Source organism: Phoenix dactylifera, chromosome 4 (assembly GCF_009389715.1).
Source record: "Phoenix dactylifera cultivar Barhee BC4 chromosome 4, palm_55x_up_171113_PBpolish2nd_filt_p, whole genome shotgun sequence".
NCBI lineage: Eukaryota > Viridiplantae > Streptophyta > Magnoliopsida > Arecales > Arecaceae > Phoenix > Phoenix dactylifera.
Genome location: NC_052395.1, coordinates 32,942,277 through 32,993,244, shown reverse-complemented (window position 1 = coordinate 32,993,244; position 50,968 = coordinate 32,942,277). Strand labels below are relative to the sequence as shown.

Genomic DNA, 50,968 nt, shown 5'->3' with positions numbered 1-50,968 from the left:
CTTCGAATTGCTACTAAGGTGAGTTTCTTTTCATTTATGATATTATTATATAGTTTCAAGAATTCTGAAAATGCTTCATTCTTATGTGCCAAAAATGAAACCTATGTATATCTTGAAAAATCATCAACAATAACTAGTCCATACTTCTTCCCTCCTAGACTTGTAGTTCTAGTAGGTCCAAATAAATCCATGTGTATGAGTTCAAATGGTCTAGTTGTTGATACTATATTCTTCGATTTGAAAGATGATTTAGTTTGTTTTCCCAATGAACATGGTCCACATATTTTGTCCTTTTCAAAGATCAATTTTGGCACATCTTTTATTAATTCCTTCTTGACTAGTTTTGATATTAATTCCATACTAGCATGTCCTAGTCTTCGATGCCAAAGCCAACTAGTTTCATTTTTCTTTTCTTCATTAGTAATTAAGCATAATCCATTTTTCTTGCCTAACTCATGAAGATCTACTAAGTAAATATTTCTTTGCCTTTGTCCTACAAGTACAATGCTATTATCTTTAAGATTTGTGATTATGCATACAGATGCTTCAAATGTGACTTTAAACCCTTTATCACAAAATTGACTTATGCTAAGCAAATTATGTTTTAAACTCTTAACTAATAAGATATTTTCTATAAAAATAGATGGAGTAATACAAATTTTACCCTTTCCAATGATATGCCCTTTACCATTGTCTCCATAAGTTACTACTCCACCCTTCTTCGATTCCAAGGTGACAAATTGATCTACGTCACCAGTCATGTGTCTTGAACAGCCACTATCTAGATACCATCGTTTTTCCACTTTATCAGCTGTAAGACATACCTGCAATCAAGATCAAGAAGAAACTTTAGGTACCCAAACTAAGTTGGGTCCTTTAGGGTTAGTACTCCATGTTCCTTTTGGAACCCAAACTTTCTTGAATTTAATCTTTTGATTATTACTTACTTTGTTTTGACTGGACTTTCTATAGTTACATTCATATGCTCTATGTCCTAACTTATTGCAGCAATAACAAGTGATATTTTCACTTTTAGCTTTTACAAAAATGTTCTTTAAGAATTTTTGTTTCATATTTGTTCTATATCCTAAGCCAGCCTTATCATATACAGCTTTTTGACTATCAAGAATCATATTTAATTTGGTAGAACTAAGTGTAAATTTATCTACCAAGGATTTATATTTTTCAGCATCTTCTTTAGCTTGATATTTTCAGCAATTAGATTCTTGGTTTCATTTGCAAGTTTCCTACTTAATGTTTCATAGTTATGAGACAGTTTTAACTTATCTTTGACAAGAGATTGATTTTCTTCTTTTAGAACTTTATTTTTATTAATTAGTTTCTTATGTTCTTCCATGAGTTCTAAGAATGCATCATGTAATTCATCAACAGTAAAATCACAGTCAAGTTCAGAATCTACCTCATCGTCATTGGCCATATGACACATTTGGGCCGTCTCTTGATGATCTTCCTCTTCCGAACTTGATTCCTCACTTTCACTCCATTCAGCCATGAAGTTCTTCTTTTTCAGTTTTCTTGCCATCCATTTCAAATCTGGGCAATCTATCTTATAATGCCCGGGTTTGTTACACTCATAGCAAATGGGAGTTTCTTTTTCCTTTTCTTTGTCCTTACCCTTTTCTTTGCTTGAGTTACCTTTGATGAAGGGTTTCTTTCTATAGAATCTATTCTTACCTCTCATAAATTTTCTGAATTTTCTCCCAAGCATAGCCATCCCTTCTTCATCAATTTCTTCATCATCATCTGAATCTTCCGATTCAGTTTGTTGTTTAGGGGTGGTAGTCTTTAGGGCAATGGGCTTTCTTCTCTTGACCTCATCTTCTGAATTTTGCCTCATTGTCAACTCATGGGTCATGAGTGATCCTAGAAGCTCCTCTAATTGCAGTGTGTTGAGGTCCTTAGCTTCTTGAATTGCGGTTACCTTGGCCTCCCAAATTCTTGGTAGAGACCTGAGAATTTTTCGCACCAAATCAGAGTTAGAGTAAGACTTTCCTAAACTCTTAAGCCCATTTATAATGTCAGTAAAATGAGTAAACATATCAGTTATGGACTCAGTAGATTCCATTTTAAACAATTCATACTTGTGTACTAATATGTTTATCTTTGACTCTTTAACTTGATTGGTCCCTTCATGGGTGACCTCAAGTTTGTTCCAAATTTCTTTGGCAGTAGTGCAAGTAGATATTCTATTAAATTCACTTACATCTAATGAGCAGTAAAGTACATTTATAGCTTTTGCATTTAACTGTGCTAATCTTCTATCACTTTCATTCCAATCCATTTCTGGTTTGGGTATGATAGTGCCCTCTATATTAAGTGTGGGTGTGTGAGGTCCTCTAGTGATGATGTACCATAGTTCATAGTCGGAAGCTTGAATGAATATCCTCATCCTAGCTTTCCAATATGTGTAGTTTGTGCCATTAAATAGAGGTGGTCTATTTGTGGATTGCCCCTCACTCATAGAACATCCCACTTGGGTTGTCATGATCTTTAACTCTTGATTGTGAGATCAATGAGTACTATTAGAGCACCTTGCTCTGATACCACTTGTTGCCCAAGGTGACAAGCCAAGAGGGAGGGGGTGAATTGGTTTCTTTTAAATTTAACTAACTTACTTAAGTTAAATGAATGATTAGTAAGCTAAAACAAATTACAATACAAACAACACAAAGTATAGTGGTTCGGTGCTCTCCTTAGCACCTACGTCCACTCCCCAAGCGACCCCTTGGGAATTCACTATAATCCCGCGGATTACAGTTGGATTGTTTTCCGGGCTCACAATCCAAAAACCTTTACACTTTGGTTTTCCGGGTTCACCAAAAACCTATGTTGGTTTTACGGGCTCACCAACGAACCTTTGTTGGTTTTACGGGCTCACCAACGAACCTTTACAATTGGTTTTCCGGGTTCACCAATCAACCTATTCCGTTGGTTTTGCGGGCTAACCAACCAACCTTTACAAGTAGTTTAATAAACAAAGAAAGAAGATTTAAACTCCTAAATGAGCAAATGAAACAATATAAACTACAAAGAAGAGTTTAGAAAGTATTTATCACTTGTAGTGACTTCTCTCTTCTTTGTCAAAGATGCTTCACTCTTCAAAGGAGGATGGAGCTCTAGATGACTCTTTGAATCTGCTCAACCCCTTTCTTTGATTCTTGAATGAAGCACTTGGATGAAGAAGATTAGGGCACTTTCTCTTTCTTGTGTACTCTTTGATATTCTTTGGAAAAGTTGTTCTATCTGATGAATAGTGCCACTTTAAATAGCTTCCTACATTCATTGGACAAGCCCCAATGGAAAGAATTCAAAAACTAGCCGTTACTCCCTTTTGGAAGGACAAAAAGTACATCTGCAGAACTAGCCGCTTCAGCCCGTGTTTGGGTCGGCTCAACCTGTCCTTGGGTCGACCCAACTTTCACTTGGGTCGACTCAAACATTCCTTGGGTCGACCCTCTCAGAAACACAGAAACTTTATAATTCAGCCTTCCTTCACTTGGGTCGACCCAACCTTTCTTTGGGTCGACTCAAAGTCCACTTGGGTCGACTCAACTTCTTCTTGGGTCGACCCTAACAGGGTTTCCAGAGAACCTTTTCTGTCTTCTTTTTTGTCTTGCCTTTGGGTCGACCCTCTCAGGGTTTGGGTCGACTCAAGCTTGGGTCGACTCAACTACTTCTTGGGTCGACCCTCTCAGTAAATCCAGAGAACCATTTTTCTGTCTTGTTTTGAGGATCTTGATTCTTGGGTCGACTCATGCTTTCCTTGGGTCGACCCAACTCACTGTTCATCTTTGCCATTCTTGCAGAAGTGTGCCAAATGTTTTCTTGATGTGCCGGGGTCGACCCAATCATCCTTTGGGTCGACTCAATCCACATTTTGCGGCATCTCAAGGTTAGATTCATTCAAATGAACAATGAAATGTATCTATATCAATTAATACAAAATATACTGAGAATAATAAACTTATGAATGAAGTATCGATTTAACTTATAACATACTCTAGATAATTGCTTGTTAATCATCAAAATAACACTATCATCCTCACCACTTGTTGCCCAAGGTGACAACCCAAGAGGGGGGGTGAATTGGGTCTTTTAAAAACTTTTCAACTACTTCTAATCTTTTAGAGTTAATTAAGCTAAGTTGTATGAATGCATAGTGGAATTTAAACTTAGCAAGAGTATGATTCTAATCTAATCAACTATTAAGCAGCGGACTCAATAAAAGATTAGTCTAAGTTTGCCCAAGTATGCAATTCAATACAATGAGTCTTAATGCTGTTATATTGAATGAGACTTGATTAAGTAAATTGAATATGCTTGCAACAAAAGGATGCATGGAGAAGAGTTAAGCAAGCATAGTATCTAAGTAAGTAAGTGAGTGAGGAAGTTAGATAACAAAGAGCATCACAAACACAACAAAAGTATAGTGGTTCGGTGCATCCCAGCACTTACATCCACTTCCCAAGACCTCTTGGGAATTTCACTATAATTCCTCAGATTACAGCCGGTTGTTTTACAAGCTCACAACCCAACTTGTTGTTTTGCGAGATCATAACGAACTCGGTCGGTTTTCACAGGCTCACCGACTAGAACCAACCGATTGTTTTCACGGGCTCACAATCCAACCCAGTTGGTTTTCCCAAAGGCTCACCAACCACAACCTTACAACGATTGTTTTCCGGATTCACAATCAACCCAGTTGGTTTTTCCAAAGGCTCACCAACCACAACCTTACAACGTTGGTTTTCCCTTTGGCTCACCAACAAACCTTAACACCGTTGGTTTTTCCTTTGGCTCACCAACAAACCTTAACCTCTTGATTCAATCCCTTGATTGAATCAAGTTACAAGATATTAGACTAAGAATTTAAGGCAAATACAAGCTTCTTAACTAAGCAAATATAGCAAATATAAACAAATAGAGTAAAGAGAAGCTCTCAAACGAGTTTTGAAGATGAAGGAGCTCGGCTTCTTCTTTACTTGACCCTCTTCTGATTTGGCACGAAGTAGAGGATCACCGAGGCAGCACACGGATGGAGAGGAAGCTTTGGGATTCACTTGGATGCTCTTCTTCTCCCTATTTTACTTTGAATGGCCCTTTTGTGCTTATAGGAGATTTTCCTTGTAATCTCTTTGAAATCTTTTTCCTAAATGTTCTTTCCCACTTCCATACCTTCTCCCCTAGCTCTCCTCTTGATTTTATAGCTTTAGATGGCGTGAAAACAAGAATCTAGCCGTTAGAGACGAAAATAGAGCCGTTGGACACAGTCTGTACCTCCTGACAATATTTCCGTTGGGATCGGAGTCGACTCGCGCGATCTGGAGTCGACTCGCCTGTTGCAGGAGTCGACTCGTGCTTGACTGGAGACGACTCGGCCACTGTTCCAAATTTGAATTAATGTGCATGCCTTGTCCTAGAGTCGACTCGGACCAAACTGGAGTTGACTCGCCAATAGCTGGAGACGACTCGGGCACTTGGGGGTCGGCTCATTCTCAGGAATCCAGAGGACATATTTTCTGATTTTCTTCCTCGAGTCGACTCGGATTCTTTTGGAGTCGACTCGGCTCTCAGAGCCCGAAAACTGATCCTCTGTCTTTGGAGTTGAACTGCCTCGGAGTCGACTCGGACTTTGCGGGAGTCGACTCGGCTCTTAGTGTCCGAAATTGTCTCTCTGACTTTTTGCCTTGCTTTTCTCTGGGAGTCGACTCTTGCACAAATAGGAGTCGACTCGCCTGACTTCGGAGTCGACTCGTGGTCCTCTGGAGTCGGCTCGGTTGCAGGGTCTAAAATTCTTTGTTCTGTCTTTCCTCTATTACTCTTTTGAGTCGACTCGGAAACGTTGGGAGTCGACTCGGCATGTATCGGAGTCGACTCGAATTTTCGAGGAGTCGACTCGAGAACTATTCTTTTGAATTTTTCTTTAGAATTTGCTCCTCCAACTTGAATACTTTAAACTTGAAACTTGGGCCAATAAATTGTAGCTTTCTTCCAACTTTTCTTGAGAGCTTTGGAGGCCTTCTTGTATTCTTCCAACTTGCTATGTTCCTTGCAAAATAAATATCTTTCTCCTTGCAACACAAACATTAGTATTTATACTTCAAGGTTTTGTGATCATCAAAATCAATCTTTAAAGCAATGGCTTGTTCTCATTGTCTACAAGACTCGACTAGTGTTGTTTTCTTTATAGTTTTCTAACACAATATATGGGAAAAAAATGTGTAACTCTCATGGGTATATATGAAGGTTTATAAGAAGACATTAAATAATCTCTATAAGCTAGTTTACAATGACTACATCCATTAACGAACCCATAATTACCTTACCAATAGTGAACTCATAATTAGTTGGACATGATGATGAAAACAAATAGTGTATTTTGTATAATTACTTAATTTTTAAAAAAACAAATCAAACCAGTCCAGCTCCAATCATGAATCATCAGTACCCGTCCTTAATTATATCCATTCACTAGTGATCACTTAATTATCAATCAAATGCTGATATTAAAAGAAACAACCTGAAAAAAAAAAAAAAACCTCGAACCGCCACCTTTCCGGTCTACAGAACCGTTGTACCTGTTATCACGGCTTTATTATTACCTTTACTTTAAGAAGTAAAAAAGAGAACCGAACCGGCCCAGAACTGAACCGCACACGGCGCATCACTTTAAAACGTCCGTCACAAACTCCGTCTTCGCCGCAAAAAGCCGCGGCCCCGCGGAACCTCTCCCGCCTGCATATCAGACGGTGTTGAGTCGCGGTCAAGGTGGTAATCCACCAAATGGACGGTTATGATTGCCCTGTCTCTCGGGCTATCGCAAAACTAATTCCCATGTTCGGGGTCCGAGCCTGCCCGGTTCGGATCCGAACCAGGGTTCTCCTCTACCCCGGACATAGTTGAAATTTTCGATCACTTTATCTTTGGTCCGAAGCCCCCCTTCTCGCCGAGAGAGGGAGAGCTCAAAAGGCTTCCATTGCCTCCTTCCTCTACTCCCAACCCTAACCCTAGCTTGGATTCGAGAGATTTAAACCATAACCCTTGTTTCATGGGGAATCTGGATCTCCACTCGTGGAACTCGTAGGAAATCCGAGTAAGCTAGCTGAAACCCCACCATCTCCCGCGCCGGATCGGCAGTTCCCGTATCGGGGCAATTCTTATCTAAGGTTCAGGTTCTTTGTTTTCTGGATTGGTGTTGGGTGTCGATTTGCTTCGCTCCGTGGGACTACTTGTGTGTGGTGATTGGGAATTCCATGGTTTTGCTGTTGTTTTTGTGTGAATTGCGCGAAGGAAGCGCGGGCAGTGTGTTCATTCCGGCATTTTGGAGCTGGTTTAATGGCAAGGTTTGGTTTCTGGACGGGGATGTGTGTTACGTGGGGAGGTGCAGTTTTAGGGTTTGGGTGCTTCTTTTTTGCGTGCGTGCTGTGTGGAACTTGTTAGTTGATAGAGAAATGATCACCTTTCGTTTCTTTGATGCTCGGGTGCTTTCTTAAGCTTTCCAGTTTATGAGAATCGAGTTTCTTTTTATTTCATGCATTTTCAACTGAATTGGAAGCTGTTTCTTTTTTTAGAGCTAGATTTTCTAATGTATGGATGCATTGCTGCCACAAAATTTCAAATTTATTTACCATATATTGCATCTCCTTTCGGTCCTCCTGGATGAACGATGGTTCATAGTTTTTTAACATGAGATCGTAATTTGTTTCGGTGGAGCATGATTCTTTTTGAGGTGAAGTATTGTTATTGTTTGTGAAATCAGTTGGTATAGTTGAAGAACGTACCTCTTAACAGTTAAAGATGTGGTACAGGGTTTCTTTTCTGGAGCGTTATCTATTGGACATGATCTACTATTTTCATGATTTCAAGCTTTTCATCTTTCTCTGTCTATCCACAGAGTTCTCTTACTCTTCAGCTATAAATTTATGATGAATGCCTCAACTTTCCTGCATGCCGCAATGTTTCATTGCAGGCCCACTTCCTGATGGATTAGAGACCAAATAATTTGATGCTCTCTAACAAAATTTCAGAGGTGGTTCACCTGACAACTGAGCTGTCTTAGTGAGATATTATAGCCTTCTTGTTTGATGGTCGTTCCCTTTGCTTTATATCATAAAAATTTCTGATCTATGGTTGCCATCACCTGCTTTTACATGTTGCTTGCATTTGGCTTTGATAATGCAAACGAAGTAAAAAAATGCACTGGTTCATGTCACTTATTTTTTTGTTTAAAAAAAGTCCTTCTAAATATTCTGTGGACTGCCCATCGGCGTGTAATATGACATATTTTAAAGAGTTTATGTTACAAAGAAAGTGTTCCATCGACCTTTCCCTGATATGCCACTGCTCCATTTCCATATCACCACCTGTTAATCAACATTGTCATCCCTTTTGATTAAATTATCGTTGAAAATGTTTGCCATATGTTACACAACTGTTTTCTGCAGTTCATTTTTCTTATAAGGCTAGCCATCAAACTTCCTTTCTGAATTTCATATGTCAGATTCATATTCCAAGTCTAATTCTGTCATCAAGTAGAGTTTAATTGGGAATTCGAAAGGGTGATGGTTGAAACCAGGCCACATTGTGTTGTATGGTTTATGTATGTCTTCCTAAGCCAATCGATCCCCGCCGCCCCCACCCCCCATCTCTCTCTCTCTCTCTCTCTCTCTCTCTCTCTCTCTCTCTCTCTCATTCGCTTGACTTGCTTGACTTGCATGCCTTTCGTGATAAGATCTTCAATCATTTTTCTTCTTCTAGGCCATAATTGTCTATGGCTTGAACCAAAAGGAATGGAAGTTCTTAGTGTAAGAATATAAATATTTACAAGTGCAGAACATTTTCTTTCTATTTAACAATCTTTTTTGTTTACATTACTTTTGGCATAATGTTATCTGAGTGGATGTTTTTGCATGCAGGCCTAGCATGAGTTCTTGACGGAAAATGTCTGCAAGAATGGAACCAGGTACTTCTCCAAGGTAAATTTCATAACTATTTTTTCTTTCCATATTTTACGTCATGTAATCAGTTTTTGATAGCCTCATTATTTTGAAATGTCGTGCTCTTTTTTTTTTTTTTTGACCTGCTTGCATGGTTTTCTTAATTTTGTTCTATTTTATTGCTTTCTTCCCCAAAATATAGCATATTTTTTTGATGCCGATATTTTGAGTTTATTAGGTGACCTAGATAGCTTGTTTTTTGGAAGGTATGGTTGAGGGAAAATCGGCTTTCAAACAAGAAGCTACAGATTAATGGATTATAAGATCATCATAGACTGTTCAATGTTGTAGAGACTTGTTAAAAGATGTATGGCTACTTTTATTGGACCGTGCACTCTTTTCTGGTTTTTTTTTTACATTGTATCAGAAAAGTTGTTATTCTGCAGTCCTGATAGGTGAGAAAAGTGTAATGCTGGCACAACTTAAGCTGCCATGAATAGTCACATCACATGTTTTGAGGGAGTTTGAATTATTTAGTTGCACTTTTTTATTGACCATCTTTTTTCTGCTCTCCAGGACTAAGCGGCTATTGAAATCTGCTTATTTCTTTCCATCTGGGTAGATTGCCCTTACTGTTTCTCGGCAATACTAAAGCACTAGCCCTGGTTACTGCAAGTCACCTCGTCTATGCCTGGGAATGAAGTTGCTGAGAGGATCCATAGCTTTGTGAGCAGGACAGCTTCTCCCAAATTCTTCCATCTCAAGTGCAAGATGAAAGTTGGTCAGTTTTAAACAACAATTTGCAGGTTGTTACTTAAAGGCAGAATGGTCTTCATAATCCTTATTCAAAGAACTACATGCCTTTTTTTTCAGCTATGAACTTATGTTTATCCAGTGAATTTCCCCTTCTGTAACCTGCATTAGGCACCCTATTATCCCCAAAAGCTTGCTAAATGTGCAGTCAAGTCGCAACATGTGATTATCTGTTAATTTGTTCATCTGTTTTTTATATATCTTCCTCTGCAATTTTGGTGGACTGACTTGCAAAGTGAAAAAGGGAAATCAAATTATTTTGATATCTTCTCATTGATTTGATTGAACAAACAGGATGCTTCTTTTTGCGATTTCATGTATAAATTTTTGTCATTTGTTTGTTTTTGACAGATTCTGAGCAAGGAAATGTTAGGCAGTCTTCAGAAGTGCCTCTTGGCACAAATTTGACACAGTCAACCCTAAACCCAGAATTTGCTAATAACCGGTCTAGAAACCAGCAATTGAACTTGAATGGATTTATTCATGGTTCTCATGGTCTTCCCACAAGTTCCAATCAAGTGAGTTTTCTAAGGGATGGAACAATTTCTGATAGTCATAGGTTAATGCTGACAGGCGTACTGACTTTCCAATTGAAACAGGGAAAGGCTCCTGAATATGGTTCCAGCCTTAAATGAAGTTCCGAGAGGTCAGATGCATTCGAAACTCCTGCGAATTTTGTCTTTCTTGGTGGTCAACAACAGCTCATGATGAGCCAACACCCAGGACTATCACATTGTTTCTCTAGGCAGCAGCAAGGGTTTAATGATATGCAGTTATGGCAACAAAACTTGATATACAAACAGATACAAGAGATTCAAAGGCAGCAGCAACTCCAGCAATTGGACGAGGGGGGAAGGCCACAGAACTTACATACTCAGCTATCTGAAGTTGCAAGACAGGCAGCTGTCAATCAGTTTCCAGGTGTGCTGAATGGCATGCCTATTAGCGAGGCATCTAATTACATGTTGTCAAATGGGCACGAGGAAGGTGAATTGAAGACTCTGAGTAGCTCTCATATGCTCCTTGCTGGGAGTATGAACATGGCACCATGTAGTGGGTCTCCAATGCATGGGCTTATGTTTTCACATGACCAAAGCCAATTAATGCGACCTTTGGGGTTCGCTCCACAACTTGATCAATCTTTGAATGGGACTCCTGTTTCCCACTGTAGAGACTCTTTGATTTATTCCTCCCAGTTCCAAGGAATGTCTCATGATTGCACTGATGCAATGACCCCGGCCGGTGGGAACCAGGCAGAGAAGCCATCAATGCCATCATCTGCATTAAGTTGTTTTCAAAGTGATCATTTTATGGTTCCCGAGCAGGGCTGCTTACAGGACAGTTTTTTGGTGGATAAGCAGGGCTTTCAAGGAAAGGTTTCATTTGCAGTTGCTCCAGTGGAAGGCCTGAATAGTGGCGCCACATCAGGTAACTATCAGCAAGCAGACAACTTCTCATGTAGTTTGCAGGCTCAAGATTTTCATAGTAGGCAAGAAGATAATGATTGGTCAGGGACCTTACAGGAAAAGGCAGTGATGAAGGTAGAGCCTTCTCATATTGGAGCTAGTATAGATCAGACGGAAGAGAAACTCCTGTTCGGTGCAGAAGATGATGGCAATTGGGCCGCTTCTTTTGGAAGTAGTATCACAAACTCAACAGGTTTTCTGCATGGTAATCCTTTGGAAAGTAATGACCATTTTCATGCATTTCCTTCTATTCAAAATGGAAGCTGGTGTGCTCTTATGCAGGAGGCTCTGGAAGCTTCCAGCAGTGACACTGGACTGCATGAAGAGTGGAGTGGACTGAGTTTCCAGAAAACAGAACTATCGAGTGGGAACAAGTCCGCTGTATTAAGTGATAATGGGAAACAGCAAATGATGTGGGATGATAACAATCTGCAGAGTGCATCATCTATGACTTCAAGACTTTTTCCTTTCTTTAATGATGCTGATGCCAGCTCAAATTGTCATACAACCCCTGGTTTTGAGCACCCTATTAAATTTGCATACGAACTGAATGAGAGTGTATCAGCTGATGCTTCCCATGAGTCCATTCAACAACCATCAAAGGAAGCTAGGAACGAGCATCTAGATCAGAGTCACCAGAAAAAGCAATTTGCAGGGGCTAATTTTCAAATGCAAACGCACTTGGATAATGTTTCTAATGGTGTTTGGGAAGGACAGATGTATGAACAGTCAGTAAACTCTGCACAACCTGCAGGCATGGAGTTGAACTTGCAGAACACGCAGGTTTTGGCTCACCAACAGAAGATGCCCTTGCATAATGTAAATGGCCAGCATGGTAACAATCCAGATGGATGGAATGTCAATGGGTCCCTGACTCCTGATATATTAATAGTCCATGATAATGATGCAACCAATCAACATGCTCAAAGATATGAGACCAATAGAATCTTGCATATGGATAAGAATTGCGACAACAGCACTGTATCCTTCCCTAACTTTTCTGACGGGCTGCAGCCAGTTAGATCTGACATGAGCAGTCCTAGAATGAACAGTGATGATGCTTGTATGGGTGACTATGCTGCTATTACAACTTCAAGCACCTTGAAATTTAATCAGGAAATAAATCAACAGGTTGTTAACAGGCATCGGGTTTATTATGGAAAACATGTTGCTGTTGATTCTTCTGCGAAATATGTAGGAGATGAAAATTTTGCAAAATACCAAAATGAGTTAAGCAGTGCTCAACATGCTTGGGACTCATCCTTAAATACCACTGACCAAGGATCAGCTGAAATGTATAACCATAAACAAAAAAATAGCTTCCCAAGAGAGGTTAACGAAGGATATGTTTTTAGTCAATCACATCCGACCCAACATACTGATCCAGGAGGTGGTGCAAGAGCGGATTTGTTGTTAGCTGGAAATGAACACCATCCTTTAGTGGCCAGTGCCCAATATTCATCTGGTCAATCTGGTCAGAAAACCTTGGGGCCTTGCAGGTTTCAGTATCACCCAATGGGAAATTTGGAGATGAATATGGAAACCGATTCCCAGATTTGGAGATCATGTTCACAGGGCTCTTCCCACTTGGTAGTTCAAGGTTCGAAGAATCAGGAGCAAGCTGGACATGCCATCGGATCTAATGCTGTTCATATAGGAAAGGTAAATGGTGAACTTAAGTTTCGCTTTTTTTTCCTTCTGTCCTTTTCATTGGCTGGAAGTCTGGAACTATTTATATTTTTGTCCTTTTATAGGGGCGCTTAATTGATATGCAAAGGAGTGCAAAAGGAGTGGAGGAAATACAATACAAAGGCTCCATTCCTGGCCATGGCTCTGCTATGTTTCCCTTTGATGTATCAGCTGCTCGCTTTTCTCAGAATAGAAGTGATGGTCAGGCAAGGTTAGTAATTAATTCTTAATGTCCTCCATGATGATTTTCTGCTGTAACATTACGGCCTTGTAGTATAGAACCTTACATTAGTTATTTCATGAGCTTGCAACTCATGAGAAATCAACCAGCGCATCAAAACTATTCTCAGGTTCTTGTTTTGAAATTGTGCAATAGCTTTTTGGATTAAAATTCATATTTCTTCTTTTAATCCCTCTTTTTTCTTTTTTACCATCTTGCTACTTTCAGATATAATGTTTGTCAGGGTGTTACTTTCCTATGTATGCCTTATTCTAAGTTCTAACACAAATAAATATGTTCCATTGTAGTCAAAATATGCTCAACCTTCTTCATAAGGTGGACCAATCAAGGGAAAGAAACACTGTCGTACACTTCAGTGACTCCAAACACACTGCACCACCTGAGATCCCTGAGTCAGCTGCTTCTGATGGTTCTTCTCATCTTCAGCATAGCCAGTCTTATGCCTTTGGTTTAAAATTGGCTCCACCATCTCAAAGACAACCACTTTCAAGCCATTCTTTGCCCTCACAGACTTCCTTACCAGCATTAAATGATTGTGATTCAAAGAGTCTGAACTCAGGGGCAGGAGACAAAGATCAAATGTTCTTGACATCTCCCACTAAAATTCTGTCTATCCCTTCTCTTGAAACATCTCAGAGAGAAAATTTAGATAATAAATTAAGTATATCTGGACAGGCAAACAAGTCAAGTGTTTATGAAAAATCCTTGGCTCCATCCTCACTTCCTTATGCAAGGAACAGAGACATCTCTAGTGCAAATGAACTAGCAAAAATGGGCCAGTCAACAAGTTCTTTTGAAAGTGAAAGTTATATGGATGGTCATAGCAAGCACACCACTCATCCTAATTTGACTGATGACTCTAGTGGTGGAGCTTTAGCTGATCAATCTGCTCAGGCTTCACTACCTAGTTTGGATGGCAGAGTTTCCTCTTTCAGACTTGCACTCTCTGCTGATACTTGTGCACCCATTGCTTCACAGGTTTGTTCACTAGATTCAGGGCATCCTCAGCTGATAAATGCAGATATGCATGCAATGAATTCAGGCCAACAACCCTCTCTCATGGAAACAAAATCAGTTGACCAACATTCTGCTACAGCAGGCTTTTCTCAACAAGGTGGCTTTTCAACAATGCTACATAATATATGGACAAGTGTGTCATCTCAACAATGCCTATCTGGAGCCGAGCCTAAAAATGCCTTGCCCATTATAAATCAGTCTACAAGCCCATTGCCTAGCATGAGGGTTGCAAATTCTTGTACAACACAGATTACTGTTGATGACAGCAATAGGAAAGGGGAAAGTGCATCTTTTATTGACACTTATGGAGGAGAATATTCAATTAAAACTGATTCCTCTGAACAAAAGCCTCCTGATAAGGTGGATGTTGCTGCTAAGAAAGGAAGTGCATCCCGAGGGCAAGAACCAGTGCCAAAACATATTTCCGATGGAAATTCTTCTGTCTCCATTCCATCACTGGTGCGTCTGTATCAGCAAGATCTCAGTAGAGTAAAATATGAACAGGACTCGAATTTTGCCTCTTTAAATCATGATAAGGGTGCCTCTGGACAAACTCTAAAATTACTAGATGCTCATGCACAAAACTATTCCCTGCTTCAACAGGCTATGAAGGATACAGAGTCTGATCCTAGTAAACGGGTTGGAAAGAGGCTCAAAGGGGCAGATTTGGGTTGTAATGCTTTGCAGATGGAGTGGGCAGGTCAGAGGTTTATTTTTGGACAGAAACCAGTTTTGAATGAACTGGATGCAAGCTTCCAGCATAGTTCATTTCCTTCTGATGTCAAAATGCTAAGCTTTTCTTCAAAGAAAGACAAAAGCACAAGCACATGTTCTCAGGTCGCTTGTAGAGATTTACCTTCTCAAGATCTACTTGCTTCAGGACAGCATGATATTCAGAATCATGCAAATTCTCCTAGTAAAAGTTCCAAGTCAACGTCTGTGGGAGGGAATGAACGGCCATGGATTAGTCCTCAAATGGCTCCTTCCTGGTTTGGGCAGTATGGAACCTATAAAAATGGTCAAATTCTAGCAATGTATGATGGACTTGGTAATTCTCAGAGGACTGCAAAAGGTGTCACCTGCTTCTCTGCAAAAGTTTCTGAGAGCATGCATAATGGTACCGTGGTGGAGCAAAGAACTAATGTCAGTCAGGTTGGTAGCCTCCAGCAGAATACATCATTGACTGCCAGAGCTGCTGGCAAGGGTTCACCTTCTCATCATCTGCCTCCAGATGCCATTGATAACAATATGACTCTAATTCCAAAGAAACGCAAAAGTGCAACATCAGAGCTGTTACCTTGGCACAAGGAGGTGATGCAGGGTTCTAAAAGGCTGCAAACTAGCAGGTAGTATTCATAAAACAACAATTTGCTAGACGATTTGTGTTTAAAAAGAAATATTGTGCTCATTGTGGTTATGTATACATGCTTATGTGGGGACATGGTCCTTGTGTTTGCATGTCATCACGACAAGCATAAGTGCATGCATGTTGTTGTTTCTCTATCTTTTCTAGTTAATAATTGAATTCTTTCTTATTTCTTACAGCATGGCAGAGTTAGATTGGGCTCAGGCTCTGAATAGGCTGATTGAGAAGGTTCGCTTGTCATCAATGTCGCATGTTGTGATTCTTTATCTTGCTCCATGGCATTTTCATAACAGAGTATACTGACCACTTATACCTACAGGTTGAAGATGAATTTGAGATAGTGGAAGATGGCCCATCAATTACTCGATTGCGGAGAAGGCTTGTCTTGACAACTCAGTTAATGCAACAACTCATTCCTTCTGTACCAGCTATGTTTCTGAATGCAGAGGAAACTGCTTCTTATGGAAGTCTGACGTACTTTGTTGCTAAATTAGCACTAGGAGATGTATGCAGCCTTATCTCTTGTGCAGGAAATGATTCTCACATGCTTTTGAACAATAGAAAAATGTAAGCTTTACACTTACATCACATGTTTCAAAATGAGTAAGCTGCTTGCTTTTAAAATTCTCAAATTATCTGATATGGGTGCTATATATTTAATTTTTACTAACATAGGTTCTTCATATCTTGGACTTGCAAGGTCAACTAGATTCTGTCATTTTGAACATATTTGATTTTTTTTGGTTAAAATTTGTTCAGGAGACCTGAAGAACTTAAGACTGCTGAGAAGGCAGGAAACTCTTTTTTCTCGAAAACCATGGAAAATTTTATTGGAAGATTAGGGAAACTCGAAACCAATCTCTTGAGGTAAGTGTGTGAGCTTTATGTTGTAACTTTTTTCTTCTGTTGACTTTTATTCCTGTTGGTGCTGCTCATGATATTTCAGATTTAAAGTCAGAAATCCAAATATGATGCCATTATTTACATACGATCTCAAGCACACTGATAAATCTAGGTCACCCTTCACATTAATGACGGGGTTCTGCCCATATATTTCACATCTGAACTACCTTTGAAATTCAATCAGTGACTATTTCTCCAATGTCCTATTGCAACTTGTTGATACAAGCTATTAGAAGTGGCAATATCAAACTGGTCAAATGGCTTATCTCAGTTTGTAACTTTACTTTATTGTCTAATTTGATAATGCTGCTACATGCACCAAGGTTTTCGTTTGTCTTTGCTCTCAATATCTACCATGTTGGCTGTATAGACTGATCAATATGCTGTACCAGAGCCAAACACATGGATATGGTATGGGAAAAATCCTAACTCCTGAGGCTTCAGATTCTCAGTCAGCACCTTGCAGCATGGATGCATGAACGTTGTGCTAGATAAGTTCAGTATTGAAGACGCACATTTGTAGTGGGATGAAAAATATTATATGCAAATAATTTGGTGATCCTAAAATGATTGGAATGGAAATGTTGACACTGATATTAGAACTTGCAAATTAGTGAACTTTAAAGCAGAAGCATGATGATTATTTGTATCCATGTATGTACTCATGCATGTTATTGATATATTGCATAAGCATCCAAATAACTGCATATATACATCTGACATGCACGATCATACAATCATGCAAATATATTGGTCAATGCATGTTTTACCAGAACATAGGACATTCATCAGGATAGATATATCGAGAAGATAGCTGGGTTACGTCACTCCTGCCAGAAAAACATAAACTGAATGAAAGTTGAATAAAGTGGAGAATAACAAGGCTCTGATACCTGCATCTAATATTATGTCTTTTAAAATATTTAGAATATAAGTGACCATCCAGAGACTGAAAATGACTCTTGAAGTCCTTTAGAAGATATAATAAGGTTTAAAAGCATGGATTCACTTTTATAGGATGTTATGAGTTATCAGCATGGCAGTTTTTTGATCTAGTAGTATGATATAATAAGTTTTAAGTGTGTGGGTTCACTTCTATAGGACAGTATGAGTTATCAGTGTGGCGGTTTTGATCTAATGGTATGATGAAGGAACACTTTTCATCTACTTATTTTGAAACGATGTTCATTGAATTGGATCTTTTATTCATCTTCTTTCCATTGCATACTCTCTTGAACTGATGTTAAAAAGATCTATATAGGCTGGTGCCTGAGATTCTTGGTAGCTTATTTTTTTCTGGTGTTCATGAGAAGGATGAGAAGGTTCTAGGTATGCGGGACATCAGAACATGATTCATAATCCATTGCAGTTGGTGATTTGGAAAGAAAGAATTAAATCATTGAGAAAACATCAAGTGAAGTTTTTTGTTAAGATTAAAAATAATCTCCTCTATTTGAAAACTTTAAAAATTTTAGGTCTGGAAGTTTCTTATTACTTAGACCAAGGTCCGCCGTACCGGTACCGGTACCGGTCGGCGTACTGGTGGCGGCCCGGACCGGTACGTATCGGTCCGAACCGGTCCCGTACCGGTCCGAACCGGTCCCGTACCGGTCCGAACCGGTCCCGTACCGGTCCGAACCGGTCTCATACCGGTTCTCTAACAATAAACTACTCGTACCGGATTCCACGTTGATTTGGTACCGGTCCCAGACCGGACCGGTACGTACCGGCCCATACCGGCCGGTACGGACCGGTATGGCAGACCATGACTTAGACTACTTCAGTTCTAGCAAAGTTCTGTTGGAAGGTAATTCCATTCTCCTTTAAACATTAGTGGTAGAAGTTCCTAGCAGGGCACGTATTTTGCGGGAATAGGGAGGGATAAATTAGTCTACTACATGTGAGTAGGAGAATATAACAAACATGTTTAGAATACCCTTCTGCAAAGATAGCCTTGATAAATTGGTGTCCTCTAGCTTCACTTTCAATATGCTTTGCAAGGGTAATGGGACCAAATCTGAAGATTTCTAAGAACACATTGCTGGGTATATGCATAGATAGTACAGGCTTATATAAAGGGCATGGCTAATTAGGTGCATTGCCATAGGCAACCAATTAAATATATTGGGTATAGTAAAGAAAGAAGACTATTAGCTCTGACTTGGAAACTTTGGGAGAGGGAGCTTGTAGGATATTTGCAAGATGAAAAGGTGATTTCTCTCATTCAGAGCTTTGATGATTCTTGTAAAGGTATCCTACCTCTCAATGTTCATATTGTCTGCCTTTTGAGGTTTGTACAAGGAAACTAGGGTACATGCAAAGCAATTTAAATAGATGGGAGATGATATTAAGAGAGGATCCATCCTTTGATTAAGACAAGGTTGATATAAATAAGATAGAATGGGGTTTTTCTAAAGCAATCTGAAGGATAGGAATGGGTCATTTGGGGAATGTGATATAGAAAAGGGAAGAAAAAGAATGTCGAACAAAATACTATGAAAGTTACTAGAAATGGAGGTATGTTGATTCAAAGAAATCAAATATGTGCAATAAAGGGTGTATTCAAATTAACTCTAAAATGTATAATAAAGGATGCATGTTATATTCAAAGAGAATTTCAAAAATTCCATGACATGGCTAATACATATGAATCACACTGTTATTGAGTTCATAATAATGTTAAATGTGGGGTATGTTTTTTCATCTGTTGTAGAGACCAATTAACAGAATAAGTGGGATATGTTCTGTAGAAAACATAATAAAGACCAAGAGACAGTTCAGTTTAACTTAGGTAATAATTACATGGTTTAAGCGAAAAATTTTGAAAGGAACTAAAAGGAAGCATCCTGTAGATCAAATTGATCTGTAAAGGTATTCATCTGGATGGTATTTCATGAGAATGTCGTGTTTCTATGGTATGGTGCTCAATCATTTGGATTTGAGGTAGCCAACAAATTAGGGCTCGTTTGGTTCGCAGGAAGCATTTTCCTTCCTAGGAATATGATTCCTGGGAAACAAATTCCTAGGAAGATGATGCCTAGGAAAGTATTTTTGGCATGTTTGGTTGACCATGGGAAAGTGACAAATTTCCAAGGTGCTTATGTTTGGTTGGCCATCCACTTTCCTAGGAAAGTTATATATAATTCCTATTATGCCCTTAATAAAAATTAGATTTTTAATGCCTCTTTAATGCTTCTTTAATGCTGAAGGGACTTTTTGGGAAAAAGTAAAAATGGAGTGATTCCCGCCTCATGGGAAAGTAACTTTCCCATGTTTCTCATGGGAAAGACTTTCCCATGAAATGTGGGAATCACATTCCCATGGGAATATAACTTTCCCTTCTCTCTCCTTTGAAAACTCCAACCAAACAAGAGGCATCTCATTACTTTCCCGTTGACCACACTTTCCCCCCTTCTTTTCCCGCGAACCAAACGAGCCCTTAAAGAAGATATGGTTTTTAGATTATGATTTTTTTTTTCTTGTTTAGATAGTCTTAGCAATTAAGGAAAAAAACAACAATAATTTCTGCAAATTGGATGCCAACATGTGTTCAACAATTGTCTCCTAGCCATGTAGAAGAATCTAGGTAGTAAGGTCTTAGATGAATCAATTGCTTTTATTCAGATTGTTCAATCATGTAAGCTATTTGTGAACTAAGTGCTAATTTCTGAGACAAACTTTATGAATGCTGAAGTGGGAATTTAGAGAATCATCGTGATAGGGGCAAAAATTTATAGATATCCAAATGCTTTAATAATGTAATTTGGTGCGAATGCATATTGAAGTGAGGTCCCTGAAAATTTTTTGATGGAAGATATGACTTGCATATTTGATGAGAATGCTATGGCCATTGAGTGATAAATTAATAGATGCAGGACTGATTTGTCATGGTCATCTTTTTTCTTTACTTTTTTTTTTTTTTTTTTTAAGTGAATGTCATGGCCATCTTGAATGATGATCAGGGGACTTGTGCAGTAGGGTTGGAATAGAATGCATAAGAAACACGCAGATTTAAGACGACAGTTGGATTTGTAGCCCTTGAATGTAGCTGGATCTACATTATCAAAGCTTATCTGGATGGACAAGGCTTGGTAAATGGTTATCACTTACACAATTTTAGAAATAGAGAAAATTTCTGGTTGGTTGGGACTGACCGCCTGATGTCCTTTGTATTACTGAAAAGACATAGGGTTAGAGGAATTAGTTCAAGCAAGGTGTTTAAAGTTTAATCGAGTTTTTGCTTTTTTGTTTGATATTCTAGAAATGGGTGGTTGTGCAGTTGGCAAGGCATTCAACGAAGGGCCAAAGAAATTTAAACCAAAATGTCATAACCAAAATTGATGTCATTTTTATGTGACGTGACCGAACAGATGTTGCAAAGAGAGTGCTGTACACCATTTTTCATGGAGAAAGAACATATGAATTCTTTTCTTGATAGATTACATGCTTATGACTACACAAGAAAGGCATTCTTATATCGCCAATAAATATATTGAAAGCCAACTTTGTTCCATATCTCATTATATTCCTGGCACATTGAGTTTCATCAGATCAATTTGTGTGTCTCAGATTGGAGAAGAGGTCTTCTATATTAGATTTAAGAGTTGAATGCCGGGACTTGGAGAGGTGCTCCATCTTGAACCGTTTTGCAATGTTCCATGGTCGGGCTCGGACAGATGGAGTGGAGAGCTTGTCAACCTCCGAAAATGCACCTCGCAGAGCATTACACCAGAGCCATGTGACGGCTTTTGCCACGGCCGGAAATTTTCCAGAGGGGGTGCTCTGTTTCTCACTCTAGATTACTAAATAGTCAATTGGTTTTTCCTTCACCCCTGTTATCATCTATCCTCTCTGGTGCTTTATGCATATCTTTCCATCCGCAAGTAAACATAAAGGTGGGGAAGTAGTTGCATCCACTAAATAGTATGAAGCTGATGCAACATTGTAGGGGTGTTTTTTTTTTTATTCGAAATTGATGCAGTGGGCAGTCTTTCCTTTGTTGTGCCCCAATTATAGGTTTTTGTATATTCATGAAAGAGGAGGTTTGGCTTATTCCGTGCTATTTTTCAATTGGAGAGGGCTTATTATTTGTTTATATGACAAATGGCTATGATGCTTAGGTTACTCTTGATCATCTAATTCAGTCTCCACCGGATCCTTTTGCTTTCTTCCTGTTGTATTGGAATGAAAGGTAATGTGTGATATAAGGACATAATAATGCTACTATTATTTGGCATTGTTTTTTTTGGCGTTCTTCTAAAAAACACCTGAACTTTTTGGTGTGGGTGGGTTGGCAGCTGTTGGTCTTTGGAACTCTGTGCGGTGGTTTAAATTGCGGGGATTCAAAACAGTTATGGTTTCTCTAAAAGTGGTGTGAATGAGCTCCATTGGGACTGTTGGACTTCCGATGGATAATCCTTTCGGAGTAGCCCTTATCTTTGCTTTTTTAAACGACCGTTACTGTCTTTAAATCAAAAAGCAACCACCAGCATCTTGTTTTTTATTGTTGAACTTCTATAGAAAGTATCAGGAAATAATATATGCATGCCAATGACCTGCCTCAACGCCGACATGTCATCCACTTTTGCATGTCAAGCCTTGATGACTATAAATGAGGTAAGGGCGTCAGTTCGAAATCTTTTTGGATTCTTGTATCATTTTTTTTTTGTATGTGGATTCTTTTAATTGCACATTGGGCAGGTAAAACTGACAGCATCCCATCGCCTTCTGGACCACAAACTGTCTTTAGCTGACAGTTCTTTTGGTCATATATGAAAAGGGTTGGATCTTTGTTCTCCCATCATTCTATATGACGGTTGATAGTTTTCTGGTGGTTGCCATTTTGGCAGAATGCTTTCTTTTGAACAAATAAATCCATCAAAGACCAATTATTAGCTTCCAGCTTGGAAGCTTGAAGTATCCGGAAAGTGCTGCGCTGCCTGGCTCCCTGATTATATTTTACATAATGTTTGGGTACTTTGCTTTTATTTTAGATAATGTTTTGGTGTATGGATAAGACAACTTACACTATCCTGTGTCAGTGCCCCTACCATGAATACCTGGGTTATTATATACAGCAAAATTGGCCAACCAATCAGCTGCCTAGAAAATTGAGGGAACCAATGAGCTAAAGCCAAAATGTCCTGAAAACAGAGTGTGGGATCTGGGAGTAAGGACGTTCCTGTTGGAGCCACTGCATTATTGTGGCTGAATCCCCTTCTAATTAATATCCAAGATAATACAAGAATGTGTGAAAAAGGAAGAATTAAGAAGAATTTGTGCTATCAGCATTTGTGTATAATTTGAAATTTCCAACTAAATTATATACAAGATATTTTATTCTAAGAATGATGATTAATGGTATTTCAAAGATGCTGAGATTCCATGACCAGCAATGAATCCTATTCTGTTTCTCCAACGTCTTTGCACTTTGAGAACTCTCTCTTAAAGGTCCTCGTTAATATATGTTTAATCTGTGAAATGCTGACAGGAGGCAATGAAATTGCACTGAGCGCAAATAACTTCAATGTCTGTTGCCGTTTGTTTTTTTTCCTTCTTTTGTTAAAGACAATGAAGTCCAAGCAAAGCCTGTAGCATAAAACCAAAAATTGTCCCAAGGCAGCACCTAAATTTATGAGGAGGTGACACGAAATATCTATATGGTCCCCCTCGGTTGACGTAAGTACTGTGTTGTTTAGTTTTGTCCATGGTGAAGAGGAAACTCGACTGTGTAAAAATATGAGCAGAAGACAGGAGAATGCCAGATTCTGTAAGAGATTGACCGCCAGCCGTCTGCACCTGGATCGTGAATAATATATATTAGTGGATCTCCTGACGGGGAACGGAACTGAGATCCGATTCGATTTTACGAAAGTGACATCGAGTCGTTGTCCATTTTGGATGGGATGGTCCACCGAATCCAATGATTGTTAGTTAATTAACGCTTCACTCGATGCGGAATCTTCTGTTGGCTGTCATACATCATCAGCCTGCACCATGAGTGAGAAGCACCAAAACAAACAAGTGTTCCCATGCATGAGATGCACATAATCGGATTTTTGCAAGCTTGTTTTGGTTATAACGATCACACCATCCTAAAGAAGTCGCAATTTTGATGCTGCTGAATTGATGAATCAGCGACCTTTTTATCCAAAGAGTAAAAAGCAAGAGTTTAGGGACCGAAATAGCCGACAAGGAATATATATATATATATATATATATATATATATACTAAAGGGCTCGGGCAGGGAGCCTTAATTTCCCCATACAATGCCACCGGAGTGGTGAGCAGCAAAGAAAGCAACCCAGTCAGCCACATCATTTGCCTCTCTGTAGACATTGCGTGGCTATGTAGGAGCCACACTCCCCCAGGGGTTTATGGATGTCGTAAAGCAGCGGCCTTTCCTCTGTAGCGCCTCTCCGACGCCGGATCCATTTGATCACCGTAGCGAGTCACCCTCGAGGAGGAGATGATTTGCACCTAGGACACGCTTCGTGAAGGTAATGCCCTTCGAAGCACTGACAGTAGTTGTGTCGAAGATGCGCCGACCTCCGGCCGCCACCAGTTTGGCCTCATGGTCTTTGATGACGAAACTCACGCCCCTCCATCTTCCTCCATCACCAACGCTGCCATCAAAATTTACTTTAAGATAACTAGGAGGTAGGGGCACCCAGGAGATGAGCACAGTCCTGGACGCTGCAAGAGCAGAATAGGGGCTCTAGATTTTTCCAGCCATCCCAGAAGGTGATACCGCAATAGTGTCGAGAATCTCTATCGCATGCAGTATAGTTTTGTCCACCACCACCCTCGGAGGAGCGCTACCACTATCAAAGATCCGAGCATTCCTATCCAACCAACAGTGGTAGGCCAGGTAGGCAGCTCGCGTCCCTCTCTCTAAAAGACTAGGTCCCCGCAAGGAGGCTGCTAGGAAGTGCAGCAGATCCTCGATCGACGTGCACCTTTGCCCTAGATCTAACTGGCTCGCGGGCACTCTATCAGCATATGATATATGGACTTCTCCACCTTCGGGCAAACCGGGCAAGCCGACGGGATCCTCATTCCTTGCCTCGCCAATACATCTGTGGTAGGCAGACACCCCCAGGCCACCCTCCAAAGGAATAATGCTATACGGGGATGGATGCACATCCTCCAAATCCAGCTCCCATCAATCTGCCGAGTTGAGGACCTCCCGACCAACCCAAATAAGTCCCAGGCTCGCACCACTGACCTCCTAGTCATACTCTAGACTCGCGGATCCACTACCTCGCCTGTAGGGATCGGCAGAGACAAAACTCGCTCCGCGGGCTGCATCTCAAACACCCGCCTAACAAGATCCTCATCCTATCTCTGCTCCCTGGGGGCAAAAAGATCACATACTCTGTGTCCCTCCAGCCAACTATGATCAAGCATAGTAGGCCAACCCTGCAGGGGAACCTCGGATAACCATATGTCCTCTAGGATGTCAATAGACCATCCATCCCCGATCTCCTATATGATCATCAGGGACATGACCAAGGCTCTGGTGCAGATCTCTCGCTATATGAAGTAGCAGCCTCGTCTGATATGGATGACTAATGGGCTAGCCGGATCCCCATACTTTGCCCTCAACACAACACCCTAAAAACTCTCCGGCTCTAGAAAATACCTGGTCGCCAACCTAGTCGCCAAAACCTCCCGACGCTCAATCAGAGAATGGACTCTTAACCCTCCACTGCTGGTCATCTGACATAGAGTCTCCTAGACCAGGAACACATTTCAGATAATAATTGGATGAATAGCATATATATACCAGAGGATGAATAAATGAATATGTATATATGTATATAGCAAGATAGGTGTAACAACCCAGGACCTCATCCAAAATGGCTAGCCGGAAGATATTATTTAGGTTCCTTGATCCTGTATAAGTACCCAAGATCCATCCTGCGAATAACCGATGTAGGACTAAGCACACGCCCGCATGGGTCCTCACATACTCCCCCTGTTCAAGCCCTGACGTCCTCGTCAGGCTAAGGGTTCAAATCCATTCAAATCTAATCACAAACACCACGATTGGTCCGTGGTCAACCCCAATGGATCCGTGCTGCAGTGTCCCCTAGTCCACATAAGTTATGGGCCGGGTCCGCTCTGATACCATTTGTAACAACCCAGGACCTCACCCAAAATGGCTAGCCATAAGGTATTATTTGGGTTCCTTGATCCTGTATAAGTACCCAAGATCTACCCAGCGAATAACTGATGTGGAACTAAATACACGCCCGCACGGGTCCTCACATACTCCTCCCGTTCAAGCCCTGACGTCCTCGTCAGGCTAAGGGTTCAAATCCATTCAAATCTAATCACAAACACCACGATCGGTCCGTGGTCAACCCCAATAGATCCGTGCTGCAGTGTCCCCTAGTCCATATAGGTTATGGGCCGGGTCTGCTTTGATACCATTTGTAACAACCCAGGATCTCACCCTAAATGGCTAGCCGAAAGATATTGTTTGGGTTCCTTGATCCTGTATAAGTATCCAAGATCTACCCAGCGAATAACCGATGTGGGACTAAACACACGCCCGCACGGATCCTCATAATAGGATACAAGAGGTAGAGTCAACAAATCATATATATAAGATCATAATTGGATTCAGTTAAGGCACAATTGATTCTTTGAGTCATGGGCTTCCTTTTTTCGCGAAGAAGGATCTTGGACAAATCTTTTGAAGATGCTCTGACTCCTGACTTGCTTGATCGCAAGAATCTTGAACATCTTTGCTTAACTGGAAATGCTTTAGTTCTTGATTACAAGGATCTTGTAATCTCTCCTTGATGGGATAATTGGTTGCCAGCCTAGTCGCCAAAACCTCCCGGTGCTCAATCAGAGAATGGACTCTTAAACCTCCACTGCTGGTCAGCTGACATAGAGTCTCTCAGACCAGGAACACATTTCAGATAATAATCGAAAAACAAGGTGGAGGGTAAAAGAAAACACAAGAATAGTCATCTCTCACTCTTTTGAAATGTACCCGAGGATGAATAAATGAATATGTACATATATGTATAGCGTGATAACTGATAGGATACAAGAGGTAGAGTCAACAAAATCATATATACAAGATCATAATTGGATTCAGTTAAGGCATAATTGATTCTTTGAGTCATGGGCTTCCTTTTTTCGCGAACAAGAAGGATCTTGGACAAATCTTTTGAAGATGCTCTGACTCTTGATTTGCTTGATCGCAAGAATCTTGAACATCTTTGCTTAATTGGAAATGCTTTAGTTCTTGATTACAAGGATCTTGAATCTCTCCTTGATGGGATAGATTGAACATTTTTTTATGGAAGCTTGGATATGATTCTAATTGGACTGGCTTATAGAGACATCCTAGGGAGTTCTTCCAGCATACAGAAGATTTGTTTTTGGCACAAGCGGCACATGAGAGAGTACATGGTTGGATTTTCCTAGAAGGCTATGAACATCTTTTACACGATCTTTTCCACTTCTCAAAAAGTGAGGAGCACCCCACCATGCAGGGGTTGCAGAGCGATGTATGGTGACCGAAACAACTTCCCATGCAGAAGGCCTCGGCATTTGATAGGTGTTGGACTCTGAGGTTTCCGTGAGGAGCACCACCCCTTTCCCCACTTCATTCCCTCTGCCATGGTTCTAAGATGACCCTTGAGTGGACCAATCCCCACGTATGCTATACCCGCCCCCATGGCCCATGCCACCTAGCAGTTTTGGGAATGAACTGGTGTTTGATAGCTTTGCCCATGACAAATGTTATGTTTCAAAGAAAAACACTTGCTTCATGCAATTTTTGCATCAAGGCTATACTAATAACAATGAATACATATTCTTTTTGTGAGAACATAACTCTGTGTCCTGGTGGATTTCGATTTTCTGAGGTAACAATAAAAGGTCGTGTGCAGAGACTTAACAAGGGAATATATGACAAGGATTTATAATAGAAACATAAGTATGCATGGCCTTTTAAATATCAGTTGCATATATGCAATAAAAGAAATGTCATCTTTGATTTACCTTGCAACATCTTGATTTTAAAGTCGAGTGAAGCATAAGTGGCACAAGTAATCAGAAAGATGAATCAGAGAATGTTTCCAAACCTTGGATGAACAGCATGAAATAGCATCTAGCATCTATAGCAAATAAGCATTAATCAGGAGAAATGAAAGGAGAGAAGAAATAAGAGCATTTTTAGGAAAGATGTTATAATGGGCGGAGGAACAGAAGTTATACTTTTCGAAGGATACCTTCCGGTTGATGTCCCATTGTCTCTTCGTCAATTTAGTTCTCATTGAAGCATGCAGGCAAAGAATTTCACCATGTTTCAGACAATGCTCAGCACTAGATACTCCAATAAAGGAGTCCATCGGTTTGTCATACTTTATTGTATTTTGCCCTACTACAGGGATGGAAGTATACTGAATAATATCCGGATCCATTGTCATATCAAAATCTATCCGAATATAGTTATAAATTTGGTCATCTGATTGATATCCGTAATTATATCTATATCTATATTCATCAACACAAAATGGATAAGGATTTATCGATAAATAATTATTTGATCGTATCCGAATATCCAACTATACCTGTAATCTTATTTATTTTGATATAGCACTTACGAACTTTGAAGGGAAATAAAAAGCGGGTATAAATTTTTATATCAGGCTAATATCCATATCGTCATCTATATTTGTCAAATAAAAATAGATACTGATCAGATATAAATCCGTTTTGAGCCCTATTCCACTGTGTTTTTACCTGCTGTCTCTAGCCTATTCTGTTTTATTTTGGCTCATTATGTTTTGAGCGTTGTATTTCAGCCCACTAAATTCTGTTTTTAGCATTCTATTTTCCCCCTTAGATGTGAGGAGAAATCTGGACTGAGGTACAAACGAGGAATGCTAAGGGGTGTTCCATTTCATGAACACAAAATGTTTTCATGCTTTGCACAAGGAGAGTCGTGTTACTTGAGGAATGTTAAAAGCTGTTTTAACATTGAATTGCCAAGGTGGCACTAGATGAGCCTAATGAATTCTGTGTGCGCTAGGAGACATCTTAAAATATTTGGCTAACCATATCTGTCATGGACTTGAGGGATGTGGTAATGTGTTACATTTCGACCTTTATATCAATGGGATGTCACCTTCTGTAATACCATTCTGCTTCCTCCCTTGAGTTGCAATGGATCCGGTTAAGTCTGGAGGAAATAAAGCAGGAACAAAACAGAATGGTAGCAAAATATGGTTTCACTCAGCCAGAGAGACTTCAATTACAAAGTAAGAAAACAACAATCAGCAGCCCGTCTAGCTCAGTTGGTAGAGCGCAAGGCTCTTAACCTTGTGGTCGTGGGTTCGAGCCCCACGGTGGGCGTATGCTATTTTTATAATTTTTTTTACTTTTTAAATTTTATCCTTTTCATGAAAATTCAAATTACAAAATAAAATACGAGGTTTTCTTGATTCGTATTTCTCTTGCATTATTTTTTTGGGATTTTTAGTTTTAAATTATATATTTTTCAACAAAATCATATTACAAAATAAAATGCTAGATTTTTCTATTTCTATAAATGATTTTTGGTTTTTAAATTTTATCTTTCTCATAAAAATTCACATTAAAAAATAAATATTGGATTCTATTTATTGTTATTTCACTTATATTAAAGTTTTAAATTTTATCTTTTTCATCAAAATCAAACTTGAGCCTTCTAAGCTACTATTTATCCACTAAGGAGTTTTGAAAACAAATCAGTTACAAGTTTTATAACTTGATATGATAGTACGTATTCTCTATTATAAACAACAAAAGAAAAAGAAATTCCTTAGAAACTACAAACATACATAAGAACTTGAAAAATCAAAGAAAAAGAGGGATTATTTATTTAATATTTTGCAAGTCTGTTTTTTATAGTGAGAAGATAGATAGAGTATTTAAGCTTCTTATTTTGCCAAATAAGAGACTATTCAATCTTTTTGTAGTTCTTTCCGCGACGTAGACTATTCATGCTATGTTTTTTTAAAGATTCTTAGCTTTCAAATTCTATTTTTTTTCTTTCAAATTTTACATTGCAAAATAAAACATCACAATTTCTTAATTTTTATTTTGCCATAACTTCTTTTTATGATTCTTAGTTTTCAAAAATTATCCTTTTCATCTTTTTATCAAAATTTACATTACGAAATAAAATGCCAAGTCTTCTTATTTCTTATTTCTCCTGCACCATATTTTTATTTAATTTTTAATTTCTATTTTTCATCAAAATTGACATTACAAAATAAAATATTAGTCTTCCTATTTTTTCTTCTCTCTCTCTCTCTCTCTCTCTCTCTCCACCTGCCTCCTTTCCTTTCCTCTTCCCCCCGGCCCGCCTCCTGCCCCTTGCTTTAGTTTCTAAATTTTATCTTTTTCTTCAAAATTCACAGGGCAAAATCAAAATATCAGATTTTTAAATACATATTTCTCCTAAACTAAATTCTTATGATTTTTAGTCATGCCCTCTAGTCTACATAAATAGATAAGATATTCAAGCTTTTTGTAGTTCCTTTTATGAAATAATGGAAACGGTTCAAACTTCTTGTGGCTCTTTCAGATTTCTATGCTATAGTATTTTTAATGATAATTAATTTTCAAATTTTATATTTTTCATCAAATTCTAAATTTCAAAATAAAATGAATCATTTTCTTAACTATTTTTTATGATTCTTAGTCAAAATATTATCTTTTTCATCCTTTTCATCAAAATTCCTATTGCAAAATAAATTGGCAGGCTTTCCTAATTCTTATTTGTCCCGCACTATTTTTTTTATGAATTTTTGTTTCTAGATTTGATCTTTTTCATCAAAATTCACATTACAAAATAAAATGCCAGGCTTTCTTATTTTTCCGTAAGACACACACACTCTCTCTCTGACGCCCTCTCTCCGCTAAACCTTTTCTTTTTCTTTTTCTTTCAAACTTGAATTGAAGCACTAATTAGCCAAAAACAAAGAGGAGTCCCATATGTTTCTGTTTGCACTTCCTACAAGTGGACAAGGTGGCGCCTATCATTTATTACAAAAAACAGAAGGAAACTAATACCTTAGAAACTATAAATAAATGAAATAATTTGAAAGATCGTAGACAAAGAGGGATTATTTATTAGTATTCTATAAGAACCTGTCCTTTAGACTGCATAAAGAGATGGAGTATTAAAGCTTCTAGTAGTTCTTTCCACGAAATTAGAGAGACTATTCAAGCTTCATAAGAAAAAATGCATAAATCAATATCAGAAAGAACAATGAATTGAATAGAAAATATTTGAGATATCCAAAATTCAGAAACATATAAGGTGCATGAATAGTAAGAATTAAGAAATGTAAGAAGAGAACATAGAGGAACAAATTCTTCGTAAATTGATAATAAGATTAGCAATATTGGCTACTAATGTGACAGATTGATCTAAATCTATCATTTCACCTGGTTAAAGCCAATTAGGTATTAATTAATGATTTTAAGATTTTCTGAAACCCATAAAGGTATGCTTGGGTGCTAAGAAAATTGGTCAGAAAACTTATTTTTTTGAAAAATCTAATTGTTTGTTTGTTCTATTACAAAATTAAGAAATTTGGAAAATATATAACTTGTATTCTAGAAAAATCTGCCTTATTCCTTGGAAGAGTCCCCATTTTCCCATGAATTTCCTTTTAAGCAAACATACCCTGAAGTATTACTCATTATAGGACTTTGTTTAGATAATGAAAAGATTGTTTGGCTGAATAAACCCAAATAAATATATTAGCTTTATTCAGGCTTACTCAGGAACCAAACAGGTTAAGAGTAAATAAATAGTGGCAATATGCCCCATTGAAAAAAGTCCAACAGGATGATAAGCCCATAAGACAACAAACGAGGTCCACCAACAATAGCCCATGCATTAGATCCGATACACAAAACCATCCCAGGGTCAGACCAGGTTCGGCTTGTACCCATCGGATCACACTCTGCACAGATCGCAGAGCATTCTGAACATGTGCATTCATCCACCCAGTGCCGGCCCGAGCCCTAGGCGATCGAGGCGGTCGCCTAGGGCCTCGGACCAAAGGAAGGCCTCCGGCGTCCGCGGCTCCGCCTCTGGGAAAGCTCCTCCTCCAGCGACTAGCGGGCAATGACCAACGGGCAGGCGGCAGCGACCAACAGTCCGGCGACCGGCAACCGGCATCGGGCAACGGGGATAGGGCTTACGAGTTACGGCCTACCGCCCGACAAGACATCTTAGCCATCCCCCGTCCATAGCCCGTCTTCTCCAGCTGCCCAGGCCCCAGCCGCCCAGCGTAACCCCACTAGCCCGTCTTCTCCATCCAAGTATCCAACCATCCGTCCATCCGCCTGGCACCGCCGGTCCGCCACCGTCTTCTTCTTAAATCTTAGCCGTAGCGGCGTAACCCGTAGTCACCATCTCACCGACACCAGAATCCCAAATAACCAAAGAGGACGGCCGACATCGTCTTCTTCTTCGAATCTTCATCCTTGAGTTCGTGTTCTTCCTTCAGCAGCTCAGCTCTTCTTCGGTTCTTGACTCAAGAGTCAAGACTCGAGAGTTCTTCCTTCCCGGCTTCCTGAGTTCCTGTTCCCCGATAACTCGGTTCTTGATGGCGTCTCTTCTCCAGTTCTCCTTCTCGGCCCTCCGCCCTCTCGGCCTCTCCAGCCTCCAGGTGTCAGGGGACTCGGTCACTCGGACCACTCGGTGAGTTCTTTGTTCTCCAAGACTCCACTTCTCCTTCCCGGCTTCTCCAGTTCCACGGTTCCACCCTCTGCCGCTCTGGCTCTGTGCCTCCGCGGTCGGCGGTTCCGCCCCTGTTTCTCCAAACTGAAAGTTTAATGCCTTAATGGTATTTAGTTTTTTCGTTAAGTATTTGATTATGGGATGAAGAAATAACTAGTAGTTATAAAGGGTAGATAATGATTAATGAAGCATAATTCTGTTTGTGTTATTTCCCTAGTCAGATTCTGTTGGGTTTTTATTGGATGTGGATATCTAGGTTAGCTAATTTCTAGCTAATTTCCCCCTTTTCAATTGGTGAAAAGTTTAGTACCCTGTTTTTAGTGTTACAATTAATGATGTAAAAACTACAATTAACATTCTTGAATTTAATATCATGATGTACTCTCTGTTAGTCTGTTACATAGCTTCATTTTGCACCCATTTCCACTTTACTATTTACATTTCAAATTTTCAATGCTATCAAAATTTTTATTGTCGGATTCTTGAAAATAAATTTTTATGTCTATTCTTAAAAATTGATAATAGCTTTTCATGTCTAGGGTCTCCATTAAAGTTGACATTAGCTTCGGCACCCCTTCTCGCCATTAAGTTCGGCACCGCTTGTCGGAACTTGAGTTCATCGTCGAGAGAGTGAAGATCCTAAAATAAAGAGTGAAGCCATATGCTTAGCTACATATGAGATTGAAAATTTTGAATTCTTATTAGGCATGAATATTTGGTACGATATATTGTTTGCTGTTAACTCAGTTAGTAAGATTTTACAATCTGAAGACATGCAGGGGCGGCTCGATGCAATTGGAGGCCTAAGGCGAACTTTCTAAGAGAGGCCTTTTTTTTAATAATAATAATAATAATAATAATAATAATAATAAATTTTAATAAGTGCAAAATACTTTAAAAATTTATTTAAAAACAATCCGTCTAGCTTTTTGAGATGCAAAATTGCTAATCAAACTTTTGTACTCAAGATTCATTAAAATACTATTTTCAATCGATAATATAGCTAATCCATTTAATCTTTCTTGTAACATAGTTGACCGCAAATAAGATTTTATCAACTTTAATTTTGAAAAACTTCTTTCAGCAGAAGCAACTGTTACAGGTATTGTTAACAATATCCTGTAAGCAATGCATGCATTTGGAAAAGAATCTGTTTTTTTAATAAAACTTAAAGTATCAATAGGGGTACTAGTTTCTATTTGTAAAATTTCTTTTAAAACGTTTAACTCTGAAAACAGATCAAGACCATCAATATCAGAATATTCACCGTGCTTTAAATAGTTTTCAAGATTAAGACAACATATTTTCAAATTCTCTTCATTCAAAGATTTTAATTTTTTAAAATTAAACAAAAAACTAAAAATATCTTCATATATAGTGAATTGTTCAAACCTATTTTGAATTGAAGAAATAGCTTGATCTATTATATATAAAAAGTAATTAATTCTAAAAGATTCTTCAGCTGATCTTGGTGTCTCATCATCAGTATTTTCATCAAATTGTTTTTTTCTACGGATCACACGTTTTTCACGAAATGTAGGTTCTATTTCCATTTCATTTGCAATTTCTTTAGATGAATTCAAAGCATTCATAAATCCATTTTCTCTATAACTTTTTAAATAAGAAAGAAGACCTTTTAATTGATCTATAGCAACATCAATATGCATGTCTTCAGATTGTAAAATCTTACTAACTGAGTTAACAGCAAACAATATATCGTACCAAATATTCATGCCTAATAAGAATTCAAAATTTTCAATCTCATATGTAGCTAAGCATATGGCTTCACTCTTTATTTTAGGATCTTCACTCTCTCGACGATGAACTCAAGTTCCGACAAGCGGTGCCGAACTTAATGACGAGAAGGGGTGCCGAAGCTAATGTCAACTTTAATGGAGACCCTAGACATGAAAAGCTATTATCAATTTTTAAGAATAGACATAAAAATTTATTTTCAAGAATCCGACAATAAAAATTTTGATAGCATTGAAAATTTGAAATGTAAATAGTAAAGTGGAAATGGGTGCAAAATGAAGCTATGTAACAGACTAACAGAGAGTACATCATGATATTAAATTCAAGAATGTTAATTGTAGTTTTTACATCATTAATTGTAACACTAAAAACAGGGTACTAAACTTTTCACCAATTGAAAAGGGGGAAATTAGCTAGAAATTAGCTAACCTAGATATCCACATCCAATAAAAACCCAACAGAATCTGACTAGGGAAATAACACAAACAGAATTATGCTTCATTAATCATTATCTACCCTTTATAACTACTAGTTATTTCTTCATCCCATAATCAAATACTTAACGAAAAAACTAAATACCATTAAGGCATTAAACTTTCAGTTTGGAGAAACAGGGGCGGAACCGCCGACCGCGGAGGCACAGAGCCAGAGCGGCAGAGGGTGGAACCGTGGAACTGGAGAAGCCGGGAAGGAGAAGTGGAGTCTTGGAGAACAAAGAACTCACCGAGTGGTCCGAGTAACCGAGTCCCCTGACACCTGGAGGCTGGAGAGGCCGAGAGGGCGGAGGGCCGAGAAGGAGAACTGGAGAAGAGACGCCGTCAAGAACCGAGTTATCGGGGAACAGGAACTCAGGAAGCCGGGAAGGAAGAACTCTCGAGTCTTGACTCTTGAGTCAAGAACCGAAGAAGAGCTGAGCTGCTGAAGGAAGAACACGAACTCAAGGATGAAGATTCGAAGAAGAAGACGATGTCGGCCGTCCTCTTTGGTTATTTGGGATTCTGGTGTCGGTGAGATGGTGACTACGGGTTACGCCGCTACGGCTAAGATTTAAAAAGAAGACGGTGGCGGACCGGCGGTGCCAGGCGGATGGACGGATGGTTGGATACTTGGATGGAGAAGACGGGCTAGTGGGGTTACGCTGGGCGGCTGGGGCCTGGGCAGCTGGAGAAGACGGGCTATGGACGGGGGATGGCTAAGATGTCTTGTCGGGCGGTAGGCCGTAACTCGTAAGCCCTATCCCCGTTGCCCGATGCCGGTTGCCGGTCGCCAGACCGTTGGTCGCTGCCGCCTGCCCGTTGGTCATTGCCCGCTAGTCGCTGGAGGAGGAGCTTTCCCAGAGGCGGAGCCGCGGACGCCGGAGGCCTTCCTTTGGTCCGAGGCCCTAGGCGACCGCCTCGATCGCCTAGGGCTCGGGCCGGCACTGAAGACATGCATATTGATGTTGCTATAGATCAATTAAAAGGTCTTCTTTCTTATTTAAAAAGTTATAGAGAAAATGGATTTATGAATGCTTTGAATTCATCTAAAGAAATTGCAAATGAAATGGAAATAGAACCTACATTTCGTGAAAAACGTGTGATCCGTAGAAAAAAACAATTTGATGAAAATACTGATGATGAGACACCAAGATCAGCTGAAGAATCTTTTAGAATTGATTACTTTTTATATATAATAGATCAAGCTATTTCTTCAATTCAAAGTAGGTTTGAACAATTCACTATATATGAAGATATTTTTAGTTTTTTGTTTAATTTTAAAAAATTAAAATCTTTGAATGAAGAGAATTTGAAAATATGTTGTCTTAATCTTGAAAACTATTTAAAGCACGGTGAATATTCTGATATTGATGGTCTTGATCTGTTTTCAGAGTTAAACGTTTTAAAAGAAATTTTACAAATAGAAACTAGTACCCCTATTGATACTTTAAGTTTTATTAAAAAAACAGATTCTTTTCCAAATGCATGCATTGCTTACAGGATATTGTTAACAATACCTGTAACAGTTGCTTCTGCTGAAAGAAGTTTTTCAAAATTAAAGTTGATAAAATCTTATTTGCGGTCAACTATGTTACAAGAAAGATTAAATGGATTAGCTATATTATCGATTGAAAATAGTATTTTAATGAATCTTGAGTACAAAAGTTTGATTAGCAATTTTGCATCTCAAAAAGCTAGACGGATTGTTTTTAAATAAATTTTTAAAGTATTTTGCACTTATTAAAATTTATTATTATTATTATTATTATTATTATTATTATTTTAAAAAAAAAGGCCTCTCTTAGAAAGTTCGCCTTAGGCCTCCAATTGCATCGAGCCGCCCCTGCATCCACCTGTGTAGATTTCAAAGCAACCATTGCACAATCTAATCTAACAGTGGATTTGCACAAAGAAAGATGAATTCTTTCCAAAATACAACCTCATCCCGCTGACCACACACTTGCCACAAGAATTTGAGTTCACAAATAAGACTGTATCTTAAAATTTCACAAATCCAAGATAAATTGGATGCGCATGCATGCATGCACGCACGCATGGAGAGAGAGAGAGAGAGAGAGAGAGAGAGAGAGAGTAATCTTTGGATCGTGATCTCCCTATTAATATCTCACGAAATGCATGAGAAATATGCAAGATCTGAAATAAAGAAAGCAAAAATAGGTTACACTGTGATGTTAAAATAAAACTTCACTGCTGTCAGCCTGTCGCCCACCTCTCTCCCCAAAAGAATAATTAGTGCCACTCAGATACTGCAAGTGTCAATCTAATAATGCACTACAAAATTTTGCAATGAATGGTACAGATTGTAAATGGACGTGGAACTCTGTGATAATTGATACTCCCCATTTTCGCTTTTATGATTATACATGCCATTGTATCCAATCAAAGCATCTGGGAATATAATGAAACAGTGAATTTCATGAATATTGCCCTGCAATCATGAAGATAATTCCATGAATTTAATATAAATAGCAGGAAAAAAGAGATTACAACAAGGAGAAATCAGAAAGCACGAGGAGATCACTATTTCACACTACTTTTGGTCCAATATTTGGACCCTCATTTAAGGTCAACGATGGCTGCTGGCTGATAGTAGAGACATTGCTATTTCTAGTAGAAAGCCCAACGCGGAATGATCAACCAGAAGAAGACCAACTGCATTCTAAGTTTCAATGATCTTGAAAAGAAGTAATTGCTACAATGATTTTTTGCTTGTACCTCAACAAAAATGGACCCTTCTTTTTCGTGTTAAATCCTAACATAAAAAAGTTGGATAGGTTTCACACTTCCATGTCACAAATATTTGTAATTCTCATAAAATACCTGTACATTTTTGGGAGAGGTGACCTTACCATAACCGGAACAAGTCAAGGCGGAGCCAAAATTTCCCAGGCAAAAGCTAATCATTTCCGCAAAAAAGGCTTTTGGCATATAAGCAACCGCTGGTCATTATCACTCTTTGACTCAATAACCCGTGCATCCCAACGAATCTGAGTCACAAGTGCTCTTGCTTTTTCTATCACCTGAACTTTATCATGTAAAACAACCCATCCCTAACCAAAACAGTACCAAAAACAAACCAGTTAAGAACAGCTAAAATACAGATCCAAAATTTACCCATATAAAATGGGGGAGAAAATTTGATTAACGATCAGATTGCAGCATGAATAAAAAATACAAAAACCTATGTACGCAAGCATAAGTGTGAAAATTTAATGATAAAAAAGAAAATAATATCTACCATTTTACATATATCAAAATGTCTACTACACATGTCGATGACCCACGTGTCTTTAAGGTATACAATTGCCAAATTTTCTATATTTAGGCATCAAGAAAAGATAAGTAGCCAATGTGAACCAGTGTGATGGTTTGAATTTTGTCAGCCACATGGGAGACTGGAATGGATGGTCCCGAAATTTTGCTATACTGTATAGTAGGTAAAACTCATAAATTTACATGTAAATAGGTAAATAACTGATTGTTGTAAATATGACAAAAAATGTGAGAAAATAATCAACATGCTAGCCAAGCTGAGAAAGGGGAAGACTATAATATAAATAATGAGAGATCTTCATTAAGTTGCAACTGGTGCAAGGAGTTTATCTCTGCAGCAAAAACACCATATCTTATGACCTGATAGCACCTCAAGATAAATGTAAATAATTATTATTAATATAAGGTTGGTCCCTGATGAACATTTTAAAAGAACTTCTGAGAAGAAGATGCCTCTGGTGACTAAAAAAATGTAATTTATCTAATTTCTGAAAGTAAGGCAATGTACAAAACTACTCTAATAATTGAGGAATTCTATGGGGTAAAACATAAGGAAGAGTATATTGCAGTTACACGATTGGCAGGTTCCACAATATGGTGTGTAACAAGGAAAAAGAATGCTCCTAATGCTTCATTAAGTTTATCAAAAAGTTCTATAAGGTTGCTAAAACCCGTTCACAGATGAACTGTGGCATGACTTATAAATTTAAAGTGGCTGGAGCATTACACCAAGGATCCATACTTAAGCCATTACTAACTTCTGCATGGATGTCTTGATTTCAAAAAGACACAAGCTTTGGGTGTACATCTTTGATGATGATCTAGCCTTAGCAACCAGGCTAAAGTGAGGGCCATAAATTGGATACAAACTTTTAAGGGCGAAAATAAGCCAAAACAAAATGGGAAACAGGGAATCCAACTATGTTAGCAGAGCTACTAAATATGAGACATCTATCATAACTAATAAACAAGATAATAGAGGGCCTACGATAGTTTGGTGATGGTTGGGGTGCCCGTATGAGATGAGGGGCACAAGCATGTGTCTAAGGGAAAATGTAAAGATTTGACCTAAATGATTACATCAAAGGAAATGGTTTGATAGATTTCATAGAAGCTAAATTGGACTGCAGATATTGTTATAAACAGTCAATCGAGATCAATAGACCTAGTTTACGTAGGAGTGGTAAGTGGTAGATACAGGGTTAGAAGTTTAAAATAGTAGCAGTAGCAGCAGTAGTAGAAGCATAACAAATGAGGTATTTGAGTCAATGAAATGTTCATGAAGCCTTTCTTTAGTACCATGCTCCAGAATTAACATACTTACCTTAAAAAGATGATGCCAAGGTTCACCGTCTCGGTACTGGACCCCTTACCGGTACCATCCTATTACAGTGTCAATATGCCTGATACCGTATCCAGTTCGGCATACTGAGTGTCGGTACGTCCCCTATACTGCTTACCGGTTCGGTATAGTTGGTACACACCGATACCGATCAGTACGGCAAACCTTGGACGATGCTTTATCTTTCACCGCTGCCATTGCTCGTGTATTTGTACACTTATGACGCTATGTGCCAAGTTATAGTTGCTTACTTCACTGCCTTGTTGATATTTCTGTTTGATTCCTATTTCAGATTTATGATTCACAATAGGCTCATAGGAAGTTGACAGCTTCATTTATCAAGCCTATATATGTTTTCCTTAGCCTATTTCACAGCAATTCTCAATTGTGTCCCAATGTTAAACTATGGGCCATGACTAAATTGGGTCTATCATAGGGATGTGAGTACTCTTTCTAAGCCCGAACGACTGTTGAAGGAGGCTCAACAAATCTATCAGATCAAGGGAGAAATCCTCTCACAAATCGTCCCCCATGACTTATGGAACAAAATGTAAATTTTGGCACCCCTGAATTCAGGGAAAGCTTTGAAATTTACCAATGTTCGTAATTATGAGAAGCAATATATTCCTTGAAATGAGAACATTTTGAAAGTAAATTGTGGAATGAATTAGGAAAAAATAATTTTACCCAAAAACCTCCAAATTGCAATCATCGTTGAACCTAGGCAAACTAAACCATCATAAATTTGGACAATTAACAATTGAGATATGACCTAGGGTTGGGAAAATTAGGTAAATATATGTGATAAAAAAAAAAAGTTAACAAAGAAGACCAGAAAGTGAACTCAGCCAGGTATTTCCCCAGACTAAGCTCCCCAGACCCGGGTGCAGTGCAGCATGGTCCAGCATGATTTGAACCTAGCATCACCATAGAAGATCAATGCCTTTGACTAAACCAGCCGGCTTACTAACAAAAAGAAAGACAATTGTAGCCTATTTTGAATAAAGGCATTGAGTAGACAGCTCATAAGTAGAAGTTACAACTGGACAACTAAAAAATAAATTCCAGCCTTTTGATGTCCAAATTTTACTGGTGAACTATTGAGAGCTGAGAAACTTACTAAAATGTAAAATTAGAGAATAAAGAAAACTTGATGCAACAGCCCTATATCTTCTAGAAGAAAGCAACTACCAAGAAAGGAATAACTCTACCTCTGGACGCAAAATGCGGTCCATTTCCAATAATAAGGCTGATAGATCGCACTTCTCTAAAGTGAGATAATGAGAAAGAAGCCCCATAGCATGAAGCAAATCATATGTTCGGGGATATGTGGGAAAGGGTTCACACCTGCAAAAGAATGAAGAGCACCTCCACATAAGCAATTATTCCACAAACTGGAATCTGCAACAAGAATTTTATAGCTAGAAGTGATATATCAGCATGGAAAAAAGTTGCTCAAACTAGCTAGACCCAGCAAAATAAAGAGAATGAAAGACAAGCTTGGAATCCATCACATTAAAAATTTTGATTAATTTTATTCTAGATGGATGAAAAAGAAATTGATCTTTTCTTTATAGATGCTCAGAAACATGATAAGTTCTCTCTCTCTCCCCCATCCCCCAAACTGTGTACATGTGTGCATATGCCAACTACACGGTTGGCATGCATGAATAGTGTGCCAATGCCTACAAACATACACAAAAGCTCACAAATATACGTGTTCATGCAGAAATATACACATAATGGATTTGGCTAATAAACACCACCCTCAACATTCTAACCTAAAAGATCACCAACAATATTCAGACTGTCAGAATGAAAGCTCATTCCAGTTAGAGGATTTCATTTAAAGGGTGATTCATACATAGGCATATGTACCTTGGCACAAGAATCATTTATAATAAGAAAACTAATACTCAATTCTAACAATATGTGCTGAGCAATCTAGCTAAGAGACAGTCTATAAAAAGATTACACCAAGAATCCCGCAATCCTTCTTTAGTATTCCATCCAATCCAGCTACTTGGTGTTATTACATGAAAAGGCCTGTTCAATCTCAGTCAAATATATTTCCACAAAATAAAGGATGTTCAAGTGATCAATCTTTCTCTAGCTTATCAAATGCAAACATGATTTATAATTACCAGACAAACATTTTCTGCATACCAAAATACACATAATTGCATGAAAGCTCGACATAATCTAACCCAACTTGTTGCGTATATATTTTTTAAAGACATAATCAGCTCGTCAAAATGTTCCCAGATATTTAAATCCTTGACACATTCAAATCCTTCTACTTCCATTTGTTACCAGTATGGTATTGGACATTGTTAGATTTGATGACAAACATAAAATGCCAAAATGAAGTAAATATTTTCTCCGAAAACAATCACGACCACAATGCAGTGAACCAGGCTTTTAATTATTCTCCATATAAATATTAACTTAAACAAGGATTGAATGTGCAAAGAGGAGGAGAACAAAAGTTACCTACCAGTTATGCAAAACACCAGCAAAACCTCGACCAAGTATTAGGGGAAGTGTATTACGAACCCCAGTTGGTATAACATTCATCACCCAAACAGACTTTCCAGCCTCCAAAAGTGCAGCATTTAGCCCTCCAAAATTAGCATTCATGTCCATGACATTACGCACCATGTTAAATGGAGGTAATGGATCTTCATCACCAGGCCTCTTTGGATGGTCCGAAAATATCAAGGGTGTAAGCAAAGACCAATAGTCTTTTATAGCTGTCTCCGATGCACTTAAGTCCTCAATGAATTCATCAGGATGAACTTCTGGGGAGGGAAGCAACGGTCAATCATGAACTCAAGCACTTTAGGAGATAGAAGATTATAGGAGATATAGCAAATTCAATTGCAGTTCAGACTGTTCAGTAACAGAATATTCTAAGGACAAAGTAAAGACTAAGTGGAATACTAAAAATCAAACATTTTAGAACAAATACTTTCCATGAATGTCAAGTTCTTCTAAGTTCCATTTGGAGCCAGCAAGCCAGTTGGATGTGTTTTGTATGGGAACCCACCGTTTGCTGGTAGTTCCACTTAAACAGGCAAGGAGGGGTTTATTATATGATTCTTCGTCTTCCTCCGTACAGAGAGGTACAGCACCCTGCTTGCTATAATGTAAATGACAGAAATGATGTTACAAATTTTTTCTCATGAATGGCTTACAAATTTTTTCTCATGAATGGCTTCTAGCTACAGAATTAGAATGACAAGCTTAATCACAACAATAACAATAACAACAAACAACATAATGCACGAAACTCAGCATTTTTATCCTCACCGAGATTCATAGCAATTAAAGCCTGCTGTCTTCTGCCAAATGAAACTCTCATCTTGCTCTCCTAGTAGACTCCAGCAGATTTTCTGGGCAAATTCCTCAATGAATGTGAAGATGATGCTGTTTCTTGCACCAAGTGAACTACCTTTAGCTTTGCTGGTAGACAATGTCAAAACAAAGTATCCTCCTGGCTTAAGTAGCCGATCAACTTCAATTAGGAAAGCACCATCTGCCACAACGGAGTTGATGAGCAATTGACAAGAGATATGAGGCAATCTTCCATTAAATAACATATAACTCTCAAGCCTTGTATCAATTGTTTTTGGTCAGTTTTATAAATACTCATCAAATTTGACACATGCAAGCACGGCTGCTATTTTGACATTTTTTTTAAAAAAAAATGTCATGCTGCTATTTTGCAGTTGCTATATGTGAATAAGTGGCCCAAAATGGCGGAAAATAGTTAAACAAAATTTTGAAAAAAGAAAGAAAAACTAAATATCTAATTCATAGCTAGGTGTAATTGATATTAAAGGCCAACATGATAACAAAGATTAAATAAGTGAACTAAGCCAATTGGGCGTGCGAAGGCTGGTTATAGAATTAATGATGCTCACATAAAACAGAAATAGAACTCCAGTAGCCACTTGAATATAAGAATCGAGGAGAAGAATATTGTATGATGCTCAAATGTGGCTGTATTAATGCAGATACTTTGATAAACAAAATCATATGGGCCCATCTGATTCTTGGAAATTCTCAACAAGCATCATAGGATATATTATTCAGTTACAAAAATTGAATATTCTAATGGTCCAGCACTGTGAGGAATGGAGAATGATTTAAAGTTGGAGATTGCCAGACATAAAAGAATCTAGCACAATGTTTTTAAGAACTTGAGTGACAATCGCATGCTTTGGTGCCATGAAACTCGAAAAGCAAGTTAAGAAAGTGCAGTAAAAGACCATTAAGCCAAACATGCACAGGTATAAGAGTAGGAGACATACTTTGCTGAATAAATCTTTTCGCTCTTCTTGTCTCATTTCATTTATCTATAAAATGTGAGTTGGCTTGCCATCATTTTGCTCCAAAAAGAAAGGGATTAAGAGACACAAAATAGTGCATGAAACTGCACTATGGATTGCATGTGTAAACGACTCCAAACACCATATATTACTCGGCATAGAACTCATGTATAGGAATGATAGTATACACATGGAAAGCAAACTGAATATATCTGTATCCTATTACAATTTAGAAGTAGTGCACTAACTTTCTATAATAATTAAAAAAGTACAGCTGTATTCATAATAACACAAGAGAAGCGATAATAAACGACATCTTTTACCATGTTATAAATTATGATATAATTTCAAACCAAGAGCAGAAGCAAATTTTCTGATGATTAGAAGTTTGTATTGAAAAGAGTACAGATCACTGTTCTGGCAAACAACTCTAGAAGCTTATATAAGTTGCCGTATTGGATGAATTATCTATTAAACATAAATAGAGGGAAAGAAGACAGTGATTCCAGTACCCTTTTTGTCCCAGCTAATTCCACACTGAGCACAATGGACCATGTCAAAAGAGAGTGATGGATATGGAAGTTGCCTTGAAACAAAACTCCCAATTATTGCAGGAAGACCCCTTTCAAGGTTAAGTTGGACTTGACTCCCAAATACCTCATAAGCTGCTATACAAATGGTCATTAATTTCAATGAGAATAAATGAGCTCCAAAACTGCCAAAACCACATTCCATGTCCAACACTGTCCGGACCTGAAATTATCAAAGACTTATCTTCTTAAACTATATCACAAGAAATAAATATGAGAAATTGTCTTGTTCCTTAGAACAAGAAAGAGATGAACAATGCCACTTTGACAAAAATGATTTGAAAGCATGCTGAAGGCTACAGCACTTCATGGAAAAAAGAAAAATCAGTTTACCAAAATGTTATTGCATTTTTGATATTTTTATTTGTTTATATAATTTTTAAAGTGGGTTCTAGAGTCCTATTTCGAGGAGAACTGGTATTAAGAGCCCTATTTTAGGTGCATATTGTGTTGGGCAAGTTATAAGCAACTAGGAATTGATTTTAAGCTGTTTTAAGTGTCTTTCTTTCTAAATAGGGCATTGTGGATTCTGAATTTTCCATTTAAGAGGAGGTTTTGGCGATTAGTTTCTTGGTTATTGATAGTCCTACTTCACTTGTAAAACAAGTTACAGAATAATATAAAAGGGCCTATTAGGATGGCTCATGGAAAGCATGGTATGCCATTTTTTTTGAAAGAAGAAAGGATTTCTTTAGACCAGGTTCGACCTTTCTCTGTCTCCCCCCTCCCCTCCACCCCCCCCCCCCCCCCCCCAATCTCCTTCTTGATCTCTCTTCTATCTCTTCTATTATATTTCATCTTTTTTTTCCTCCTCTAAACCTCACTTTGATCTTGCTTCCTATGTAAACATAAAATCTGTGATCCAAATTTCTGTTTATAGGACTACTTCGACAAGTTTCTTTAGAAACAAACTTGTTCTTTGGACTTGTACCTCATCTAAAGACCTACAATAGAAATCTTTTTTGGCCTTTTGAATGTTGCGAATGCCAAAAACACATTTTCCGCCCTGTTTTCCATGACAGGACAGGAGGGTGATTGTTGACCCAAACCCAAGTCTCCTCCACTCCCTAGGTTCTCCCATGCAATGCAGGCCATCCCCAATTTGTCCTGCATCAGCACTCCTCATGCTGCAACAACATCCAGAGCAAGAATAATACATTATGTAGTGGGCGAGAGAAAATACTAATGCCTGCAACAATAATCCAAAGACAAGTAATGAAGTATTTGAACTGAAGAATGCACAAGAACTAAATGGTAAAATAGTTTAGTCTAACACAGTTCTGAAGATCAAGTTTGCTTTTCAGAAAGTATTGATGAAGCTAAGAATATGGAGCAACCAAAAGGACTCACAAAGCTGTGGTTTTATCTTTATTTTCAAAGAATCTATGTGTGCCTATGCCAACATGGCGAAACAATATTCAACATCGTCTGTCCAAAGCCAGTACTGCAAAATTTCCATCCATCAAGATTTGTGCCAAAGAATCAGCAATTGAAAATTATCATCTAGTATGTCAGAAACACTACAGCTTTTCATAATTCTACTTGAATTATGACCATCATTCTAAGTATCAAATTCACCATCTTTTACGAAATCGAATTATATGAAATGCATATTGAATTTCGAACTGTGTTGGCTCAAAACAACTAGAATATGTTAGCATGTTTATTAGTATATGAAGTTTAGTGTAGTTGAAGATCTTCTCCGTTTCAATTTTGCAATCTGAATTGCCAATTATTCTGCATCAAATAAATAGGAAACACCTCTTTGTCCTTTTATCCACAATTCAGATTTAATCCCTATAGTAACAATTTACCCAATAATTTTAGGCATTCTTTTGACTTACCTGAAAAAAAAACTGTCTCGCCAATAAAAATAGCTTGCAACATTGTCACAAACATATACAAATAATATCTTCATCATTTCCTCTACCAAAATAGTCCTATCTGCTCTCTTCCATGAAATTGTTTACTTCACCAATGACAGCTCCAAAACCCCCTATTCATATCCTCATCCCACAATTCAGTTGCCAAAGAAATCTGTCGTCACCTATAATATCCAGCCTTTGCTAGAGAGCAAGGGGCCTTGACATGTTTAGAACACTCTTCCCACCTTTCAGATTTCAACCATCCATAGTAGCCCATGCAATCATGCTCAACATCACTCCCAAAACTTTAGGATAATAAAGTGGGGGAGAATGGGGAGAAGAGAACCCTATTTGCAGGATAAAATCTTATATAGACCAGTTCCTGTTCATTGTGTAGATTCATCACCAGTATAGAACAAACTACAGCCTCCGACATTGACATATCATTGAAATTCTTAATCAACCAAGAATCTTCATACTAGTTATCAAACAAAAAAAAAGAGCAATAGTTAGAAACCCCTGAAAAGCATATAATGTTACAATACGCTTCTTCTTTTCTCCCTGGTTTTATTATTACAACCAATAAACCTGCAAAGGTGTGAAATATATGAGACAGACCAATCTAAGGGTACCCAAACCCTTCTGCATAAGTAAACAAATCTCTAGTCCTTATTCCCTCTTTAGGACCACCAAGATTCATTTTCTTGTCCCTTTACATATCATCAAATGTGGTTCTCCGAAAAAGGATTACAAATCCTGTTATTGTAGGCACTCAACATGTGGCCGTATTATTTTCTTTTAAGCACTTCTTGTATAATTTGTCAGAACAACATTATTATTCTAAATTCAATATTTCATTAACAGATTTAATTTTTCTATTATAATTCAGATATATAATTAGCACGAAAATGACAACAAAAACAATAAAAGAAGGGCCAACCTTGTTCTTTATGATGTAAAAATGCATAAAGATTTGTTTGTTCTTATATATGCAAATGTTCCTTAAATAGAATAGCTTTCTATATATTTTGTAATTAGACTTCCACAATCTGGACAACTTCATCCAACTATCTAAAACTTTAATACTTTAACACTTCGATATAGTTGAATAATCAAAAGAAATGTTGAAAATTGAAAATCAACTATAAAAAAAATCAACTGCAAAGGCATGGATCTGAAGCTAAAAAAATACTTCTCGATTATTGTGAACAAAGTTGTAAGTATTGACTCATATTTGGGTTGTGTGATGCCTACCTTATCAACCTAGTATAGTACCATTCTAGTATGAGAGCTCGGTATGCCCCCATATCAATGCATGGTATGAGTGTCATGTCAACTCTAACAATATGCCTTGCATTGGTATGGGGCATATCATACTATATTGGTAAGGTACCAAATACTAGGACTAAGAATCTTGACCATTGGTGGCTGTATCTAGAAATTATTTTCAATACTTCAACGATAAAAGATATAGAGATAGGACAAAAACAGTACATGGTAAAATGAAGAAGAGAAATGTTTTTGCGAGTGAACCAAGAGACAACATTACATGCCAGGACAATATAGAAAACAACCAAAAAAGCCAACAATTCCGTACATATTAAAATGCCAAGCAATAAAATGGTAAATGCATGTAAGAAGTATATGGTAGCACAAAGGAAGTCTTTATATGGAGATACAAGAGTAGAATTAGAACTACTACTGATAAAAGTGACAAAGGATTGGTTGAAACTGTAACATATACAAACATTTATTTTTAAAAGAAATGATTGAAGTGTGTATTTGCACACGCATTGTATGATGAACCCGCCAAATCAAAAAAAAAAAAAAAAAAGGTAAAAAAAAAGAAATGATTGAAGTCAGAAGTTATGGTGATTGGACTATTCCCAGAGAAATAGAGAAGATACGAAGTGGTCAAATAAAGAGGGAAAGACAAAAGAGTAATTGGATGCAAGTCTTGGGGATCATTCAAAATGGAATGTTTTAGAAAGTAAGCCTCTTGATATTAAGAATATAGCAAACAAGGCTTCAAAAGATAGCCCTAAGTAGATAGGATGAAATTTGTAGATTGTTGGACATGATCATTGGATTACACAAAGAAAAGTACACCGTTAAAGCTTACCAAATTCAACTACTTCAACTAAAAGATCTGTAGAACTCAGTGAATAGCTACTTGATGATCTAAAAGGCACCTAGGGACGAAGTCAAGCCCACAAACACATTACCACTCCTACTTCGTTCACAATAATTTTTAATTATACAGACAATATAATAAAATATCTAAGTCACAAGTAAGAAACCTAAGAGATATTCTATCTAGAAAATAATAGAATTGGGAATTATTAACCAAAGCAATCAGATGTACCAAATTACTGTTTGGTACATCTTGCTCGTTTTCCCAAAAGTGAGCTGTTTCTTTTTTGTGCATTCAGTGTTAACAAATTCTATCCTTCCCTACTCAAAATTAATGCGCCTTCACCTTTCAAACTGAAGAAAGACTATTGCTTCTGCAGAGCCATTGTAACATCTTCCCATGTTTGAAAAGGATGTGCTCTTCCTGATGATATATCATAACCACCATTTGAGTTATTTTTATACTTTATAACATAATCTCATACTTCACATGTATTTAAACATACATGCATAAATGCATGCATGTAGTCTCTGTAGAAGTAGTCTCTGCAGCTAAATAGGCAATAACTTTTATGGTTTCTCACTTATCAGCAGCAGGAAGGAACTTAACTGAGAACGAAAGCTTTGAGAGTGAAAGAAGATGCATAATATGGAAGTATTAGAAAGGATCAAAAGGAAAGCAAAACAAATTAGGCAATAAATCCACCAAATTATCATAATCTTGTCTTGCATCTGGAAGATGATGAGCGAATTGTGCTTTATGTTTAGTCAAATATATCAATATGCATAGATATAAAGCAAAGAGCACACTAACATGTAACGTCAATAGGTTGTGCCAGAAAAGATTTTTTTTCTAAAGAAAAACCTACACCAGCTTGAAGGAATTCAGAGTCACTTCCTAGGCCTATCATTTCTGCAATTTGACGTGAGTAATCTTTGACGCCATCAAAAGTCAGACCATCCTCAGAGTGGAAGGCAATCTGATTATCCTCCAGAAGCATCATCCTGAAAAATTATAACAAAATGATTACACCATCAGATACAAGAGGACCGGTCAACCATCCCTATATACTCCTTTTTTATGCAACTGTTTCAATATCAATGCTGATACACGTAAGTTCAAGAATCTTTCAAAATGTGAGCTGGGACAGTGCCAGGGTTGCAGCCAATCAAGTGAGATATGCTTACATGTTACAAGATTTGGTATATAATTCCTTGGCTGCATACGAAATAAACATTTCAGTGATGCAAGAACTTTACCTTTTTTTCATGCTGCCAGAAGAAAGAAACTGATCGTTTGTAATCTTCACATTGCCACTCCATATTATATCTTTACCAGCTGGCCACCGCAACGGGATCTTGTAGTCCTTCGGAGGACGAACCAGACAACCTGTGTCAACATCATCCACTTCACAGTGTCTATCAATTTCATCCCCATCATGAAACCCAGCTAACAGGTTTGCAGAAACATTGTAACAAGGAACATGGTTATCTCTTTCTTTCCCACAAAACTGAAGCTCCCCCAATGGTGTTATCCCAAAGGAAAATGCCTGTATCTCTGAAAGATCACTTGTTGTTTGCTCCCTTAACTTCCTGTAATTCCTGTATATGTAAGGTACTGGAGATTGACCTATGGAATTCCAGGTAGTTGGATATGGTGAGCTTAACACAGTGATTAATGCAATAACAATGATGAAGTAAAGAATCAATGAATTCAATGATGGGCAGCGGCCAAAGTTGACAAAGTGCTCGTGAGCCGAGGGTTTTCTCATGTCCAAACCAACGGAGATTACAGCGCTCCTTTAATAACTGAAATCAGGCCCGCTAGCAAAGTTCCTGTCCTCTCAACCTGAATCTTGATAAATATTGTTTTAAAGCAATCAGAAATGACATCAGATTTGAAGCTTTCCTGTTCACACGATTGATGATCAGAATAATTCTTATTCCACAAGCAGATCCATCCAAAAAACAGATACTTTTCACCGATAACGACACTTAATACAAGATGTAAACTATAAAGTAGAATAAAAAAGGCACAAAAAGCAATCAGGTCATAAAAATTAACCTCAGTGGATTTACCAATTGCTGAAACTCTGAGCTCAAATCAAGTCGCTTTCAACTTTCATACCATATAATCCTCAAAAATTGTACAGAACTGAAGAGCATAACTAGAATCAGGCCAGAAGGAGCATTCAAATTCCGTACCATGACTAGAAGATTAAGAAACAAGAATGGAGCACAATAAGGCCAGATCTCCAGATAAAGAACAGAAGATCAGGAAATCCATCCACAATAACCAAAGAGGCAAAGAGCAATATCGCCAGCACGATCGAAACAAACCCGCATCCAGATCACTGCCTCTCTCAGAGTAAACCAACCCTACCACCCTGCTCAACCTCCCACGCCATCAAGAACCGAATTTCCCGTCAATCCCCGACAAGCATCTTTCGAAACGGCAAAGAAAAACGTCGACCAAAACAAGAACAACAAATCTCACTCACCGAAGCACCAAATCTCAATATCCGGCGATCTCCGACGTCAAACGCGACGATCTCTTCCGTCGGGAGCTTCAAATCGATCACAGATCCGATCAAACTACGAATGCGGAATAGTTTTTCTTCAAGAAAGACTCGATCGGAGGAGACCAAGTCTAGGGTTTTCTTCGTGCCCTTCTCGCTTTCGGAGAGGAAGAGAACAACGAGAAACGGTTACATTCCAACGGGCCACGGATCCACTCTTGCGTCCCTGACAGCGAGAGAGAGACAGGGGTGCAGAGGGGAGGGGACAGCCTTTTATAGGACGAGATTGGTGGGCCCCGCGCTCAGAGACCGAAATTATTTTCACCAGATGTGGGAATAATCATACTTATTCTAATGGTGACGTTGCGCTCTCGGTGGACCGCCGGCCTACCTTCGCTTATGTTGAACCCCAGACCCGGGGCTCCACGTCGGCTG

The 50,968-nt window shown here is 38.3% G+C and overlaps 2 protein-coding genes and 1 non-coding gene across 12 annotated transcripts; 2 read left to right on the top strand and 1 right to left on the bottom strand.

Annotated features, from left to right (window-relative positions):
* Positions 1-6,941: 6,941 nt before the first annotated feature.
* Positions 6,942-21,620, top strand: LOC103720065. Of its 7 annotated transcripts, none has more exons than XM_008809598.4 (11): positions 6,942-7,114; positions 8,937-8,996; positions 9,534-9,763; positions 10,122-10,288; positions 10,370-12,898; positions 12,991-13,136; positions 13,454-15,529; positions 15,729-15,777; positions 15,869-16,116; positions 16,309-16,416; positions 21,022-21,620. In XM_008809598.4, exons 5-11 carry the CDS (start codon positions 10,475-10,477, stop codon positions 21,248-21,250), a joined length of 5,280 nt encoding a protein of 1,759 aa, XP_008807820.2. In that variant the 5' UTR covers positions 6,942-7,114; positions 8,937-8,996; positions 9,534-9,763; positions 10,122-10,288; positions 10,370-10,474; the 3' UTR covers positions 21,251-21,620. The 7 variants fall into 7 exon arrangements, with proteins under 7 accessions (XP_008807820.2, XP_008807818.2, XP_008807817.2 ...); XM_008809596.4 differs by having other exon boundaries at positions 6,942-7,187; XM_008809595.4 differs by having other exon boundaries at positions 6,942-7,364.
* A 7,144-nt stretch (positions 21,621-28,764) lies between these two features.
* On the top strand, positions 28,765-28,837 carry TRNAK-CUU. The gene has a single exon. It is a non-coding gene; the product is annotated as a tRNA-Lys (tRNA).
* Positions 28,838-36,573: 7,736 nt separating this feature from the next.
* LOC103720064 (probable methyltransferase PMT5) lies at positions 36,574-50,762 on the bottom strand. Of its 4 annotated transcripts, none has more exons than XM_039126177.1 (11): positions 50,080-50,762; positions 49,275-49,923; positions 48,884-49,019; positions 43,939-44,179; positions 42,405-42,630; positions 42,068-42,234; positions 41,590-41,893; positions 40,304-40,439; positions 37,327-37,527; positions 37,193-37,229; positions 36,574-36,905 (listed from the first exon to the last, which is right to left on the bottom strand). In XM_039126177.1, exons 2-9 carry the CDS (start codon positions 49,784-49,786, stop codon positions 37,378-37,380), a joined length of 1,872 nt encoding a protein of 623 aa, XP_038982105.1. In that variant the 5' UTR covers positions 49,787-49,923; positions 50,080-50,762; the 3' UTR covers positions 36,574-36,905; positions 37,193-37,229; positions 37,327-37,377. The 4 variants fall into 4 exon arrangements, with proteins under 4 accessions (XP_038982105.1, XP_038982104.1, XP_038982103.1 ...); XM_039126176.1 differs by having other exon boundaries at positions 49,275-50,401; positions 50,516-50,762; XM_039126175.1 differs by lacking the exon at positions 37,193-37,229 and having other exon boundaries at positions 49,275-50,762.
* Between the last annotated feature and the right edge of the window lie 206 nt (positions 50,763-50,968).

Excerpts from the sequence above, each read along its gene's own strand:
- LOC103720064 (XM_039126175.1), bottom strand. The coding sequence starts at position 49,786 with ATGAGAAAACCCTCGGCTCACGAGCACTTTGTCAACTTTGGCCGCTGC. Across the intron at positions 44,180-48,883 it reads CTGAATTCCTTCAAGCTGGT|GTCCGGACAGTGTTGGACAT; the intron begins GTAGGTTTTTCT and ends TGATAATTTCAG. Across the intron at positions 42,235-42,404 it reads TTTAATTGCTATGAATCTCG|CAAGCAGGGTGCTGTACCTC; the intron begins GTGAGGATAAAA and ends TTTACATTATAG.
- LOC103720065 (XM_008809598.4), top strand. The coding sequence starts at position 10,475 with ATGATGAGCCAACACCCAGGACTATCACATTGTTTCTCTAGGCAGCAG. Across the intron at positions 13,137-13,453 it reads AGAAGTGATGGTCAGGCAAG|TCAAAATATGCTCAACCTTC; the intron begins GTTAGTAATTAA and ends GTTCCATTGTAG. Across the intron at positions 15,778-15,868 it reads TGAATAGGCTGATTGAGAAG|GTTGAAGATGAATTTGAGAT; the intron begins GTTCGCTTGTCA and ends TTATACCTACAG.